Source organism: Diabrotica undecimpunctata, chromosome 7 (assembly GCF_040954645.1).
Source record: "Diabrotica undecimpunctata isolate CICGRU chromosome 7, icDiaUnde3, whole genome shotgun sequence".
Classification (NCBI taxonomy): domain Eukaryota; kingdom Metazoa; phylum Arthropoda; class Insecta; order Coleoptera; family Chrysomelidae; genus Diabrotica; species Diabrotica undecimpunctata.
The window spans coordinates 140148641-140220729 of NC_092809.1; the positions used below are offsets into that span (position 1 = coordinate 140148641).

At 33.9% G+C, this 72089-nt stretch overlaps 1 long non-coding RNA gene across 1 annotated transcript; it reads right to left on the reverse strand.

Moving 5' to 3' along the window:
- Positions 1–28429: 28429 nt before the first annotated feature.
- Positions 28430–29681, reverse strand: LOC140446997 (uncharacterized). Its single transcript, XR_011951551.1, has 4 exons — positions 29643–29681; positions 29518–29583; positions 29298–29430; positions 28430–28901 (listed from the first exon to the last, which is right to left on the reverse strand). It is a non-coding gene; the product is annotated as an uncharacterized lncRNA (long non-coding RNA).
- Positions 29682–72089: the final 42408 nt, after the last annotated feature.

Below are 72089 nucleotides of genomic sequence, written 5' to 3' on the forward strand. Positions count from 1 at the left end.
GTGACGAGGAGTGACCGTTATGCAACATGTAAACTTTTTTAATTAAAAAAATAATAAATAAGTAATAAAATTACTTTACTCAATTTTAAACTTATTATTTTTATTTTAAAAATACAGAAACCATGATATGAAGCTTCGAGCTAACCTTAAGTACCCCCAACTAAGTTGAAGACGTGGTCTTGACTGGTTTTTGCTACCTTTGTAACTAGTATTTGTAGTTCTCATATGCTATCTGAAAATTATGGTATCGTCTGTATATCTAAAATTATTTAGACGATCTCCATTTATCCTTTACGCAGTAGTCGATACCTTTTTATTGCTACATTAAATATCTCTTCTACGTAGATATTAAAAAGTAGGTGGCGAAAGATGCACCTCTATGACAACATTTTCGCCTAGTTGATTATCTCTCCTAATTTTTGCTATTAGTACAGGTTGCTGATTATTCTAAAATCTCTGTCATCTATGCCACAGCTCCGTAATCCACATCCACAATAATTACTTGCAGTAGTACTCATTATCTCAATCTGTTTTATTTTATAGCTTCCAGATGTTTAACAAAAAGTATTGTAAGCTTTATAGTAATATGCAGAAATGTTGAAGGTAAGACATATTCTTAAAGAACGTTTTGTGAATAATGACTATTGTAAAAAGACAAGAAAAGAAAACAAGAAAATTTTTAAACAATCAACAAAAGTCTATTTGAAAATTTTTTTGCAGTTACGTTCAAGCGCAGGTGTCAAACCGTGAGAAATATTTCTTTTCTTATAAACAAATCACCAATTGAATCCAAATTACTTTTCTTTCTTGTGTTGTCTCCGCAAATACACCTGTAAAAGTAACAGAGCTATAAACGATTCAGTAATTACTGTGGGAAACTATTTTTTCCAATTACTTAATTCTCGTTTTCCTAATTGAAAATCTGAATCATCATCAATATTAATAGGTTCCGAGGTTGAAATATTCTTCTGTCGCAGAAAAACATGTGCAAAAATCTAATCATCTGATTTTAAATGAACGGAATGTTTAAGCCTCGACTTCTTTACATAAAAGCAAGTGTAGAATAGCCAGACATCTGAGAATCTCAGCATCAAACACCATTGTTCTGACCAGAGACGGCGACTGAGGATGGCGAAGAATAAAAAGTTACATATCGTGAAAAAGTATTTGTTTCATTTTAATTTAATTTTTCTTTTAAATAGTTATAGCATTAATAGTTTTTAAGTTCACTACTTCTTCTTCTTTCATTTAGGTATCCTGACTGTTTTTCTTCTTACGCATGTTTTATTATGTTTTTCGTCATGTACTTCCTAATTGTAACTTGTTTCAGGCCATTCTAACTATTTTAATTCACTCTAATAACACTCTATTAATGTGTTCATTTTATAAATTATTTCTCTCTTTTTCCTTTCTATAGGTTTCTCAACGATTTGTCCAATTCTAATAATACCACATCGTTACATCACATCTTGCTTCTAAATCCTTACTGTTATTCTGATATATTAAGTATTTTTGTCAGTTTAGTTTCTATATATTTTATCGTCACTATCATCATTCTGGCTTTGTGGGTCCTAGGCTCCTCAAAAATGTCTCTCCAGTTGTTTCTATCCATCGCCTTCCTCCGCCAAGCACGTATTCCCATATTTCCTATTTCTTCATCGATATAATCAAGGAACCATGTTCTTGGTCTTCCTATTCTTTTCTGACCAATGCCGTCTATCAAATAGTGATTTTTCTAGCTGAGTCGGTTGCTCCATCCGCTTTACATGCCCTACCCACCTCAGATATCACATCTTATTGTAGTTTACGATATCTGGTTGAGGTGGAGGTGATTGTGATTTGTGACATACGTAATACTTTTTTCAGAGCCATATTAAAGAGGATATAGAAGAGACGATCTCCACGGCGCAGCCCGTTATTTGTTTTACAGGGTTCAGACAGTTCCCCTGGATTTGTACTCTACATTCAACTTTTTCAAGAGTTAGTTTTTATAAAATGTACCAACTAATTTAGTACTTCCAGCACTTTCATTGCTCTAAATATTTCTCTTCTATCTACAGAGTCGAAGGCTTCATTGTAGTCTATAAATATGTGATGAGTATTTATTCCAGTGCTTTTTATAAAATTTGTCTTAGGGTTGCAATCTAATGCATTGTCGAGTTACCACTTCTGAAGCCAGCGTGGTATTTTCATATTATTTGTTCTGCGTATGGTGCCATACGGGGGCAAAGTATAGTGCAGAATATTTTATATGCTGTATTTAGAAAATCAACACCAAAGCAGTGATACGATTTAACGGAAAAACTTTATAACAAAACATTATCCCAAATCAGTGTAAAAGATGACACTGGTCAGATCAATGGACAAATTAAATAACATAAAATATATATTTTCAAATATATATAACATATATTTTCAAAATAACATAAAAATACTTAATTACTCAGAACTATAAATTTAAAACACGATCCATCTTTATCTTCTTAAAAATATCAATAGGAAAAACGGCAAAAGACGAAAAAATTTTTGAAAGCAAGAAAGTAAAAAAACTTTAGTAAGAAAACAAAAATGAATATAAGTTTATATAATAAATAGTAACGACTAACAAAAAAGGAAAAAACAGTGTTTTGAAATTTAAAAATAATAAAAATAATAACAATAGTAGGCCTCGATGTAACTTCTTTTTCTTATGATGCCTATCCGTTACGGATGTTGGGCAATAATATGGCTATTTTAACTTTATTAACTGCTATCCTTAAGAGTCCGGTAGCGGTCAAGTTAAACCATTTTCGTAGGTTATGAAGCTAGGATATTCTTCTTCTTCCTGGACCTCTTTTTCCACGTCCTAACGTTGAAGTATGGTTCGAAGTAACTGGGTACCCACAAAATATATAGCAAGTTATAAATGGTTAAGAAGAATAATCCAGGCTACCTCAGGATAAGATTTTAAAAACGCAGGTATTAGCCCTAATTCACAGGCTTTAATCAGGATCATAATGAGGATTTATCAAGATATTCTTTTAATTCCATTGATTCGACTGGCTAAAGTAACAGCGGAACAAGAAGGATTCGTCTTTTAATTTTTTTTAACAATTGTTTTTAACAAAAGTTTACATTATTTTTTGTATTGACGAGATAACCAAGATGCACCAATAATTTAAAAGTTTAGATGATTTGACTGAGTTGTGCATCTATCTTTGGATAACTGCTCGTGCTGCCATATATTTTGTTCTCTAGATGTTTATCCCGTAATTCTTTAAGCTTCTTGTAGCTTTAAAAACGCTTGATTAGTAAGCGTTCTATAATGTAAAGTCGTTTTAAAACAGAAAACTGTGTTAGCAAATGGTTCGTCATATCACACGACCTTTTAATTGTACAGCTGGTTCCTTAAAAAACTGGTACGACTCTTAAAGCGTATTTTGTCGAAAATTGAGCAATGTATTTTGAAGGATAAATACTTATTATTTACATACTGTCACTGTCACTGCCAAATCTTAAAATTTGTCAGATAACTTATTCTGTTCAACCTCAAAAAATGGCTCCACATGCTAGCAAAGAACTAAATGCAAGAATTGTAACGAAATTAGAAGATGGTTGGTCACTATCTGCCGCAGCGAACCATTTTAACGTAAGCAGAATAACAGTTTTTAATATCAATAAAAGATGGAGAGAACAAGAAACTCTCGAAAAAAGCAAGGTTCTGGCAGACCAAAAATATCTACCTCTCATGAAAGTAGTACGCTTTTGGAGAGATTAAAAGAGAATCCTTTTGAAGATGCGAAAACTGCAAGAATTATGTCACAGTTTCTGAGAAGAAAGACAACAACTTGTTGCATAATTAAGGTCTTAGGTACCGAACTGCAGCAAAAAACTAGCTCTTACACCACAACAGAAGCAATCAAGGTTTGTTTGGCAGACTTATCTCAATATTCTATAAAACATCATGTTTCCCAGTGTAGAACAGTTGTTCCAGAAAATAATTTTATCCTCCAACAAGATAATTGTCCTGTTCACACCACTGCAAATATAAGAAACCAGTGGCTACAGAATAACATCGAAACCTTGCCATGGCCCAGTTACAGTCCAGATTTAAACCCAGTCGAGAATGTGTGGTGGGTTATTATAAAACGGTTGTATCGGCATAATTGTATACCTTAAAATGCTGAAGAGCTGTGGCACGTTATACAACAGGTTTTGGAAGAGCTCTCTGAAGAAGACAATTTCATAGTTCCTTTCACGCAGATGGACCAAAGACTACAAGCTGTTATCAATGCTGATGGAGATATTACAAAATATTAATTTTATTTCTACATACCTAAATTTAGTATAGTTTTGGTCTTCCAGACCCTCGCTTTCTTTCGAGAGTTTCTTGTTCTCTCTATTTTTTATTAATAGAAAAACTGTGGTTCTGCTTATGTTACAATGTTTTGCTGCCTCTGATAGTGCCCAGTTATCTTGTAATTTGGTTACAATTCTTGCTTTAATATATTGTTGAGTTAAGTCGTTTGTTTTATTCTATTTAACTATTTCTTATCTATATTTTCCCCAGCTATGTCTTTTAGATTACTTATACTCGTATGGTAATATATATTTATGAAACTGAATTATTCGAAAACGCCAAACAATTTTGGAACCCGTACCTTTAAAAAAATTAAATATCCACTTCCATGTATTTGTCGTCCTTCAACCAACCCAGTCTCATTTGAAAATCTTACATTTTAACAGATATTACCAAATATAGAGAGCCACTACCACTACGGCATTCGCTATAGTGCCGCTAACAAAGATTATTGTTACAATTTCACGAATGACAGGCTGAAAAGCTGAGCGTAGATTCTTGCTAGCGACTTCTATTCAATTATAAATCTTGCTACACAAAATTGAACTAGTACTCGCCTATATGGACATGGCAGCTGAATCCTGAATCTCGACATTTTTATCAGCAGAGTGCATTTAACTTGCTTCAGTCAGGTTGTTTGTTCGACTATCTACTGTGCTACTGGTATCAATTTCAGAAGGGTTTGTGTAATTTCCGAATTTTAAACAAAAAATCACGTATTTTAGGCACGTAAATAAAATTAAGGTAAATATACAAAACGTTCACATTAGCAAATGGTTCGGAATTGACGGACAAACCAATTACTACATTTCATTTTTATTCTGAAATCCCAAAATTACCGTAAATTGCGTTGAAATCCATGACATGTTAATTAGGGCAAGATTGAACAAGTATTTATACAAATAGATAAAAAAAATTAAAGGGCGTTCTGGTGTGTATCATCAATTTTTGTTTCATTTTTATTATCGGAACAATAGCTACACTGAAAGTATCTTAAGACATTGGTAATAATGTCAAATTTCAACTACTCGAATTTAAACAATTCTCTATGCTCTATTCTCTAAATATCCCTAAAATAGCACCGTTACAACTACAGCTGACTTCAAAAATTCTCCGTAAAAACCCCTAATAGTGACCGGAAGCACCCTAATCAAACTGCAATGTCGGTCACACTGGTGTCTGTTTTCATTTCCTACAAAGGAAGAAAGTATATATATGTGCACCAGATGGTCCTCGCCATTGAGGTACCTACATATGTAATTTAAAGGAAATTAACAAAAAAGTAGGCGGACCGTATCCTTCCTCTGATAATCCTATTATCAAAAATGGCTATTGAATTTCACTGAACTAACCAGCTGAATTAAGTGATTAGAGTTGCAGTCAGGTAAATTTCGTTATATAAAGGGTTGGACGAGTAAAACTTGTTACGGCACTTTTGGTGCTTCATATACAATATATTCTTTTTGTGCAAGAAATAAGTATAAGACGTACTTATTATATATATGTACTTATAATATACGAATTGTGGAATACGTTTCTCAAACGTATTACCTATATTATATAATTCATCATCATCATTTAACCCGGATCTATCCACTGCTGGATATAGGTCTCCCTCAGTCTTTTCCATGTATTTCTGTTTTGTGCTGTTTGCATCCAATTTTTGTCGATCAGTTTTATGTCATCAGACCATCTTGTTGGTGGACGACCTCTACTTTGATGTACTTCTTGTCTCGATCTCCACTGTATTATTCGCTGTGTCCATCTGTTATCCGACATTCTAGCTATGTGCCCCGCCCAGTTCCACTTAAGGGTCATAATTCTTTCTATGGCATCAGTCACTCCTGTTCTCCGTCTTATTTCCTTGTTCGTGATCCGATCCCTACGAGAAATGCCTAACATCGATCTTTCTATGGCTCTTTGGGTAACAAAAATTTTATTTCTTACTTTCTTGGTTAGTGTTAATGTCTCTGCACCATATGTAAGTAGTGACAACACGCACTGATTAAAGACTTTTCTTTTAAGACACATAGGCAGTTCTGATTTAAGAACATAGCTTAGCTTGCCGAATGCCACCCAAGTGAGTCCTATGCGACGGCTTAGTTCGCACGTTTGATTATCTATATATCTATTATATTATATAATTATTGTCAAGTAAATGCCGAAAAAAATATGTATTTTTAATTAATATGTGACGTTATTTTTAATTAAATTGATTTATATTAATAGTCAGTAGGAGTCTTTTTTTCTGAAATTACTTCAGGATATACCTTGTATCAATAATCACGATATGCCCCAGTCGCAAACCTGGCGCTTAATTTAATATTTAAGAAAAGCTGAAAAAAATCGAAAATTTTTGCTTTTGCGACCATATTTTTGCCTACAACTCAAGAGATAATTTTCCTACAAAAAAATTATAGCAGCTAAAAATTTCGTTTTTAATTTAACGTAATATTTGAGTAACTAGATCTAGAACTAATGTTTATTGCTCAAATAATAGCAATAATTGGAAAAAAACTGCAAAAAAGGAGTTTTTTTTTATTTCTTAGAACCTATAAGCATACATTACAGCCTTCATATCCCACCTAAAAAAACTTTATTAATACAAATAAAAGGTGTGCTTAATTTCATTAGAATCGATTTATTAGTTTTTGCACAATAATTTTGTAATCCAAAAAAAATTCAAATTATAATAAAATTCATACTACTGTAGTGAAATGAATATTGTGAATATTGATCAGTGTAGTAGTATCTGGGGGCTCGGGAGACTAAGACCTCGGAAGCCCTGAAAAAGACATCAGTGAGGATGTCGAAATTATCATCAACGATATAAATGATCCGTCCGCTGTCCGTTTTAATTTATTTGTAAGATAACCAAATTGTTAATAACTTTAAAAAATTCCTTTTAAAAGGAATTTTTTAAAGTTAGTAACTAAAGGAAATATTGCTATTGTTTAAACATTAAACATTAAATTTGTAATTTCTAGCTAGACATATATTAAATAAAATTGAAAAACAAAACTTTTACCTTTTACAATTTTTTTGTGTAGAAGTAATAACTCTCGAGTTACAGCCAAAAATATAGCCACAAAAAGCAAAAATTTTCGTTTTTTTTCAGATTTTGTTAAATAAAAAATTAAGCACAAGGTTTGCAACTAACGCATATCGCGGCATACAAGGTACATCCTGAAATGATTCCACCAACAAAAATGAGCTCTTATGGCAAATGTCCATTATGGTCTGGTTTTAGACATTTCCCGCCCGGACTTATTTATATTATATTGGATTATGGACTATATTTAAGGGTTTATATATAAGAGTTATCGAAAAAAATCTAAGTTAGGCCCAGGATTCTATTATTTAGACGGCTTGTTGTAATAACCACGCTAAATAAGGTGACATTTATGACTTGACATTATCAATATAAGGTTTAATTAAACCTATATTTATAAAAAAATTTGGGAAACATTACAAAGGAATGAAATACATTACATATAGATGTAAAAGTAATAAGAGGGGATTACGAAAATGTATTTCATGAAGAAAAACCCTGTGAATGTATAGGTCGACATAAATATCTGAAACCTCCAAGGTCAGACCGATGGAGAACTTTTGTTACGCGACGTTGTCAGATCAATCGGGTTTCAAAGGTTTTTCAGTTTTTTATGTATTAACTCTTTCACATTAAAATTTATAATTCTATAAAGCTTTAACATTTTTATTGTGAACCGAAATATTAGACGTAATAAATAACAGTGTATGTATATTGGTGAAATTCTTATTCTCAATTATTTCAGGTAAATACAAAAAAGGAATACTAATTGTTTATTATTGACTTCAACCAACAACGTCTATTAATGTGGATAATGTTCAATTTCTTGAATATTGATACATAACCTGTATCCGTTTAATTTGTTTGATTTAATTACTTAACATGTTAAATAAATCTTAATATATTTATATATATTTATTATGTATATATTTATATAAATCCTAATATTCAGAATACTTGTTTATAGAACAAACATATTAATTATTTCTTTGCTAAATATTTTTAAACATACAATGAACCTACCTGTCAAAGCAGCTACCTGTTCTTGTATCCTATGTAATGGTATAATCAATAAGTAGTGTAATTTTAAGACATTGTGTATGATTTAACGGGATTGTGCACTTAGTGTCCTATTTGTTACAGCAATTGTAATATTCATGTTTATTAGATAAATAATAAATCTAAATAAAGTTTTGAAGCTATTTTCTTGTGGCATTTTAAATTAATTACTATTTAAATGGGAATAAGCCACAATTAAAGGTTAAAATACGTTTATTGACGTTTCAATTTCCACTTCGGAAATCGTTCTCAGAGAACGGAAATTTTCACTTCGGAAATCGTTCTCTGAGAACGATTTCCGAAGTGAAAATTGAAACGTCAATAAACGTATTTTAACCTTTAATTGTGTCTTATTCCCATTTAAATAGTAATTAAACTAAATAAAGTTGTAAATAAACAACTATTCGACAACTGTAACTGGCAATGTCCAAAACCACTCATTTCGGTTACAATGCTTTTTAAATGGATGTTTACTTCTTGCAACAAAGCGTTCTTCCCCTTTCTTTGATTTGCTACCTGAGTGACCTTCGCGATTTCAGATATTTCTGTACACTTGTAACAATGTTTACTTGCGAGAAACTGCAAACCACTAGCTGATAGCGAACCCATCAGCAGAATATAGGATATATAGAAGGCTCTGGTTGCCAATAGTCAGCATTAAGAATATACCAACATTAATAGATTACAGAAGGTTAGAAACACATCATCTATATATACATAATACACAATACATTAATACACAATATACAAATATGCAAGACATAAACACACAATAAATCAGAATTTAATATCTTCCCCGACAATATCAACCTCAGATTTTCCACAGCTATATTTTCGACCCAAAATATGGCTACCTGCCTGCAAGATCGAGGCTAATTGAGTCACCTGTCAAATTTAGTAAAAACGCCAACTATATACAATAAAAGTCATAATCACCTCCTTATTTTAATTTTAAAGTTTTTATTACAATAAATTGTGGCTTAATCGCTTACAAATACAATATTTAACTTAGAAATGCCACAAGAAAATAGTTTCAGAACACTCTTACTATTGCATTATATCATAGTGATATACTTAGTTCATGCATACATCAACTTAATGGGACGAATTGCAAAATGGAAATTACTAGTGATGGTATTAAGTCACAGAACCAAAGAAACTGTCCAATATCTTCGAGCATTTTGACGATAGCATAACCAGGAATACTAAAATCCTATGCCCGTCTAGATATTTAAGATTTAAATATACACATATTATATGCAATGCTTTTGTGGAGCCTTTCATACAAAATTTCATTTATTCATTATCACTTAACAACCTGGAAAACTCATAGAAAAAATAACATAAAATGCTCTTTTGCTTATGGTAAAGAAGATATATAATGGATACCAGATTTGAAGAAAAAAAATTGTCAACAATGTTTGTCGTTTTAAATAAAATTTGAGTCGTTTTTTTAATTTACTTGAAAGAATTATTTTGTGGCGAAAACTTTTACGTGTTTAGTGGCTCGTTATTTATTTATTAATTGGTGAATTCCTGGACGCACATTTCTAAAAATCAACACCAAAATCATACACTTAATAGGCCCTTTTGTCTTCAATAAATAAAAAAGTTCCCTCGAGGAAGCGAACGACAAGTTTAGACTATACATTAAGACCGTTATTTGTTTGGGAAACTTCTCCATCATCAGACACATGATATATAGTGTACTCAAAATGCTGGAATGTGCGCGAATCAGATATTTATGGGATACCTATAGACGCGGATGAAAGAAAATAGGAAAACTTTTTTAATATGGATGAAAAATATATCTATTTACGAATCGAAAACTAATATTTATCGGTTTTTGCATCGTTTATTTGGTTATAGGAATATACCTTTGAGTCGTGAGGGTTTTTTAAATATGGGAAAAGTTCAATAAAAAAGTTGAATATCTAAAGGTTTCAAGACTTTTTCACATATTAGTAAAATCTTTCGCAATAAAACTAGGGCACATATTGCGAAACCAGAAAGAGAAGAATTAAGTTTTATTAACGTCTTCGTTAATATTAAAGTTATTACTAGATATCCTGTAAGGCAACGTATCCCAATGGGGTTTCTGAGCCTAAGACGTTGTCCTATATGGGCTGTAGATGGGCAAACTTGCAACGTTGATAATGGACTAGTAAATTCTAAAACGTTCTGTTGTGATGTAACCCGAAAGGTTCTTTTTAATTATATACCTCACTTCATATACACCTACTTCATTTAATAATTCAACGCAAGATGGAAGAAGTGGGCCAGGTCGAAGAAGAACGTTATGGCATAAAAACCTGAGGGAATGGTTTAACAGATCCTCTGCATCCCTTTCCCGAGCGGCCGTCAACAAAATTAGTATAGCCAATTTGATAGCCAACGCACGATAATAGAGCACACAAAGAAGAAAAATTCACACAACAAATCTGTGGCACTATATAGACAATACGGTCTAAGGGGTCCAACCAACAATGATAACAAAATTACCCAAATGTCAACCTCACCTACTTGAGTGGTGACAATTGGTAAAACGGTGCGCCCTTCTAGATAACCAATGTGGCTCTAACGACCGATTATAGGCGGTATACTACTACCATATACTATGCTATGATGACTTTGTTGGTTGCTATACGGAATAGCGGCTTTAAGTTCTTTCTATACCATGCTCTCAAGTTAGCAAGCCAGGATATTCTTCTTCATCCTGGGGCCCTTTTTTCAATTTTACCTTGCAAAATTGCAAAATGCATTGGAGTAGCTTATATCTGCCTTGATTTCTCATATGTGCCAAGTACTGCAGCTTACGGCCCTTCACGAAGTTGACCAAATCCGCGGTTGTGTTCATCCTTCGTACCATATACTACCATATACTTACTACCATAAGGATAAAGGAAATATCATGTTTTATATCCAAAAACTTCTGAAGCTGGTCTGAGGGCTAAAGCTGACAGCCACGGCATAAGAATCGAGCGCGAGAGGTCATATCTTGATAACGATTTTTGGTTTACACAAAACGGACACGCATCAGATATTGGAATATTAAATCTATGGTGCAAGCATCACGCCTTGCCCAAATTTGTAAGGAAATAAAAGAATATAAGAACATACTAGGTCTCAGTGATACATGGTTGAATGAAACGGGAAAACACGGAGATAGGGGAGGAGACCTGCTGAAATACTCTGATAAACCGGATGAATAAAGACATAAAAATGGAGTAGGAATCCTGTTTAGTAAAACTGCAAAATTTTTATGGAATTAAAACCAAATTCACAGCGAATAATCACTGAAAAAGAGTAGTACTAATCCACTGCTATGCACCAACAGAACAAGCAACAAAATAAGGAAAAGAGACTTTCTGCAAATGCGTTGAAGTCACATTAGAGCTAATTAAACATCAGATATAAAAGTAGTGATGGAAAACTTCAATGCTATCATAACATCATCAACCTAGAACACTTATGGGAAAGCATGGCACTGGTCAGAGAAATAACAACAGCGAGTTTCATTGAATTGTAGGGTAGCGATGACCTAATCAGTGGAGGAAATTTCTTCTTACATAAAAAATCCACAAATTGTCATGGAAACCGCTAGACAACTGCAGTTACAATAAAATCGACCACATCCCAATAACTAAGCAGTGGAGAACGTCTCTCTCAGATGTCAGATTATAGAGAGGAGCAGATGTGGTCAGTGATCACTACCTGATGATGGCATGAATTAATTTCATGATAGCTAAGAATAAAAAAGAACCAAACAGACCTATATGAAAGAAGTTTAATGTTAAGAAACTACAAAACAACGATAGAATCTGCAAATAGAATTCGTAAGACAACTGCAAGTCAAAATAGACGAGAGGCAGAACATAAATTTTAAAACAATTAGCAATATCCTTGTGGAAACAAGTGAATACATTTTGGGCGTAAAGAAATACGTAAAAAAATGAATCAATAAAAAAATGTAGAACAAAATATGACGCCGCAAACTGATTAATCTGGAACTACTAAATTTTAGAACAGAAGTAGGGAAGAAACGACTTAGAGCAATTTATAGAGAAGTAATTAAAATTATTAATAAGGCGGCAAAGAAAGACAAAAAAAGTGGACACAAAACCTTACCGAACAAGCGGCGATCGCCGATGAACATCAAAACATGAGACAATTAAATATAAACACTAAACCACTAATCAACAAAAGATATGCCACTCATCAACCAATTGTAAACAGCAATATAGGTGAAGATAAATCAGCGCTACAGGAATAAGTCAAAAGATGGCATATATATTTCAGTCAGTATTGAAGTGTAGTCCCAACACTACCAGAAGACGCACAAAATATAAACCCGAATGTCAACAAACTCAGAATTAATACCAAATGCCCAACAATGCAAGCAATAGAAATATCCATAGGAACACTGAAGCGCACAAAGCAGCCAGCCCTGACAATATTCCACCAGCGAGATTAAAAGCAACAACAAAGCTAATCAAACCGCCCTTGCGAAGAGCCTGGAGAGAGGAAAATATTCCCAAAGAGTGGAAATCGGAACTTATAATAAAAATATAAAAAAAGAGTAATATTTCGAAAACTGGAGAGGAATCACATTTTCTAAATACCATAAACCTTATCATGTAAAATATTTTAAATAACTACTTTAAGTGCAGGGATTTACAATATATTTAGCCACGAAATCATTACAGAAAGTTTGGTAACCAATATATTGCCCAGGAACAACACGATTTCCAATCTTCATTTATTCCTAGATTCGATGTTTCCACTCCATAGAGTCATACGGAATCATTTGATTTTACGAAATGATATCGATAGATGACTTTATTAAATTAATAAACGTTTAGATTTGTCTTTGCAGTTAAAATATACAACGGAAAAACGACTTATAATATGTTTATTATAACGTACAGCTCATCGCCAGTTCCCCGGTACGGTTATTTAACAGCCAAAAAAATTACAATGGTTGGTGGAATACAAGTATAATTATATGACTGTACAAGAGATGTAGTTAGTGGTAAGCATACTATGCAGTTGACTATGCCAAGAATATGTGTTTATTGGAAAAAAACTGAAAGTTCTTGAAGAGAAGAGGATGATGGTCTACTAAAAACAATCTGGTTTTTAGTAGTCCACATTTTTGGCCTGGTCAAGTGTATCATATGGGTACCACGGATCCCACCTCTTGTACCGTTATGTAAGTATACTTGCAATCCACTTATTATATCTGCAAATCAGATACACTTTAATGTTGACATAATTTACACTCAAAAATATAATTTGTTTTGGTTGGTAAGTAACCGTTACGGGGATACGATGATGAAGAGAAAATTGTACTGCTCGAAACCGGTCGTCCATGGTGCTATTAGGTGAGTAACGTAGTAAAGTTGTAACGATAAGACTACTAAAGATAATTGAAATATTATTATAAAAATAATACATCAATCAACCATTGGAGTTTATCGTCTATGCTTCGCCTAGCTCAGTATCTTAAGTGTGAGTTCATCTTGTCTTAAACTAGGAATCAAACTTGAACTCCCAGCGGATAGCAAATAAAACAAATTTTAACTAATCATATTTATTAAAAATAGGAAACAATCAACCCTGCCAATGCTTAACAATGAATATAGTGAGGGTGATACTTAAGGCAACGATGGCATCAATGGGCTGCTTGTGTGTAGTTATACAATGTGAGTGACTCCCAATTAAGTGGTTAGGTCCTCAAATGGTCAATGAATTTTCATAGTACGGCAAAAAAGTCTGGAATACGGCCAATAAAGTCTGGAATACGGTTAATTAATTCAACCAGTAAAATTTGGAATACGTCCAATAAACTAAAATACAAAAGCTCGTATTAGAAACACCTCTTAAAGGGTTAAATTTCCTTGCCATTTTACAAAATAAGCATAAAATGAAATATAATTATTATTACTTAGTTTGTAAAATTCTTTGTTAAGATTCCCACATGCATATAACCAAAAAATGTGCTTTAGAAAGAAGTAAGGTTACGGATATTGAAAATGCTGTCAGAATAATAGAATAAAGATTACAATGAAAGTACTCATCCCGAGAGAATTTTGCAGACTTCTTGCCTTCTTTTATAAATTTTAATTATAGACAAAAAAACATATCCCACTATGTCAGAAAAGCTGATTGACATATACTAAGTGGCGAACTGGATGAAGTTAGCACAAATGACATAGGACGTAAGCCTATGATAGAATTAGCACTTCTGTCAACATAGAAGAGAATACTTAGTCTACCGGACAGAGAGAGAGAGAGAAGGCAAATATTTATTCTACGGAACAGAAAGAGAAAGAAAATAAAGACAGAGGGCGTCAACTACTTTTTGAAGAAAAAATAGTAAAAACGAATCTGAAGGCAGGAATTAATAAATTAATAAAGAAATTAAAATAAAATAATTATTTAAATATAAATTAATAAAGATGTGACGTTTATAACGTTACAAAGTAAGTGATTGTGAGTAAGATTTTTTTTTAATATTCCATTTAGGTTTATAAATCATTTATATAATACATATTTTATATTTACACCTATATTTTTATATTTAGTTTTTTAACTAAAGGTTTATTCGACAATGCGTTGGTGTAAAACATATTGATTGATTTTTACCAAACAAATAAAACAGAACAATTATTTTAGAACTCTCTTTTATTAGATTAATTGAAAAAGGCGAAAGTCGCCGAAATTCAATACCCAATATTTTTAGTACATGGTTAACAAAAACGTCCAAACTTTATTGACTCATTTAGCGTAATGTTTTTATACAAAAAAAGGTTTTATTAAAAATTCTGTAAAACTATATAGCTTGGTTTGGTGTTTTTTTTTATTAAAACAACCAAATGGAATAGAGCAAATTGAACTTTAACAGATTGAATGTAAAACTTAACCTTAAATTAACAACAATGGATTTAGAAGGTTGTTGGCTATTGATTAGCTTATTGATTGAAGGCGAAACAGAATACTGAAATTTTATTTAAATTGCTCAATGGTATACGATTGAACAAAAAAATTTCTCGTTCAGCACTTTCTCTTAAATTTCTTTATCTAGTTATATCACACAGATATTCATAAGAGGAGCTTCTCTAGACAATCCTTTGTGGATCTTGACTGGCTCGTAGAGAAGTCGATTCTTAGCAACTTCTGTCCATCATCTGTCCCTTAGAATCTAAAGATTTTTTTCCACATCATCCTTTACTTGAGAATGTCAATCCCTTCGTGTAGTCATTATTTGACATCCCAGCAATGTATCCAGCCTATCTTAGTCTTTACATAAATTAGTGTATAATAAGTTTATCAAGGTTTCGAAGTTTTTTAATGTTTGCCTTTGTAGAAAAATCGTGTCCCAACTATTACAATATTCTTGATCATAGTACAGTTTATGAGTCTCAGTCCGTTGTCATTTGAGTCAGCGTGTAGGTTCTCTTTACCGATGACGTAAGAAAACATATTCTCCCTTTCGACTTTGGTATTAAAATCTCCTAATAATATTTTAAGATTCTCCTTAGAATCTTAAGATCTTCTTCCACATCATCACTCCATATTCTACGCCGTCATCCTCTACTTCTTTATCTTAAACTTCGGATTTGAAAATGTCAATCCCTTCGTGTAGTAATTATTTGACATCCCAGCAATGTGTCCAGCCTATCTTAGTCTTTACATAAATTAGTGTATAATAGGTTTATCAAGATTTCGAAGTTTTTTATCGTATGCCTTTGTAGAAAAATCGTGTCCCAACTATTACAATATTCTTGATCATAGCACAGTTTATGAGTCTCAGTCCATTGTCTTTTGAGTCAGCGTGTAGGTTCTCTTTACCGATGGTGTAAGAAAACATATTCTCCCTTTTGACTTTGGTATTAAAATCTCCTAATAATATTTTAATAATATTATTTTAATAATATTATTTTTGGGCACTTATTGTACTCTCGGTCCAGTGCTTTATAGAACACGTCTTTTTATCATCCTATTTTTCTTTGATTGGTGCATGAATACATATAATGATAACATTAGCAAACTTTCCTATAAGTCTTATTCGAAGTATTATGTAGTCAATAGTAATAGAGTGTTTAATCCTGCTGCTCACAATAAATCCAGTACCAAATTCGTAACAGGTAGAGTATCCGCTGTAATAGATACTGTAGTTTTTTTTCCAAGATTTCTGAGCCAGCCCATCTCATCTACTGTAAAGCAATGATGAGTAGAGCTGTAGCTCTAGGTTGATATAACCTTCTAACATTTCACGTACAAATTTTCAAATGATTGTCCTTATTTTGTTTACAAGTTCCATGTAGGTTAAACAGTCCGGTTTATTTCTTTGTAGCTTTCATAGCATGGTTTTTTTATAGGATTGAATAGTTAGCTTAACGAAAAACCTCCGTTTGGGGGACCATTTCACCATTCTTTTTTTTTGTTTTCTAAAGTACAGTTCATTTCTGGTCAAAATATAATAAACTGTTTTTTCATTTTTTCATCCGTTTTCATCTGAACGGCAAACTTTAACTCACTACCAGTCGGTAAGTTTTGCGGAACTCTCAGATTAGTCTGTTTTTTAATTTATTAGTATTATGTGTTTTATATTCGATTTTTGGAGCCGTGGTTTTGTTTTTTCCAATATATTTTTATGCCTACTCAACTTTACATTATTCAACCCAGGTCTTATTCAACACAGGCTTCCATTTATAATTATCTTTTGTTAGCTTGTTTTTATGTATATACTTTTGTATATTAGATCTTCCGAATCTGGCCCTTATTGTTCTATTGCTATAAATATATCGAAGCGTCAAAAATACGTTTCTAATTATGTTTGTAATTGGTTAATTTCCAAAAAAAAATAAAACAATCAAATATATATTCAGCATTTACACCTAAAAACCGTTTTATTTCTTTATCTTTTTTCACTAAAATCAAACGCCAAAGTAAATATTTGAAAGTCTCTCGCCATCATTTATATACATTACGGTTTGTATTTTAGAGTGCACTTTTAAGTTTTTGTTAACACCCGTTTGAAAGACGCGAATGTCCAATGAGAGAACCGTCCATTCTCTCATTCCGAAAACATTTGTATTCAGTTCAGTGTAATCAATGGTCCGTTATTTCCAGCTTTTGATCGGGGTTTGTGAACGAGCGAGGGTACGTCTGTCAAAATAGTTAAAGTGAAGGAAAATAGATTGGGATCTCGAATGTACATTAAAGAATATTGATGCGTGTATCAAACAACAGAGTAAATAATGCTTAAACAGCATAGCACACACTAACTATGCTTTTAAAGGGTTAGGTCTGATCTATTTAATCAAAAACGAATGGGTATCCAGATTTAAAAGATGTTAATTGTTTGTTTTTTAATTGATTAATAAATTTTGTAACCACAACTTCAATACTTAAAGCTTGATTTAGCAAATGTACAAAGGTTTTAAAAAAAGTGTCTACACTGCATGTCGGATCGAAGCAATTCATTAAAGACTTAATTAAGAACTTTATCTATCGGGTTTCTTATTCACATTTTTAATTGAATTCTCAGTTATCATAATATATCCTTTATTCTGAATTTCTTCTTTTAGGAAATCTTTTTTCATTTCGTATTTAGATATAAAAAATAAATAACTATAGACAAGAATAAGAGAAATAAAAATCAAGTTAGAGTAGGTAACGATGTTCTTCTTCGTATATTAGACTATGGACCTATTTTTTTAATTTTAGAGCTGTATGAGCATTTCTTAAGCCGTGATCTCACGGAGCGTGAAGAGGTTACCTACGCCGGTTCACGTCAGCGGCGAAGAGACATAGAAAAAATCATAGTGAAAAAAAAAAGAGAACACCGTTGGCATCCGACGTTACTGTGAAATTAATAAATATTTACTTTTTGATAAATTTACTCGACCTACCCCAAAATGTGGTTTGACCATTCCAATAGGGTTTAGTTTAGTTTGTTGCGTTGCGCCGCCAGTGTTAGCAGTAAACATTTAAGTAAGTTGGGTAATTTATACAATACTAAAAATTCCCACACAGCTTCGTTAGACCATTATATTGTAAAATTACCACGACACTGAAAGTACCAAACCCTAGCCGCATCTGAATGGTTGGAAGGGCAATTACCTGGTATGTATCAGTTTTCAACCTTTCTTTGAACCGTGGTGATTTACCGATAAACGACGGGACTGCTATTCCATAAATCGGCAGTTCTGTCCTATCCCACCGATCGTAAACCACAAATATTAAGAGGAAGAATGATATCCCACGTTACAATGGTTCTAATCTTCAGATTTTGTCTTTTTTTATTATGTATTTTCTATTTTCATCGCTATCTGTGAACCGATAAAGAACGCTGCTCCACGTTCTGTAAGATCCTGGCTTTACGTTGACTACAAACTATCTCGTTATTTTTTAAGTTTTTTTTCTGATAGTCTGGTGTCTGTTGGTTTAAAACTGGTTGACTTACTGCCAGATGTGGCTGAGTTATCTAATCCTATATTGCATTATTTTGTGTACAATATCTTCTTTCAGTTCTTTCTTAATATCTGCATTTGTTTTGCTTCTTTATTCACCTTGATCTGTACTAATTTGTCTTAATAAAGTTCTAATAATCATTCTTTTCTTTTGCTGATAAGTAGTCTTCAGTTTTCGAAGTCACGGCCAGTATTTTTTCTTCTATTTCTTCTAGCTCTCTTTCTCCTGTTTTGTTTATTGTCACTTTTAGGTATGTGAAATTTTCTACTTACTTATTGTCACATTGTCTCCGTATTCGCGTTTATTTCTCCTAGCATTTCCTGCATCAATTTTGTTGTATTTATTCTCAAGTTTTGTGTGTTTATGTTTGCAAGTATACATTAAGGTTAAATTAAAAAGCGTTGCTGATAAGGCATCTTCTTTCTTCACACTTTTATTTATATTGATTCTTACTCCCTTCTCTGCGTCTTTATGCTGCTTTTAGTCGTTTAAATTGTTAATTTTTTATTTTTCAGTTTATATGAATCTATTTTTAATTTTTCCAAAGCTATAGTTAACCGTTTTCTATTGATAGTCTGTTTTTAAAAAAATGACTAGCGTTCTTAATTCTAATTAATTCGTATTTAATTTTTCCGTTGTGTGATTTTTCCTTAATTAGTAGTATTTTGATTGAAAATTTGTCCAGCACCAATTTGTGATCTATCTAATTCTATATTGAGTCAGAAACTATATTAAGACTTCATGTATTTTAAAACTAAATTAAATACAGAAAGAAAAGAAGAAACAGATATTTTAAAAAGAATAATGAAGTGCAACCAATCTTATTTCCCACCGATTCATATGTTTCGATGCAAAATGTATTCCAGAAAACGAAAATGAAGTTCTACAAAGACATAATTAAACTGATGATAAGTTATGCAAGCAATTAGAAACAAAAAACACAAAAAGAAAATTATTAAAAGAAGAATTAGATGAAAAATTTATGAAAGCACTATGAAGTGGAAAACACAAAGAGAAAGGTAAACTGTTTGAAATGAGAATTCGAAAATCTTTGGACCAAACAACTAAACAAAGTGGTTTATTGATATTCAAATACTTCTTCTCCATTCTTTTTCTCCCTTCTTCTTCTTCCTTTCTTCTTCCTTCTTATATAGAGGCCTAAGACCTGGAGCCTGCTTCTGCTTTGATATTAACTTTTGTATTTTTTAAATTATCACACCGTCTCTTTCTTGATCTTCCAAGGCTTTGTCGATATTTGGTAATTTGTCTCATGCTATTATGAATATCCTGTCTTTTACCATTCTGCTTATTTATTCGTTATATTTCTGTTTCTCACTTTATCATTATGTACCTCCATTTTATATTTGGCCTTTTTCTTCTGCACTTCTCACTTTCAGTGACTCCTGTCCAATGATACCTCTCTTGAGTCAGGTGATCCTCACAGCTTATTTGACGGTTTGCTAAAGAAAGACCAATAATTCTAAAAAACTTCGTTTACCTTTGGATCTCTTAAGTTTAGATTTTAATTGACCAGCAGATCATAAACTTAAAAAATAAATCTTTATTCACAACCAAACAACTCCAAAACCCCATAAACCTACCATACCATGTACTTATCTTAATTAAAGAGGCCATTTTTTGGGGGCAATATCCTGTAAGAAGAATCTCCTCCTGAATTTATTCTATAACTCCTCAGTGAGCAGAAAGAGAGAGAATTTACTATTGCGCAGCAACACAATCCCGATAAAATCACTGTCTACTTGATAGAAGGGTAACAAGAAGGCAATAATAAAGAAAATGATAACCTCATATTTGTACCAGCTTACAAGAGAACACCTGAATCTAAGGAAGTTAATTAGCTAAAGATGAAGTAGTCATGTCTTGATCAATAATTATATTAAATCATCTAAAAGTGTATCTTCCTAGAAGGAGATTACATCGATGAATTCGATAAATATTCCTTAAAAATTTTTGTTTTATTAGTTGGATCTTAGTCCTATAGATTTAAGTTAAAATGACCGATAGACACAAAGTCCTGGGCAGTGAAAAGTCTTCATGGAAATTTTTCAGAAGTCACTCTCCTTGAAATTCTTATAAAGTAAATTTTTTTTAGTACCCGTAAATATAAGTAATGTAAACCCCAGAAATTTACTAAAATTTTTAGTAAAAAATGAACCGTTAATTGAATCAAATAACTATACGAATCTCATAATAAACTAGAATAACCGAACTCTATGAAATAGTCTTACCCTTTTTTATACACATACCGAAACATTTGATAGAAAATGGGAATTTCATCGTACGAAACTGTAGGCCATTGTGTAAACAGCGATTTATTTTCAACATTTCAACGATTTAATAAACCCTGACGACGACGTATTGAACCGCAAAAGCAAAATATCGCCCATAAATATCAATTTTCCTGATGGCAATCACCCCGAATCCTGCATCCTGACGGTTTGTGATGTATTAGTTGTATCCAGAAATATTTTAAAGGGATAATATTACTGGTACGTACAGGGGTGTTACCCAATATTTTATTCGAAGGTTATAATAACAATTTTCAAAATTGATTACCATTTAAAGTAGTGTATTTGGAGAATTTATTTATCAAATTGTATCACGAGGATAATTCCTTAGGTCTGTTTTTTTGGTCACGGAAAATATATGCTAAAATTGCTAATATTTTTAACTACACCATATTTAATGTAATAGTGGGATTTGGAACTAGCTTTTCAAATTTCACTTTTGAAAATGGAGACTTTAGCCTGCTTGCCAAACCAAAGTAACCTGCTTTCACCTAAATAATAATTTCGCTTAAACAACATTTATAAGAAAGGTAGCAACAAGGATATAAAAAACTACAGACTTATGTCTACTACCAATTATATACAAGATATTCACAAAGATCATCAACAACAGATTAACAAATGTATTAGATGCTGCACAGCCAAAAGAGCAAGCTGGTTTCAGAAGTGGATTCAGTACCATGAATCATATCCATAAGACAGAAGCTTCGAGAACTAATGAGTAGAGCTAAAGAATATGAAATACTGCTGGCAATAACCTGCATAGACTTCGAGAAGGCTTTAGATTCTATATATCCCAAGACAGTAATAGAAGCTTTGACCAACCAAAGCATTGACAAACCGTACATAGAAGCTTATGTACGAATAACTAAGCATACCTAAGCCTTTTAAGATTTTCAGACGACATCGTTCTGATTGCTAATAATCCTGCAGAACTACAAGAACGTATAAGCGACCTAAATGCAACTAACAATGAAGTTGGTCCAAACATGAACTTGACAAAACAAAAACCATGTACAACGAGCTAGTGGATGTCCCAGATGTAATATTAAACAACACTTAAATTGAGACAATAGACGAGTATGTATACCTGGGACAATTAATACATAAATCTGGCTCCCTACTTTCAGAAATCAACAGAAGAATGAAACTGGCTCGGGCATCTTTTGGTAGAAATAGTAGATATATATATATATATATATATATATATATATATATATATATATATATATATATATATATATATATATATATATATATATATATAATCAACAGAAGAATGAAACTGGCTCGGGCATCTTTTGGTAGAATATATATATATATATATATATATATATATATATATATATATATATATATATATATATACGAAACATTTGATAGAAAATGGGAATTTCATCGTACGAAAATATAGATATACTCCACCAAAAAAGTATCACATCACTTATAAAATTGCAAATATTTCTGACAGCATTTGGTTAATTTAAATTATTTCTTTCTGGCTCTTAAGAATATTAAGGCTAGAATAAATATTAAAAAGAAATTTGTAAATACAGCTTACTGTTTAAAAAAAAATGTTAATTGCTATTTTGTCTGATTTTTATATTATCAGTCTTTATTTTACTTTTGTAAAAAATAAACAGTTTGCGTTTAATTTAAAATTTCGTATTAAATATTGAGTATAGAAGGTCGTGACAATATAAATTTAACGAGAGATCAAGTGGTTAGAATAATTTCCCTCATTGAAGACGGAAGGAGTCAGAGATATGTTGCAAATTTAGTGGGTGTAAATCAGTCGACAGTATCACGAGTGGTAGTAAGGTACCGAGGGACTGGTCTTTATGAAAGACGATCTGTAATAGGTCGGCCAAGAGCAACTACGCATGTGGACAATAGATTACTAGTCCTTCAGGCTTTGCGTCGAAGACATGTGACTACAAGTCAACGCAATATGACTTAGCCGATACTCGAAATGTACGTGTGTCTTCAGAAACTGTTAGGCACATCTTAAGACAGTCTGGAATTAGGGCCAGAGTAGCTGCCACTGCCCCGAGACTTAACACCGTATAGCACGTCTAAAATTTGCTAGAGAGCACGTAAACTGGAATATCGAGATTTTGAATGAGAATGAGTCAAGATTTTGTTTATACACTTCGGATCGAAGAATACCAGTTTATAGACGAGATGGCGAGCGTTATTTTCAATGCAACCTAAGACCGGTGACAAATTTTGAATGAGGATCTATTATGCTATGGGGCGGAATATCTCTTAGGGGTCAAATCGAATTAGTACAGCTAGATGGAGGATCACTGCTGATAGGTACATTAGAGAAATTTTGGAGATGCATGTTGTTCCCTACGCCCCACTTATTGGTAATGACTTTGTTTGAATGCATGACAATGCACGCCCACACGTCGCAAGAATCGTTACCGAGTACATTCAAGAGATACATTTTCAAGTTTTGAATTGGCCAGCGCACAGCCGTCAACTTAAATCCAATAGAACATGTTTGGGACCATCTTTACAGAAGTGTTTGATCTGGTAATGTGACGCCAGCTAATCTTCAGGACCTGCAACGGTTATTAACCATAGAATGGGATAATATCGATCAAGATTATCTAAGGAGATTAATTGGAAGTATGCCACAACGTTGTCTAGATATTATAAGAGCTAGAGGAGGCATTACGTCTTACTAAATTATCATTACTTTTAATTAATATTGAAATTAAATAAAACCTTTAAACTTTAAAAACAATATTAAAAAAGATAATGTGATTTTTCCATTCTTTGATTTTTAAAACAAAAGTGACAAAAATCAGAACATAATAATTAAAAAAATACATTCCCTCATTGGGATCAAACTCGCGGTTCTAAATACCGCGCTTCAACTCATTCGACCAGTAATCTTAAATAATAAGGTGGCTAATCAATGTCATTATTTGACAAGAACAATATTAAGATGCCAGTTTTTTGGTTGTATTTTGTGTTTGTGTTTATTTATTTATTGTATTCCAAAAATGGAAAGATTATTACGAATCATAGAAGTTCCAGGAAAAATATTAAATAAATTTTATTTGTTAAAGACTTTGGCCAAATGTATATATCTACCGAATTAATATAAAATAATAATAATATTAATAAATATTAAATATATTTTCAAAAGGAACATTTAACTTCAAAAATTTAAAAACTAGTACAGTAGACTCCCTCTATAACGAGAACTGAAATGGCAGACTAATTACCTCGTTATAAGCGGATCTCGTTATATCCAACAACAATAATATTGTGCATACATATGAATATGTAGTTTTCTAAAACATTAACTTTCTATAGTGAAGCCATTCGGAGCAATATAATATGCTAATAAATATTGTTTGAATGGCGTTTTTAAAACAAAGTTGTTTACTTTTATTGTCAATGAAATGCATTAAAACAAAAAAGAGTTGTTTACTTTTACTGTCAATGATATATGTTAAAACAAAAGATCTGTATTCTGTAAATATGTATAAAGCGTATAAAGTTATTTTGTCATTTTTGACTGCTTTAAATTGTCCAGTATTCTATCTATCATATTTTCTAAAGATGTGAAACAGTTTTATGCTTCTTCATTTGCGTTTTGTCCTTGGATAAAGTTTCTGACAACCTTTAAAACACTTTCCACATCTTGTCTATTAGGACCCATATTATTAGGCGTGAATGGTCAACCCAATACAATGACATTTGTGAATCATAAATTTTACATTTCCGACTAAGAATCATAAATTGTAAGAAGTTTATTGCGGGCGGCCCGCAGTTAAAAAGGGTATTTATTTATAGCTACGGCCGGGCCAAAACGTAAAAAACACGTTTTGCAATCTTATTTTCTCTCGTTATAAGCAAATTTATCTCGCTATAAAGGGTTATAGTTCAATAGAAATTTCACGGGACATCTAATGTACTTCGTTATAAGCGAAATCTCGTAATAACCGTGTTTGTTATAAAGGGAGTATACTGTATTAATTTTGAATAGAAAAATAAATTTAATAAAAATACTATGTAGGCCCTTTCAGAGTGTCATTAATTTTGCTCCAAACGCTTAAATAATACGTTTTTTGGGGTAGTCTTTCCAGATACTTAAATTTAAATAGTAACAGGATGACTTTTGTAACGACCTTGAAAGTAAGCATTTATAAAAATGATCATTACTTAGACTTTTACTTAAGTTTTTCCGTTAGTCTTGTAAATTTTAATTTAAATATGCGTTATCAATATACATTTCAAATTTCATCAAAATCGGAACAAAACTAAAAAAGTTATTTAAGGTCAAAATAAATTCCAAATAAATTTGGCTCACTGATATATATTAGTGTTCGGTATAGTAGTTAGTATAAATTCAAACATCAGGACACAACTAAAGTCATATACCAAGGTTCCAATAATTTATCGAGGGCAAGAAAGTCCCCTTTCGCCCCTAGACGCTACCCTTGAACATTACTCTCATCATTCCACTTATCGTCGATAGAATGTTCACAATTTTATTTATTTATTCGCAAACTCTGATACATCCGGGCAGATTTATATTTTAAAGATTTTCGGTTAGTGATTTATGGTTTTTTAGTATGCAAATACGACACAAATGGATTTTCGGAGTAAATTCGCGGGGTTAAAAAGGGTAGACGCTTTTCTGTTTAGATCTATTTAGGATCGCTATCAAATATGCACATTAGCAGCTGATTGACTGGCGTGAAATATCGACTGAAGGTAAAGGATGACTAAAAGTAGAATGGTTTAAGTATATTTTGGTCTTACAATTTATATTTAATGCTTAGGGTATGCTCGCTGTACAGATGGCAAGAATAATGTTAGTATATTGTCAGTGAGCAGTCAGAACATCGCCTGTAGATATTTGCAACACCAGGGAATCAAGAACCTGAAATTTTACGCACTGTATGTAGTTAAAGCAGTTCTACGAAAAATAGAACCTAAAAATCTGCATGAATAGACATAGTCTAGGGGCAAAGGGGGCTGGTTGAGGTCCATGAGATTTTACAACTGATTGGCAATGAATTTTTATGAACGATTTTGTTATTAACTATTTAATTGCTTAAATGATTATAACTAATAAAGATATACCATTTTTTTAAATTATGTTTGTTTCTTAAACGTAAAAGATACTTTATTTTAAGGTACCTCATTTTAAAGATTTATGATTATAAGCTTTAAAATTAATTGAAAAAAATTAAACTTTATCAATTTTTGACGAAGTTTTAAAGTATACAATATAGGTGTAAAAAAATAATGGCATCAACTATAGCTCATACAGCTACATAAATTACACTGTAAGTTGGACAGGGTGGTCCAAGGAGCGAAATAATATTTCGTGATCGAATATGAGACGGTTTTTGCGAAAGATATGGAAATTTTAAAACTTTATGACAAAGTAAAAGATTCATTGTACAAAAATTTAGATCGAGAACACTTGTTATGAGCTTCGTTCCGCCCCAATTGATTCTTCATTCTGATATAGCAAACCTATCTACCCGCACATCTATTTTTTCTTCCTTCTAGAAGCTCATGACTGACATCGGTATTATCGTTGAGATTAGTTTCAATCACAGATCACCTAACCTCTAGATGCTTCACGACAATACTTTAGTTGGATATGAAATTCAGCGCTCCAAGAGATTTGTATCGGAACTAATTCAAGCGATAAATTACGCGGGAAATTCAAAATTTAATTTTGGTGGGAAAATTTAAATAAAGCTTAAAATATTTAAATATAATTTGGTATATTTGAAAAAAAAATGTGTTTGAAATTTTAAAATGTGCAAATTATTTTTAAAGTCAAATATACACAATACCGTTTACGAAAAAATAAGACAAAATATAATTTATTTATTTATTTAATACATGTAAAACAACTTTGTATATAAATTTAGAATAGAATAGAAATAAAATGAAAAACTATCTTACCGAGAATAGAAATAATATGCTTTATTACCACTGAAAATTGTACAATTTTATGGACAAAGCTTACAAAAAGTCAGAAAAATAACAATTTAAAATTTACTCAATATCACAAAATAAAATACAGAATGTATTGCAAGATTTAAATAAATTGCAAATTGCATAATAAATCCTTACGAACTAATACGTTTAAGTTTCTGCATGTGATACTCAAATATATATTTATACAAATACTTTAGTTACTTGTACATAAAGCTATTCATTCAGAAACTCGTTTACTGAATAATATGGTCTTTCAGATAGATAGGTTTTTGTTCTTTTACGGAACTTAAGGAAAGAAGTTGCAGATTTAAGTTGCAAAGGGAGATAATTGTATAATCTTTTTACTGAATATAATATAGATTTCTTTACTACCGCAGTGGACGGGATCAGTAAATACGCATTAAAGGTTGAATTTCTGGTGGAGTAGTCATGATTAGGTCTTGCTGATGAAACACATGAAAAACATGTAGGCATTTACGAATTAAGCAAACAGTTTCTAAAATATATAAAGAAGGAAGACTTAAAATCCCGTGATTTTTTAAGTATCTTCTGCAATATGTTATTCTACCGAGAACAAAAAGATAGCGTATTGCTCTTTTTTTGTTTGTACTTTAAAAACAACTGTCAGATTGGGCAGCTGTTCTAGAACCCCAAAAAAGAAGACCATATCGAAGATGAGACTCGAACAAAGAAAAATATATTATTTTGCAAGATGCTAAATTAATTTTCTTCAAAACAGATCTTATTGCATAGCAGGCTGAGGCTAGTTTCTTACTTAACAAATCGATATGAAGGGACCATTTAAGGTTGCTGACTATAAAAATACCAAGAAATTTTACAGAATCAATGATACTGATCGGGCTATTATTAAGAAGCAAGGATTAAAGAGCTTTATAGGATAATGCTACTGTCTTATCCAATTTAAAAGAGAGTAAATTAGAGTCTGACTAGGTTTTTATTTTAAATAGATCAGAAGTTATAGTTGCATGAAGAATTGCAATATTAGAGTTTCTCCAGGTAATACTGGTATCATAAGTAAAAATAAAAATGTTTCCATCGGTTTTAAGTTGGTGATGTGATTTATAAAGATAAGGAAAAGTAGAGGACTCAATACTGAACCTTGTGGTGCTCCACATACAATGCTTTTGTGACTAGAGTCTGTATCATTTGCTATAACTAGTTATTTCCTATTCTCTAAGTAAGATTGGGACCAATTCAAAGAAACACCTCTAATTCCATAGAAATTTTGTTTTTTTTTTATAAAAATGTCGTGATTTTCACAATCAAAAGCTTTGGAATAGTCACAGAAAACAGTGGCAGTATAAAGATTATTGTGTAGTGCTTGATAGACCTCATTTGGTACATTTATTACATAAAAACCCGATCTGACTTTGTGATTTTTTACAAATCATTAAATATAAATATAACTCAAACTAAAAGAGCACATAATACACACTATACAAGCATGAATACAAATTAATGACTGGTATTAAGATGACCAATTATGGAGATAAATAGGATACTATGGAACAGATATTTCTTTCCAAAGAGTATTTCTGGTGTAATTGTTTTAATGCTCCATATAATTTTTTCTTTTTAGGGGTAATTGTACCTCTTGATATATTTTACTGCTGCAATATTTTCAGTGGTGTGATATTCTTAAGGGCAACACCTAAAAATAAATGTGATGTTAATTTCTTTATTCAATCCTTACAAGGCAAAATTGATTCATTATATTAACCTTCATGTAGTGGCATTACTGAGTGAGAGACTTGGTAGACTGTTTTTTGATGTGAGTATTAAACAATTTATTGTAAGTACTAGAATGTTTCAGTACCTTCATATATCTGTGTTAGATTTTAGCAATGGGAGATTATAAACACAGGCAAGCTCCTATTTCTAGTTTTTAGCTTCAGCTGGTCTATGACACTGAGGCAACTAAACTTAAAAACTCTAGTATCACCATCCGAAGGTTAAGCAAACTGTTAATTTTATAGTTAATCATATTAGAGAATATTTACAAATCTGCTGATGACAATACAAAATATAAAATTTTAACTACAATTACCTTTTAAATCTTTACTCTCATCAGTTTGTATTAAAATTTCTTCGTTTGGTAACTGTGCATGATTAATGGGGTATCTCAAATGATTGAAACATGTGTGTAGATTGTGCATCTGTACTTGTTGAAGGACTCTCAACTAAAACAAAAAGTTAATATAATAATTTATGCCATGATTCACTTCAAGTAAAATAATTTTTATTAATTACATATTAGGGTTACTTACTTTCGGTTAAATTTGCTTCCACACTCAACATTGAAATACTTCTGGGATGTAAATTAGAAGAAGAATCTAAAATCAATCATCAATCAGTTATTTGTTCTCTAATATCAAATATTTATTGGACTCACCATACAAATGTAAGCTAGGAATTGCATTTTTATACAATTTAGGGCTCCATGAAGAAACAAACTTATCTTCAAAGTGTCTGTGGCAGATTCGTTTTGTTTTAAGAACTGTACTGGAATTCATCATATCTAAATTAGGCTTTTTTATAACACTAAGCCACTTCCTAAATCGTATACTGTCTTTATCAGGGTTTGGAAAGGCATGACGAATTGGTACATTGTAGGATACAACATTTATTGTGAAAAACCATATTTAACTAATAATTATTAATCTGCAAAATACTGTTTGAACACCGCCACGAACATTTAAACCGCCACAGATCACTGAGGTAGGTGGTTTGTAATTTACAAACTAATTTGAGGTTAATGCTAACAATAACCCAGAGATATTAAACCAAGTTTAGTTTAATTTCTTTGCAATAATAACCATCAAATTCAAATCAAAATCTGACTATATAGACGCTAATCAATTACTGACAATTAGCGATTGACAATTATAATTTTTAGTTGTGTTCTAAACCTAAACTGCAGAGTAAAGGTAAAGCCAGAGTAAAGCGACATCTGAAGATTTGTATCGGTACTACAAATGACATTTAGTTTAGTTTGACCTTGAGCTACCTACGTGAAACGTCTAGTTATTAGTGGTCTGTGGTTTCAATAGCGGACATTTCACCTACTAGTTCTATACTATAGCTTTCTGTTTTGAACTCTGTTATAGTCAACTAAATTTGTGTAACCTGTGTATATACAATATTATTATTTACCAAGACACTACCAAATAATAATTCTGTGGCTAATTTCTTGTAAACTTTTTATTTCTTCGTCTTAAGCAATGTGAAAATGCTTTTTCTTGATCTCAGAGATCAGTAAAAGATTTTGTGTCGTTGATATTAACAATCATTTTTGGCCTTACAATTTATTTGCCTTTATGTAGACGTTTCAATATTTGTACCGCAATTTTTCCTCGGGACAGAGTTATATGGCTTAGCAGTGTGTGAGCAAGGGTGACGCTCGTATAATAATTATCTGTGAAGAGCGTACGACCAATATCTAACAACCTCTCCATAAGTGATAAGACAACAGCTAAAGAGGCATTTTGATTACCTTGACTATCTTTTCCACGGTAAATTTTGAGGTCATAAGCATAGCCATTTTTCAAGTAAAGCTTATATAATTTGATACCAAATTTATTTTTTTTTCTATTTTGGATATATTGCTTGAATTTCAAGCTGCCATAATAAGGTACCATCATCTCGTCAATACACACGTTTTCTTCTGTAGTAATAATTTGGTGAAATTAAACCAACAGAGATATTTTGTGATGAAGCCGATCAAAATCCGATGAGTTTGGTTGTGGTGCTGTTTCATTATTGTAAAAGTGAATATTTAAATTAATTGCCCAAAACGATTTCTAGACATTTTTATATTGGTTACAGATAAGTAATTTCTGCTTCAATATTCGCGTAATCCTGGTGCTATTAGCAATCCCATCCATATAGTTACCCCAATGAATATTTCCATTTCTTTTCTAGTAGTTGGTATCCAACGTTTACATTTCGATTTGGTTACAACAAGTCGGTAATTTATCTGTTGATCTGCGTATAAATTCGTATTTGATTCATTATGTAATTGATCAAGTCATCAGTCAGAAATAGATTGTAAAAGAAATAAGAAGTTTCTGTAAAATTGTTGTAATATTCCATTATTACCCCAGCATTTTGAATAGTCTGCGGAAATTTTTTTAACTGGGAAGTGTCAACTTCGCTTCATAATAAAACTGAACTCTTCCTTTCATCTTCTTTTGTGACTTTTGTGAGCAAATGCAGAAATTACAGTTTCTATTGTTTGTTGTCATCCTAAAATGAAATTAGGTGTAGAAACTTTCCGGAATGAACATAAAAGTTTAGCAAAACTTATCTCATTTTCAACTGCTCGTAACGCTATTTTTGGTATATTGCTAGGTAGTGGAACTGCTATATTGCGTTCGTCTGTGACTTCACTGATGTCATGTAATTTTCTAAGTTTTCTAGGAATTTCTGTGTCAGTTTCTGTGTCACTGTGTATATAATCACGTCTTCATCTCACATAAGCACTTTGCATAAACTTCAAGTCTTCTGTTTTTTTTTTTTCGTAGGAACTCATCAAAAAAATTGGTGTTATCTAAAATTTTATTGTGCACTCATACAATAACAGCAGGCAAAGAGCACCGAACAATGAATGACTAAGAATATAACGTCAAATACTTAGGTCGCTTCATACAAGAATCAACAAGTTTGAGGCATCACGTAAATGCCACGCCGCCAAGACAAACAAATTTATAGTACTCGGACAGCGAGGCATCGATGTGATACCTCAAAAATTTTGTAGGATAACTCGATTGTTATTTTTTTTACAAATGAATAAGAAGTAGCAAAAGGCATCCCCCATTTTGGTCTTATTTACAAAAAATTCTGATCAATGGACAAGAAAAATAATTGTAACTCCGGGTTTGAACATGTTAAATGATAAATAAATGAAATAATAAATTCATATTCTTGAAACAATTATGAAGAATTTGAGATTTACCCGACATGCAGAAGTTATTATTTTTTTGTAGAAATATTAATATTATAAAGTGCGAGTACAGTTGCGCTCGATCAACGCGCCAGGTGTGAGTTAAGCGCATCAGCTGGGTCAATTTTAAATTACTGTATTTTAGTCAAAACTGCATCAAAATGAGTTTAGTAAAGCTTAAAATGTTTACTTTTCATTGTACGATAGTTCTAATTGATATGATACTAAATTTTTTGATACCACAGAAAAATCGTTATAAACAAATTCGATTATTTTTTTTATACCTAAATTGTATAATTTAAACTTTTATAACTTCGTCAAAACGTCAAAATAACGTCAAAAATTAATAAAATTTATTTTTTTTTAATTCGTTTTAAATCTGATAAACATAGCAATAAAATGAGGTGCTTTAAATCTTTTTACGTCAAGCAAAAGCAAAGTTATAAGCACCAATGTCTGGTATAGTCGATAATTTATTATTTTTTAATAATAAATTTGCAATATCTTGGTTTGTAGTGGACCGATTTTAATTTTTCAAAGTTTGTTTGATTTGTTTTTTTTTTTAAGAAATAAAACGTAATTTGAAAAGAGGGTATATATTTATTAGTTTATTAGTTATAAGCATTTAAACAATTAAATTGTTCATAACAAATTCTTGCCCAAAAATTCGGATTATCATGTTGAAGATTCAGATTCAGCGGGTAAAAGTACCTAAAAATCAGTTGTAAAATCTTATGGATCTCAATCAGTCACGAAACCCCCCTTTGCTCTAGGACTAACAGGATTGTAGCTGAAATTATTGTAGCCGATTCACATAGTGTATTCAAAAATATCATGAAGGAATTTTAAACAAATTTCCATTAGAAATTTGATGAGCATTATTCATTCTCTTAACTAAAATAGTAACTGATGACCATTATTTAAAAAAAAATCGATAACAAAGTGATAAAAATAACAGATTTAGAAAAATAATCTTAATGATCTCAGGAGCCCAGAAGGAACATCATAAATGTTTTTTAAAATAGGTTTGAGATAAGAAATGTTTCAGTTTATCATTATTTATGATGAACATAATCCTAGTCAAAAACAAAAAAAATGTGTAGGATATTCGATTCATAAAAAAGACAATGGTCTATCAAATACAATCTCAGTAAGGGATCGGGTTAATATCAAATAAATATGTCAATAAATCTCCTTCCTTTCTCACCAGTAATTATAAAATGAATCATTCATTGTACCATACACGGCCGAGTCTATTAACAAACTTTAATTGCCGTTGGAAAAAAATTCTAAACAAATTAGTATTAATAGACTATCTTTGAAATGAATCCATTTTATTTGCAGCTGGCAGGCCGGCGTTGCCACAAAACAATATTTATTGATTTCGGACATGCTGAGAATATTTCATTTGCCAGTCCGTAGAGCACGTAACTATAAATTTTAATCACAATAAAGCAAGAATACGGTAATAGCGTAGACGATAAAAAAATTCGGTTTTATCTTTCAGAATTAGTCGTCTATTATACTTTTTTATATGTGAGCACAAAGTGACGCAATCCTCTGGGATGTTGTTCTGATATTGTTTACTTGCAGCGTTTTCGTTTTTTATTAACTTCCATCGGTTTTATTTAATGGTAAAGTATTTTAATTTGGACCTTTTAATATGTTTAATTGATTTAGTATGCCTTAGGCTTAATTTTGAAAAAACAAATATATTTTAATTAGGATTTGATCTGAGGGCTCCTTTTATCGTTCATTATAATAAGTGGCTTCAAAGTATTTTTTAAGCAGTTGCCTTTGAGGAAAAGATGGACAATAGGAAAATAAATTAAAACCAATAATTTTGTAATACTAAACTTCTAAATAATTTATTGAAAAAGAATAAAAAAACGGGTGTGGCAGTCCAGTGGGACTGCCGGTAGAAGTTATACTTCTATACTCGCGTTCGTCGTTACGAATTTATATGGGAGTCAATCTGCACAATCATTACATATGTAATGCTATAGGTAAGAGAGAGTAGAAAGAGAAAGAATTAGGTATACAGGTATATGGTGCATCGTTTGCTGTATATAAACATTTGACCTGTAATAGGAGTATAGTAAGTAAATGAAGGATTAAATCAATATTTTAATGAAAGTATATAAGTATTTTTATTTTCATATACGTATAAAAGGAGTTAAATGCAAAAAAGTTTTTTTATACATACTCTGCAGGAATTTTACTTTTAATTGTTAATTTTGTTATTAATATAAATACAATACAATACAATACATACACACTTAAAATGCAATATTCATAAGTATTTAAATATGACAATATACATAACTTACGCATATGTTTAATTTACCATCATAATAATATTATTAAAAAAAAATAATATTAATAAATATTAAATATGTTTACAAAAGGAACATTTTTATTCTAGAGAAAGAAAGAGAGAGAAAATAATATCTTCTGTCTCTCTCTTACCTATATCTTACATATGTAATGATTTTGCTGATTCACTCAATATATACGAATACACACAAATTTCCAACGTCGAACGCGCGTATAGAAGTATAACTTCAAAAAACTATTAAAGTCAGACAATTAATTAAAAGCATATATCATATGCGCTAATCCTTATAATTAAAATTACAAATTTATTAAAATTCCTATACACATTATCAATCATAATTGTTTGGACTTGTATTCAAATACAAGATCTCTTCTCTGTGTTTTTTTTAATTAAATCAAGACAAAGAATTTTTTTTTAAATATTACTTCGTTTAATTTTTTTATATTTGAATTATTATATTTAGGAATTGAAGATTATATTTATTGTGAAATGAAACCACTAAATAAAATATGAAAAAACCAAATAATGCTCTAGTTATAATCGTGGTTGAAAGTCTTTGTTGATTATATGGCAAGCTAACCTTTTATTTCCAAGAATTCTCTACTGGCTCCTTTCTTCTTACGACTGTGATCTCCCCAACTTTTGCTCGTACTCTCAGTTGCTCTGCACACGCCTGCTATCTCCTCTGCTTGTCAACGTCTCCCGCACATACATACTATCGTCTTAACAGTCTCTCCAAAAACTCCTGGACCAAACTCCTATCTCACAGGAACCCAATTTCTTTCTAGTCGAAAGGATTTTCACTTAATCGACCAGTACCCAATATACCATACACCTGTTTGTTTATTACAAGATGTATCGTTTTACACTGCTACCAATTCTTAGGCTCGTTCCACAGATACAAAACAACTTTCACAATTATTATTTGACAAGAACTCTGCTAACTTTTACTGCAGGATATGGAACAAAAACAACTTGCTTCTTCCGAAGTTCAAATCACAGTAATCTTCCTTTTGCCTGTCAAAACCTGACTTCCTTCAATTCAATCCCTCCTCCTTTTCATCAATCAGACACACACATCCTACATACCACGCCATGCTTTTTGACCAATCAAATTATGTTACTTGTCAAACAAAAGCTCAATGCTATTATGATATCACACAACCTTGGTATTTCCAAATTTTACATAAATAAGATCTTTTCTTTCTTTACAAGTTTTTAGAGTCAATACAGCTAATACTACTTTGATAATTGTATACTTATCCCTAACCACAAAACTTTTTAATTCTTTGTCCATTTTCTTTGTAAACAAAAGACTTAAACCTTATATTCTAAAATTGCTCTTTGGGCTATTAACATTAACCGTTTGTGAGAATTTCAGAACTCTATTTCCGCGGTTAGTATAATTAAACTTATCGATTTGAACCTCGTGGATTATCATTGCGCCTAGCTTTCGACATCCTCTTTGATATCTTCTTCAGATCTTCCGAGGTCTCACTAACCAATGTATTACTGACACAGGGAACAGAGGATGATTTATTTATACCATTGAATATCGATGGTGACTTGGTTTGGTTGGAGGTTAGCGTGGGGGTTAGCGTGGGGATTGGCGCGCAGATTGGCGTGGGGGTTTGCGCGAACATTTCTGATAGTAGAATTTGGATTAGCGGGTGGAGTGGACAATATTTTCTTTTTAAAAAAAGGCAACGAAGCCTTTTTTAAAAAGGCTTCGAAGGCAACCGTATGGATATGGCAATTTCTATGGCTTCTCGGATAACTCTTGGTTTATTGAAGCGGATGGGGGCTATGGTTCTGGAGTTTCCAAAATTAATGTTATAACCTGTATGAAGATGGTGTTGACCTAGAGCTGAAATTGAATCGGAATTGCGAACAAAAATGGAATGTTCATAAATCCTATTTTAGATTCTACGATTTGTTTGGCCTATATAGGATCTGATGCAGAATGTACAAAAAATGTCATAAACTCCATGTTGTTCATTTGGGATGTTTAAAAAATCAATCTTCGATTGATTTTTCAATGAAGACAAGAACGAAAACTTCCAATTTTAAAGAATAATCTGGTTTTCCGAAAAAAAAAATGTGGCTGTGCGGTTAATTTTGCACACCAATGTATATATGTCAAAAATATATTGTTTAAAATAATAAAGTCAAGATGAATTCAAAGAAAGAAAAATTGATCCTGTATAAAAACAGAAAAATACAAACAAAGAGCAGATATTTGATATTTAAAATAATAATTATTCAAGTGTTTAAATGGTTAACACAACAAAAAAAAAACTAAGCTCGTCTACGTTAAATAACAAACATAATTAAAACAAAGACTTTTTAAATAAGTGACATCTTTCGCGTAGTATAAAATTACCTAATTAAAAGGCATCGCAAAGGCAAGAGTCCGCCGTCTTAACGTCATACAACTAGAATTTGTAAAGCAACCTAAGGACTGACAGAAGGAAAGTTTTAGTTGAAATTGGTCTTATTAGCGTAGGTTTTCTGTTTTCAAATTTTATCTTAATCAACTAAGAAAATTTGACCTACATTTACGCTGCTTACCTCAGATAAAGTCGTTCTAAAAGATGATATTTAGCAGCAGTTAATGAAAACGGCTGCAAAATGCGAAAGGTCTGTAATTTTGCATCATGCTTACAAGAAAATGGCATAATTTTCTTAAAGAGCAGTGATGCAGTTGACTTTATTTAAAAGTATGAAAATGTAGTTACTGTTTTTTTTATTTAACGAAGTTTTTGGTCTTTTTTGTTACTCTTTAATTAAGTACTAACTAGAGAAACAACATATAAATTGGAGAGGACGATTATTCTTTTATGTGAATTAATTGCAAAAAAATTACTATTCTCTGTGCTGAAAAAAGAATCGTAATAAAATGGGGCATATTTATAAGAGCTTTTAACATAATAATACGGAAAGAAAAGTACTGTGTAAAATGGGGAATAAACGAAAAATTAATAAGAATGATAAAATTATGACTTCAAAAAATAGAGAATAGAGTCAAAAAAGAAACAGATAAGATTAAAGTCAGTAAGGAGGTGCGACAGGTTGATCCACTGTCATCACTGTTGTTCACTATCCTTCTCGAAGTTATCGTCAAAGAAGCCAAAATCAACAGGTCATTACTTATAAATCAACGAAAAAATCCATGGCTAGTGTTCTCCGATGACGTAGTATTGATATTCAGAAATAATCAAGAATTAAAAGAAATAATAAACAGATCAGAAGCGATGAAGTAAGAGATATACACAAACAAAAAAAGAACAAATATATGGAATAGACAGAACGAGAATATATACAAGGATAATATATGACAATAATCATACAAGGAAAATCAAATAAATACGAAAAAGTAAAAGAGTTCCGGTGATAATAATCATAACTTATTGGATCGCACTGTACTCACAGACCAAACTGTAGCACATAATAGACAAGATCTCGTGCTAGTTAATAAACTAGACAAACAACACTAATCAATGTGGCGATACCTAACAACAATAATTTGCGTGTTCAGTACAACAAAAAGATCGCCAAGTACAGAAATCTGGAAATACAAAAAAAGGAGACAATGGGGAATGGAAAGTACCCAGACGATACCTATTATTCTTTCTACCACTGGAGTCAATCCGAAGAACCTCCTAGAAAACATAAAAAACTGGGTCTAAATGAACATCTATATAAGATCATGCAGAAAGCTGTGCTACTTTCGACGTCCAGATGCGTGCGAAATTTTTTTGGAAATACACCGATGTACCAAGTCACCTAGGACTCGATAACATGTAAAGAGTCCCACCAGAGCTCAAACCTTTTTGATACCGTAAGTATCTGGGATGAGTGAATTTTCCCCCTAGAGGGAGTGTGAGCCGTATGGCTAAATCTGGACTTATGGGAGATCCTTCCGAGAATATGGGATGCCCTCTGGTAATTCGTACAATACCCATAGGATAGCAGCGATACCTGCCGTAGAACAAAAACTGACACCTAGCAGTAGGTATAGAATGCACACATATGAAAAAATGAAGTTAAATAATTTGTGTTTAGGGTCGCTGCCTGGGGATCGCCAGGGCCAATCTGAAGCCGGCGCTGGACGTGACAGCATGCAGGATGTCGGTAACAGGGTGCTGAAGAGGCGGGTCTCTGCCATTCAATCAGTTACAGCCCAATAACAAGAACAACTACAAACAAGCCAAGCAATACCAACAGCTCCACTCACTGAATGTGCTGCGCTGGAACATCAGCTGCGCTCACTCAAGCGGGGCGACCAAGACAGCGCATGAAATTGACTATGTCTATAAACGAAAACATTTGCTCTTCTATTACAAGGTGACGAACCTCGGTCGAGAAACGATAGGCTATTGATAACATCGTATGCCGAATTTTGCATGGATTACATAGAGATTCAAGTATCTAAACAGCGAATGACAGATCAATACCGTGTAATTATAAGAAATAATCTTATCCCAGAGACTAGACACGATACCATCAGAAGCTAAGTCAAGCAAAAGATTCATAACCAAGAGCTAGTTGTAGATCAAGTCTCTTATGAAATCCCTAATGAGCATCTCATACAAGAGCCTCTGAGCCTCTCATACAAGAAACTTAACCTGTTAATACACAGCAGGACGACAACGAGTTACACGATAGCCTGGTAATTGACATGACACGTGCCGTTCAAGAGTTAATTACGACAAACTCACTTAGCAAACCTCCGCTACCAAAAATAAACTCTTGTAAGAAACTAGGTGCGCTGTCACAAATTGTGAACACTGAAGTCCTACCCAATTATATCTTGGAAGTCCTTACATTAGAATATTTCAAGTAATTACTATTTAAATGGGAATAAGCCACAATTAGAGGTTAAAGTACGTTTATTGACGTTTCAATTTCCACTTCGGAAATCGTTCTCAAAATACAAACATTAGTGTTTGTGGCATTTTAAGCCGCAAGAAAATAGCTTCAGAACAATATTAAGAATATTTCAATTCTTTGATCAGAATATTTGCATATGTTGATTTACTGTGCAGCAACAGCAATTGCTAATATCAAGGGCATTAAGATCAGAACTCGACGGGGTACTAATGTCGGAAGGACTGAAAACCGAATTGCACCCTGGGAAAAACGACTGCTGAAAGAAATTGAATTATTTCGTAGGGATATTGGACAAATTACGGTATACATCCGAAAAGTAAGAAGTAGAAAAGTAATTAAGAGAGCTAAAGAAATAATTCTGAATACTACTCGACACTCACAACATGACCCAGGAAATAACACAACCCAACACTTCTTGGACACGCTAAAACAAAAACTCTTCATATATTTAGGTTGCGTAAGGAGATACAACGTTAGTAACAACCGGGAAATGCGATAATATACTTTTTGAGCATACACAGAAGTCTTTCTAAAGGAAACTGAATTCCACAGTAAAAAATGAAAATAAATTCTACCCGAGCTAAGAAGAAATTCGTGAGCCAACTTTTAACGCCGGCTACTCATAAAAACAATTCTAGATAGATTGATGAAACGACGAACAATTGTCAACACTCCAGTTATATTCGTAATAAACATTACATTACATTATGTAGCCCAGTGTATCTACCAACAATGTTTTTATAAACAATATAGAGCCTTAACAGAAAGGGTGCGCTAAGGCTGTCATGGGCTGCAGAGAACAACTTATGATCGACTCAGTCATTTCTAACCAGGTGTACAACAAAAAAGGAACCTTTCTACTGCCTGTCTTGACTACAAGAAGGCCTTTAATTTAGTACCGCATGAATGGCTTGTAAATAATGACGGAGTGGATAACCAAAATTCATCTTTAAATACCTGGTAAAAACAACATCGACACTGAAGATAACCCAATTAACCGGGACAGCAGCAGGAGTCAATTTTGGTTCTGCCTACTGTTGAACCCCGTATTTTAGCTACTTAACTCCACTGACTCACGTTTTAGCGTAAAAAAATAAAAAATACTGTTGTGGCGAAGCTTAATCATCTGCTGTATATGGATGATTTACAATTAATGGCTTCCACTCGAAATCACTTGGACCAGATGTAAATATAGAAAGAGTAAAGGTACTAAGATCTGAGTTCGTGCGAAAAGTAAGATAAGCTAAATAGGTCATCTTAATAGTAAAAATCTGTTTAAGTCATTAAATACGTACGTCTGTTCGCTTAGCTACTCATTTGGTATTATAAAGTGAGTAAAAATGGAGATAGAAACTGAAAAAAAAAAGCTGAAAGTAGGAAGACTTCTTACAAAGGCGCACAAACACCATCCACGCAGTGCACCATCAACAGAATGTTGATGCACACTAGCCCAGTGGAATTGGTGTTATATCGTGAGACAAAAAAATAAAATAAACCGATAACCGTAAGATACCCGGTGATATTTAAGAAAATATTCCTTATTTTTTGGGGCTAAACTAATGCTATGTGAAAAAAAAAAAGAATGTAGTCAGACATTTTTTAGAAAATTTTAACCTTATTTCGGTAAACTATTTGATTTGATTATAATTTTTAATGTTATTACTTATGCTTAATTACATTTTCTTATACTGTTTCACGTAGAACTGTAGTAAATGCACGATTTTTATTGACCATTGAGTAAATTTAAATCACTAACTACATTTGTTTTATAAATCCAGCACATGATCATCGCTAAAGCTGGCCCTGAACGGAGTAATATTGAAGTTCATTGCAAACTTCATTCGTCTTGATCAATTTGCAATTTAACGTCACCGACCGCTATCGTATATGCAGTTCATCATCTCTACGAAGATATAGATCCTCGTCGTCGCGACAAAAATTTCATATCGGAACGAAAAGTTTCTTACTATTGGGCGGTTATCGTTCGAGGCCGCTTCAGATTTATGCGACTTTTTGATTCCGTTGATAAATTTATGATTTGATAGGAGCCGACGTACTTTGAATACTTATTGCGGTATTTTTAGTTTAAAGTGAGTCTTCGGCTAAATCGGATATTCCGTGAAGATATGGTGTTTATTCAGCTACACTTCCGCTTTAAACATTGCACAGCATGATTAAAGTATCTTGATGTGATTAAAACAGTTGACATTCTCAACTGCAGTAAATTGCCGATTGTAAATACATTTCAAAAGAGAGAATACTAGTTTCAAAAGTATTTCTTTGCCTAGTATTACAATTTGGTTCTATTAAAGATTTATTAACCAGAGGACGTTTCTTCTCGTGAAAGTCTTGGTTTTATCGACGTGACGATCTAACGAAAGTTATGTCTGACTTAATACAAAATCTTTGACAGATTGAAATAGGTAGATAGGTAGAAATATCTTATGTAGGCAGAAAAGATATATATAAATCATGCCATATCGTACAGTAGAAGAAAAAAATTTATAAAACTCATATTTTATAGCAAAATAAGGGACACGTGGTAACCTGAAAGAAAATAACGTTAGTGCATGCGCAATATCCAAGATCAGTGTAACGTTTTCAATGCAGGTTGTAACTTGTCAAAATTCCGGTACATTACTTCTTCTTCACGTGCCATATCAGAATTATTCGACGTTGGCGATCACCATTGAGAAGGCTTCTCAATCTTCTGCTACATGGAATAATTGTCCTGCATTTGATATCTCGAGTTTTTCAACCAAGAAACCTGTTTTCTTTCTACACCTCTACAGCATTCTATTTTGCCTTTAGGGATCAGCTGTAGTATTTCTATATCGAATATCGATACGATACGTTACATCTTGTTCAATGTTCGATTATTTTATTAAATGTTATAAAATCACCCTGTACATAATTTTAGTTTCTGTAAAAAGATTCTAACAAAATAATTTTTGATCATGCTAATAAAATATCGTTTTATAATCTTTTAAAAAGAATCCTATAATATAAATACCATTACGACTAACCATCTCGCTTTATTTTACTAATTTTCGGCTGGTTTTTGTCTCCAAATATAGAAACTAATTCGTCTATTTTCGACCAACCTCAACGGTGCTTTTAACTATGTAAATATTCTTCTATAAAAAAGCATATATATTAAATTGTATTTCATGTTCCGTTATGAAAGATATAAGTGACGTTCAACTTAAGTTTTCGGGACCCCTGTCAAAGGGTAATATATTTTTGGTACCTTTTTGTTTTGGTTTCTTGGTCTATTTGACTTTGTATTTTTTCTACTTAATCAGGGTCCAAAGTTAGTCTCAAGTTAGTACCAAGTTAATCTCAAATTAATCCTAGTTAGCTCCGGGTTCGTACCGATTCAGGAAATCCAAAGGTTGTCCAAATTTATCTGATTTTTCTCTTTGTTTTGATTCAGCAGTTGAGAACACAGTGCCTGTGCCGTTGTTCTTAAAACGCCAGGACGTGCACCCCATTTACTTCTCGTTAGCTTTCTGAGTATGCTGTTCCTAGTTGTTACTTTCCCTCCTATTTTCATGCAATGTTATCTGTAGGTGAGGGACCGGTCCAGAGTTACTCCAAGATATATAGGTTGGTTTGTGTGTTCTAATGTATTACCATTCCACGCAGTTTGGAGTTTTCCCTTGGCTTCCTTTGCGCGAAGGTGGAAAGCACAGACTTGGGTTTTAGAGGAATTGGGTCTCAGGGAATTCTGCAGGTAGTACGCTGTCATTGTTTTTAAGGCAGTTTCGAGTTTCTCCTCCACTTCTTCAAAACTATTCCTTGAGCACATATTGCAAGATCGTCAGCATAGAGGAAGTGCTTGGTTTCGTTTGGCGTAGGTTGGTCGTTTGTGCATATATTGAAGAGCATTGGTGCTAAAACACTTCCTTGTGGGAGGCCGTTTTTTTGAACTCTCCACCTACATACTTTACCCTCTAGCATAACGAAAAAACGTCCGTTTTGCAGTAAGGTATATACGACCTTACCCAGATGGGGGTTATTAAGAGTATCGTATAATTTGCGCAGCAATGTTTTGTGCCTTACTGTATCATAGGCTGCTGTTAAATCTACGAAAGCAGTCCCTGTAAGTTTTTCTTCAAAGCCCTCTTTAGTATGTTCTGTTAGTGCGAGGACTTGACCGGTGCAAGATTTGCCGGGTCTGACTCCTCCTTGTTGTGCGATGAGGTGCTTGTTGCCTTTTTTTGTATTCTGGCGAGTATGAGTCACTCGTATGGTTTGATAAAGTAACACAACAGCGGAATATGCCTGTAGTTACTGGGATTTTCTGGGTTCTGGGTTCCTGGTTTTAACAAGGCTATTGCTTTACATTTCCTCCATGATTTTGAAATTTTGCAGGCTTTGCAGCACGTGTTATAAAGTTGCAAGATCTAGTTTTTTGCTCCTTGGCCTAAATGCTTTATTTTTTTACTGCATATAATCATCCACACCTGCAGCTTTCCCGATTTTTAACTTGTTCATACTGTCGTGGAGTTCTTTTAGTGTAAAAGGAGTTCCTAGGTGGTTTGTCTCCGAATCCAATCTTCTTTTAGTGTTTGGGTCCTTATATTTGTTCGTAGTTCTCCCATTCATAAGGAGTTAAGCAGCGACTTCATTTGCTGTAACCTTGTAAGGTTGTTTAGATTCTTTTGGATCACCGCTAAGTTTTTTTACAAGCTTCCATGCTATTTTGCTATTATGTGTCATGTCCATTTTTTCCAGGGACTCAATCCACTTTTCCTGTCTGGCTTGACTTAGCTGTTGAGGTAGTACTGCTCCGCAGTCAACCGTTTCTTGGCTAAAAGGGTCAGTGGAATAGAGGGTTTCGTATATTCTCATTAATTCTTTGGACTCGCTGGACATCCCCGGAATATATTGTTGTCTACATCCTCTGGGGATAGCTTTTCTAGATACATTTTTAAGTTCTTCTACAAATTTTTTGTTAGTTTCTAGTTTTGGTTCAAGACGTAGCAGCTCAGAATCTAGCATGTCTGCATACTTTTGCCAGTTGGCCTATTAGAAGTTAAATCTTCTTCTGAATGAAATAGCTTGTGATCTGACAATTGGAAAGATATTTATACCAATTGGTCTATGCTGAGTTATATCACTATACTAACCATGCTCATTGAATTCGACCATAGATTAGTGATTTAAAATAATGTTATTGAGGATATCAAAGAGATTTTGGAAGATAAAAAAGATGAAACGAATGAAGAATAACTAGAAAATAAAAGCTTAGACTAGCGAAGAAAGAGAAAATCTGCAGCAGATTCAGAGGGATCCTAAGAACGAAGAGGTTGAAAGAAAGATACAAAAATGTTTTATAGAGAAATAAAATTTGATTTTAGATGACAATACTCTAACTTTCTTTTTAATTTAATTTTAGCTCAATTCGAAAAAATATTATTGAAGAAATAATTAGCTGTGTGAAAAAGAGAAAAAATGATAAGCGGAGAGGCCGAATTTGAATTAGAATCTGGATTGCTACAATTGCCTGGTAACTCCATTCTTTATCTCACGAACTACTCATTTCAAGTGATATTTGTTCAAATATCTTAAACACAAATTTAAAAATATAATATTATAGAATAGTATCTATATACATATCAAAAAACATTATAATTTAAAATAACCACAAAACAAAAAGGGTTACACGGTTACTGGCGCATGAAAAGTTGGAAGATTCTAACTTTACTAGCACTTTTCAAACTTGCTCGCCTATACTCGCCAGTAACTGTTTACACATACCATTTTATTTTACTGTTGAACCACTTCAATCTAAATTTAAATTCTTCACTGCACTTCGCGATGATAAGATAATAAAGGTACATGAATATTCTCCCCCAAACCCATCATCCTACCTAACTTGGAAGGTGTGTCAATATATACACAAAAAGATTTCTTATTTATTGATAAGACGCGGATAACCGACGTGTCCTTGCATACATTTCGAGTTAAATAAAATGCATAAAGAGCGAGATTAATATTCTGAGATGAGGAACGATGCATATTGTCAGAATATAAGAACACAATGATATCATGTCGAATCTAAATTACACCTCACTGTCGTTTAGAATGCAATCTAGATGGAATTGTTATTCCGTGGTGCTTATTTTTTTTTTATGGATCGACGAAAGTTTAATAATTTTGGTACATTGTGTAGATGATAAGTATTGTTATTTATGAATGTAAAAATTGAAACACATTTTTGGTATATACAGGGGTGATTAAAATATACTCTTTCTTTCGTGATGCTATACCAATGTGTAACTATTTTTATTTTGATGTAGCTAGAAAGGTCACCAATTGATATTGCCGAACGGCAACTAGATAGTTGGTGGAGAGCGAGTCGTGATTTCGAAACTATAGTACGATCTGAAAATTGTACGGAGTGACTAATTTTTTAAGTATGTACAGTTACAATGTAAGAGCGAAAGAAGACCATAGGTGTCTAGGTTTTTGAAAACGTATTTACGGAATTTTATCGATATTATTATGTAATTTTGTAAGAACCTCAAAAATATTTTTCAAATAAACTAACAAAAATTTAAACATTGTACCTTATTACAAGTGAATAAAGGACTATATTATCATGTTCGGTTTTAAATATAAGTATGGAAATGAAATTTAATATAAAAGTAAACGGCATCATCAAATAATACATGTGTGTTCCCAAAGATATCAATAGCACCATCGATTTTCGTCGTTAGTTGTTGGTGAAAACTCACGAAATTACTTTTCAAACTGAATGATTAATTATATATATATTTAGGGATTCTACAGTATTCACTGCCTTCCCTCGCTCAACCGTTTCCATCTCTCTCTGTTGTTCCATTCTCCATCGTTTAGTCCTCTCTTACTCATGGCGTCGTCTACTTCGTTCCTTTAGGATTTTCGGGGTCGTCCTCTTTTCCTCCTTCCTATGGGGCTCCATTCGGTTATTCTCTTTATCCATCTGCTGTCGCTAGTTCTTCTTACATGTCCATACCACTTTAGTCTTTTTTGTTCTATATATGTTAGTATGTCTGTTTCTATTGATGTTCTTTGCTTTATTTCGTCATTACTTCTCCTATCCATTCTTGTTACTCTGCAGCATCTTCGCAGGCATTCCATCTCTGTTGCTACTATCTTACTGCTGTTTTTCTTGTTTATGATCCAATTTTCAGCCCCATATGTCATAATACTTCGCACTAATGTTTTATAAATCTGCGTTTTTGTCTTCATATTTAGGTGTCTATCCCACCATACTGAGTTAAGTTGTCGGATTGCTGTTCTTGTTTGTCCTAATCTTTGTGTAATTTCTTCCTCTGTTGTTGCCTTTTTCGTGATTATAAACCCAGGTATTTGAATTTATCCTTTCCTTTGATTGTTACGTTGTCATCAATCTGTAGATCTTCTATGTCTTCTTCACTTGTAGATAGGTACTCTGTTTTCGCGAGGTTAATATCTAGGCCAGCCTTGGTGTATTCTTCTTGTAGTTTCTTCCTCATGTAGCTGAGGTCGTCTTGGTCTTGTGCAATCACTACTTGATCGTCTGCGAAACTTAATGTATATAGGTATTCGTTCCGTACCGGTACTCCCATGCCTTCGCATTTTCTTTTCCATGTAGTCAAGGCTTTCTCTAAGTATATTTTAAATAGGGTTGGAGATGTGGAACAACCCTGCAGGAGCCCTTTTGTTGTGGTGAAGTCTCCTATGATTCTTGTTCCCATTTTAATGATTAATTAATTTTACATAACTTACTTTTACTCAACATCAGAAATGTTATCGCTATCTGCACCAAATGGAACAGCAATGGGTTCCATAATATCTGCTGTATATCTAAATTCCACATTTTTTCTTCTGTCTGCGTGTGAAAGATGTACTTTTGAATGTTCTCTGGGGTAACCTTTGTATGACTTCGTGAAAGAGTACTTTTTAAAGGTAGTATTTCGACGTACAATATTTAGTAACTCCGGCTTAACCGGAGAGTACCATAGACTTACCCAATACATTACTAACATAGTCATGCCCAATTTTTTTCCTATCTAGCCACTCTAACTATTAATAACCACTTAATAGCCACTTAATAACTATTTTTCTTATCTTGGGTGCTATTCTATCAGATACATACAGTAACACTTTTCCTGTTTGGAGCGTTTTGCCTTCTTCCCTTGTGAATTTCAGTCATGGAGTCTCCACCTGGAGTGGCGTAAAGTTTACTTCTTCTTGTGGAAAAAGAGCCTTGGCCATTCTTTCCGTCGACTCTCATTGATCTTAAAGAAGGCTCCTGTCCCTTTAAAATTTTTGACAAGTAGGTGTCTTCACAGATATCCTTCGATGTCCCCCTGTCTCTTGTGACTTTTCTTCTTAGCTCGATGTAGCCTCTGACATCGTTGTCATTGTGACTTTCTCTCCTGATGAAGGTCACCTTACCGTTGTTAATACCACCAAATTTTAATTACCATTAAATTTAGAGCCTGGATGATCTTATTCCATATTTTTCCCTTCTTGTCATTCCTTGCGCCTCCCATAAAATAGATTTTGCATTCAGATCCTCAGCAACAATTACTTTTTACATCCGTACTATGCTTTTTCCTCTACGAGACTCTTATATTCGCCTAGTGTAATATGCTACCACTCTAGTTATATTCTTCTTCTTATAGGTTCTTTTCCTATTGGAGGTTGGCTATCATTACAGCTATCCGTACCTTATTGGCGGCTGCTCTGAAAATATCTACTGAGCTGCAACTATACCACTGTCTTAGGTTTCTTAACCAGGAAATTCTTCGTCTTTCTATGGATCTTTTACCCTTGATTGTACCTTATTATGAGCCTTAATATCTCATATTTCGCACCTAAATATTCCAGCTTTCTTGTTTTGATGTGCTTTATGACCTCGCAATTCTTTTGTAGCCTTCTTAACACTTCTGCATTTGTAACTCGTTGGGTCGATGCTATTTTAAAAATCCTTCTATAGCACCACATTTTAAATGATTCCAACTTCTTTATATCATTAACTTTTAGTGTCCAGCTTTCCATTCCATACAACAAAGTCGAGAACACGTCACATCTTAAGGCTCTTATCCTCAGCTCAAGAGAAAGGTCTCGACTAACAAACATTGTTTTCATTTTGATAAATACTTGTCTTGCAATTTCAATGCGTGTCGTTATTTCTCTACCTTGGTGATTGTTTTCATTTACCCAGGTTCCAGATATTTGTAGTTATTCACTCTTTCTGCTTGTTTTCCCTCGATATCTAGCCTTCCTACTGTATGTTGCTTAGAAATGATCATGCACTTGGTTTTTTTAACGTTCATTTGTAGTCCATATTTTATACTAACTTGATGTAATCTATTTACTAAGTGTTGCAGTACTTCTAGACTGTCCGAGACTGTCTAGACCTGCAAAAACAGCGGTGTCGTCTGCGAATTTTGAATGTTGTTGAAGATTTTTCCGTTTATTGATGTACCCTGTTCTTCCGCTGATATTGCTTCCTTAAAAATAGCTTCGCTGTGCAGATTGAATAACAATGGGGACAGCACGTAACCCTGTCTAACACCTCTTTTGACTACTATAATTTCTGTATCGAAATTTTCGATTCTAACCTTTGCTTTTTGATTCCAGTACAGATTGACAATATCCCGTATATCTCGACTATCCACATTCTTTTCTTTTAACAGTTTTACGAGTTTCTGATGTCGTACTCTATCAAAACCTTTTGATAATCTATAATGCAGACATAGAGATCCTGGTTCATATCTAGTCGTCTGCGCGATAAAAGCGAACAGAGCCTTTCTCGTTCCTAGTCCTCTCCTGAATCCAAACTGGGTGTCATCTATATTTTCTTCTATTTTTTTGTATAGTCTTCCATGTATTATTTTGAGAAATATAAAAACAATTTCCGTAATAAGTGTGTGGCTTATTAAGGAAATTGTTCTGTACTGGGAGCATTCTATCACATGTACTGACTTTGGTACTATTATAAACGTGGACAGCAAACAATCTTCGGGTATTACTCCTGTTGTATATACTTTGTTGAACAAATCTAAAAGTATATGCAGTGTTTCTTCGTCAATGCATTTAATTAGGTCAGTGGGTATCTGATCTGGGCCTACTGATTTTGCGGTCTTTGCATTTCTAATTGCCTGTTCTAATTCGCACATTATAATTTTCGGTCCTGTTTGTTCCTTGTGGTTCTTCTTGTATCATTCTATAATCGTCGAATAGTTACATTCTGTATTCTTGCCAAAATCTTAGTTTATCGTTGATGCCTGCAATGATGCATTATCATCTTTGAGTATCTCATAATGTGCTCGCTTTTTGGTATTTGTTAGTTCTTTAATTTTTTTATGCATATTAAAGCTGTCGTATTTTATGTCATACTCTTCTATTTCTATGCATTGATCTGTTAACCACTTTTCCTTAGCCTTTTTTATCTCTAGTTTAATTCTACTTTGTAGTTCCTGATATTTTGGCTCATTTCTCCCTGTGGCTCTTCTCCTCTCTTCCATTAATGCTAGAATTTCTGAAGTCATCCATTTCTGTTTTTTATTTTTCTTTTCAGGCTTTAAATTTTCTTCTGCAGCCTTTAATCTACGTATAACTATTTGATTTCTTACTATGTGGTAAGGATTTATCTTGTGAACATTATTTTCAATCCTTTATAAATTTGGAACATAGTTTTTTTTTAACCTTAGCTTTCGCGTAGTCGCCTAGATAACATTATTTATTACAAGCTAATTTTAAGAAAATGTACTTGTCTTAAAGTACTAACTACTAAAGTACTAAGTATTAACTTAAGACAATTGAAAAATAAAATCCCTAAATTAGAATATTGTTATCCTAAATTATAGAGTATTGACATCTGTGAATACAAAAGACTAACCTATAACGGAAAATGGTCGTGGATGTATGTAATTGTTGTGAATTTATTAATTGTTAAGTCTTTAATTTATAATGTCTTGTTCTTATCTTAATTCATTAAAAAGCACAATGACTGATATTTATTTATTTTCACTAAACATACATAATTTATTAAAAAGCGAACGTAACATTTTATCGCGAGCGCGTCGTCCGAATTAACTGTCCCTTCCAAATAAAGTTCCGTTATTATATACCAGTGCCGTTATCTCGAAAAATCCAAAACCTTCGATGGCGAAACGGTAAAGGCAAACTGGATTTCCCTCGCACTGGTTCTGGAAGGTCGCTCAGGTAAATCGAGGCCTCTCGTAATCTCTACAACATATTAGAATAAAAACATGTTTTAAAGGTTAAAAACTATGACTCATATTTTTACGTAACATTGCCCCCCTCTCAAAAGATGGTTCCTCCTGGAACCTTGTTGGGACTAGAACTGGAACGGTATGCTGGTATCGGCAACTGGACCCTCTTTTACAACTTCCAGTTGTATAAAAATGACAAGGGACGGTTTTCTCTCCGCACCAGTAACTATGCGGATTGCAACAGACTAACACCTGGACTTCGGTGTCTTTAAAGATCTCCTCCACCATATTTCGGATAACTCTCCAATCTAATTGGCGGCACTCCAACTTTGGCATGGCTAACTTTTGCACGTCGGACTCTAGTACGTGCCCTCTCAATTGAAGTAAGGCTTCCCATACATCTCGGTAGGTAGGTTGGTCACGGGCAGTGTCTTTTGTTACCAGGTAGAAAAGGTAACGTGATGCATCTTGGAGTTTCAAGGTTTTACCGGGAGCTGGCACTTGGCATTGAAGTTCTGCAACTCGACCAAACTTCCTTCGAAAGACGGATGCCAACCCTGGTGCGTCTTTGATACTGGCCGGGATGGTAAGGGCCAGCGAGTAGTCATCGGGGAGCGCGAGTAGATCTTGCTTTTCTTCAGTGGTAACACCATGTCTCGCTTTACCGGTACCTCCATAGGCACCCATGAATTCCTCAAACGTGAGGTCAGACACATCTTGGACTTGGTTTACTTCCACTTCTTCATCTACGTCGTGGTCACCTTCGAAAGATGCCAACCGGTTATGGTGTACTATCATCGGTTTTCCCCTCGGAATCTTGCTTATTCGGTAGATGACATCGTTGATCTTCTCCATGATGAGGTATGGACCTTCCCAAAACTGCTGCAATTTGGGAGAACAACCTTTTCGCTTCTTGGGATTATACAGCCATACTTTGTCGTTCTTCTTAAAGCAACCCTTTTCGGCTTGTGTATCGTACCGTTTCTTCATTCGGTCGCTAGCGATCTGAAGGTGGGAACGGACCAACTCATGTACATCGTCCATTCTTCTTCGTAATTCGATCACATAATCTTCACCTGCTACATCTTCTCCAGGTCGACACCCAAATTCTAGATCACAAGGTAGTCGCATTTCGCGTCCGAATAGGACTCTGGCTGGTGTCTGGCCCGTTGATTCGTTAACAGCAGATCTGTAGGCCATTGTGAAGAACGGAAGGTATTGGTCCCAGTCTCGCTGATGATCGGACACCATCTTTGTCAAATACTTGCCAACTGTCCTATTCATTCGTTCTACCATACCATCCGATTGCGGATGATACGCGGTAGTTCTTGTTTTCTTCATGCCTAGTCTATCACATATTCCTTGGAATAGATCACTTTCGAAGTTCCTGCCTTGGTCACTATGGATCTCCAAAGGCACTCCAAATCGGCTGATATATTCTTGGATCAACTTATCTGCAACGGTGGCGGCCTTCTGGTCTGGAAGTGCGTAAATCTCGACCCACTTAGTGAAGTAATCCATTACTACCAACATATACTTGCCCCCATTTTCACTTTCTGGAAATGGCCCTGCAATGTCCAAAGCTATTCTTTCAAACGGGCTTCCAACATTATATTGTCTCATAGGAGCTCTCCTTTTCCGGTGAGGCCCGTTACTCGTAGCACAAATAGTACATTTCTTACACCAGTCTTTTACGTCGTCGGAACTGTTCATCCAATAAAACCGTTCCCGAATTCGCTGAAGGGTTTTCCTTACACCAAAATGCCCTCCCGATGGACTGTCGTGTAACTGACGAAGTACTTCGGCTATTTTGCTTTTTGGGATCACCAACTGTCTTCTCTTCTCTGAACCATCATCATTTTCCAGGACTCGTTTAAGCAAGCCATCTTCGATGATAAATGAGTCCCACTGGGCCCAATACGTCTTAACTACTGAGCATAGGTTTGATATTTCCTGCCAAGGTGGTCGACGGTTTTCCTCTTTCCATTTTCGGATTTTCTGTATAACTGGATCTCTCTCTTGTTCTTCCCTTATCTTAGTAGGCGTCCAGTCGTCGTTGACAATCGTCGTTCTTAGCACTGCTGCTTCCTTGGATTCCGTTTTGTTGCAGTGGGGACACTCTGCTGGGCATGGCCGTCTGGAAAGAGAATCAGCGTTTCTGTGGCTAACTCCGGCTCGGTGCTCAATCTTAAAATCGTATTCTTGGAGTCGTTCGATCCACCTGGCTATCTGACCCTCTGGATTCTTAAACTGCATCAACCACTTAAGGGCGGCATGGTCGGTTCGGATTAAAAACTTCCTTCCATAGAGGTATTGATAGAAGTGCTCTACTGATTTCACTACTGCCAGAAGTTCTCTTCTCGTGACGCAATAATTCCGCTCAGGTTTTGAAAGAACTTTACTAAAATATCCGAGGACTCGTTCCTGTCCTCCTTGAATCTGAGACAGCACTCCTCCAATTCCCACATTACTTGCATCTGTATCTAAGATGAACTCTCCTTCTGGCAGTGGATACCCTAAAATTGGTGCTGTTATTAAATGCTTTTTCAACGTTTCAAAGGCATTTTGGCAGTCTATATCCCAGCGGTATTCTCTTGCTTCCTCTGTAAGTCGCGTTAATGGCTTAGCGATATCTGCAAACTTCTTAATAAACCTCCGGTAGTAAGTACATAGTCCAAGAAAACTTCTCACTTGATGTTTGTCAGTTGGTTTTGGCCATTCCTTAATGGAATCGATTTTTCCCTTATCCACGGCCACTCCTTCTTTACTGACTATATGACCCAGATAATTGACTTTACCTTGAAATAGCTGGCACTTCTTGGGGTTTAGCATCAATTGGGCAGCTTTAAGTCGATTAAAAACGTTTTCTAAATTCCTCAAATGATCTTCGAATGTCTCCCCCAAGACGATTATGTCATCTAAATAAACCAGGCATGTTTTCCAAGATAACCCTCTCAACACATTTTCCATAAGCCTCTCAAATGTCGCAGGAGCATTACAGAGTCCAAATGGCATAACGTTGAATTGCCACAATCCAGATCCTGTGGTGAAGGCTGTCTTTTCTTTATCTACTGGGTCCATTTCTACCTGCCAGTATCCAGACTTCAAATCCAAAGTAGAAAACAATTTACTTCCAGCCAATGTGTCCAATGTGTCATCGATCCGAGGCAGAGGATAACTATCTTTCTTGGTAACGTTGTTCAGCAAACGGTAATCCACACAGAACCTCGTCGTTCCGTCTTTCTTCTTAACCAGGACCACCGGAGAGACCCATGGGCTCGTAGAAGGTTCTATCACCCCGTCTTTCTTCATTTCCTGAACAATCGTTTCAGCTTCCTCTCTTTTCGCCTGTGGTAATCGTCGAGCTGTTTGACGAATTGGCTTAGCATTACCAGTATCAATTTTATGCTTAACAACCGTAGTTCTTCCCGTCTTTCCTCCTTTCGGTACGAAAATATCACGATACTGCCGAAGAAATTCCCTTAATTTCCTTTTCTCCATCTGATTTAGAGACTGTCCTGCAACTGCAACCATTTGGTCGAATTTATCGTTGGAATTATCAGATGTTGTCGCCTGACGGATTATGGATGTCACAGGTACACAAGTTCCTACTTTTGTCTCTTTCTTTATGGTCACTGGGTAGTCGTTGACATTGATAAGTCTCACAGGAATTTCCTTAGCCGAAGTCACCAATTCCTTTCCAATTATGATTCCACGGCCAACCTCATCGTCGTGGTTCCAAGGCTCCATCATAACAGGTCTCCCTTCGTCCACAAATCCCTGTAGCCGCGCTACTATGATCGTTTCGCTTCTCGCAGGCACGACTGTATCTTCTGTAATGGCTGCTTGCACAGTGTTATCATTATGTGGATGGAGAAATACCTCCTCGTTGCCAACTTTGATTACCTTATTCTTAAAATCCAATTGTAATCCATGCATATTCATTACGTCCATTCCTAATATAACATCCTCTTCGATGTCAGCAACTATAACAGTATGGACGAACTTTTCTGCTCCAATTCCCAATTGTACCTGGATTTCTCCATGAATGTTGGCATTTTCACCTGTAGCGGTCCGAAGTCGCAACCTCGTTGGTAACAGTTTCTTTCGGCTGTTTATAACTGTCGGGCGTATAATGGTTCTGGTCGCTCCGGTATCCACCAACAACGTATGCTTTTTACCATTTATGTCTCCATCTACATATAAACTATCTTCACGACATTTCAAAGAAGCTATTAGTATGAGAGGGTCTTTGGAAGAGTTCCGGGTCGAAGCTGCCTCCCTAAGGTTGACTCGTTCTGGTTTTCCTGATGGTGAGTTTCTTGATTTTATGGTCTTCTTTTTCTTGCATGTCATGCTTTTCATCAAATTAAAGAGCTGGTCAAGTTTATCTTCGTCTCCTTCCTCTTTTACAGTCCTAACTTTACTGTACCCGCCAGAGGCCTGCGTAGCTGACTCGTATTCGAGGGCGGCGGATAGGACATCAACCAGCGTCTTGTGACGAGCTAATCGCAGTGTTCTCTGCATTTCATGATCACGAAGACCATCAATAAACGTTTGAACGGCCAATTTTTCCATCATGTCTTCGGGAGCTGTTGGATAAGCATATCGTACTAATCTGGCAATATCTACCTCATATTCTTGAAGAGCCTCATCTTTCTTCTGTCTACGATTTTTAAGCTGCGACTGATATACATGCTCCAAATGTTCGTGGCCATATCGCATATTTAACCTCTTCTTCAGTTGTTCGAAATCATCGGTCTCCTCTACGGCTATGGTCTGCAGCACATCTAAGGCATCTCCTCGAAGAGCGATAGTCAGGTTTACAGCCTTTTCTTTTTCAGACCATCCATTTGCTCTTGCGGCTGATTCGAACTGTTTCATGTAGTTGTTCCATGACGATTTTCCATCGAAAGTTGGGACTTTCACATGGACAGAACCTCCACTTCCTTCAAATTTCGGCCGTGTTTCCAACTTACATTTCGTCTCTTCTTCTTTTGTCTCCACTGTAATTGGATTGTTTCCTCTCTCTGCTGTCCCTGTTTCCTCCATCTTCCTTTCCATCTCTTTAATCTTTTCTTCGAAGGCCAACATATCGGCAGCAACTTGGTTTTTTAACGAAGACACTCTATCGTCAAGAGCAGATATCTCTGAAGTGACTTTAGAGATGTTAGCAGAAACTTTGCTTTCCAGAGAAGAAATCTCGTTAGAAACTTTGCTTTCTAAAGAAGCGATGTTGCCGGATACTTTGTTCTCCAATGATGCGATGTCGCCGGAAACTTTGTTCTCTAATTTCGAAATCGACGAGATGACAGCATCTTCAAATATATAAGTCTCTGGATCTAGTCCTTCTTCTAGCAAAGCGTTCTTTAGTCGTTGGACTAACTCAGCCTTTTTTCCGGTAGAAGCTAATTCTCTGTCTTCGAGATGTCTTCTTAAATTAGTCACTGTCAGCTCATAAATCGTAGCCATTTTCACAATTATTTTATATTCACTTGTATTATTATTATAAGTCTAATTTATGTTCGATCTCACTCTGACACCATTTGTTGTGAATTTATTAATTGTTAAGTCTTTAATTTATAATGTCTTGTTCTTATCTTAATTCATTAAAAAGCACAATGACTGATATTTATTTATTTTCACTAAACATACATAATTTATTAAAAAGCGAACGTAACATTTTATCGCGAGCGCGTCGTCCGAATTAACTGTCCCTTCCAAATAAAGTTCCGTTATTATATACCAGTGCCGTTATCTCGAAAAATCCAAAACCTTCGATGGCGAAACGGTAAAGGCAAACTGGATTTCCCTCGCACTGGTTCTGGAAGGTCGCTCAGGTAAATCGAGGCCTCTCGTAATCTCTACAACATATTAGAATAAAAACATGTTTTAAAGGTTAAAAACTATGACTCATATTTTTACGTAACATAATTCTAAAGACAGATGTAGTTGTTTTCAACAAAAATAATTAAGGACACCAAGAATTATGGTGAACGATGATACGCTATTCGTTTTTGTCACAAGTGAGACCATAAGTTCCATCACAATTTTCCGTTTGTCGATTTGTGTGCTCATTGTTATTACCGCAGATAAAGTGCTAGTGCGAATAATGAAATGATACGTCACGACTAAACTTTCATCTGCGAACTTATAATTGTCAATGCAAACGTGTTGCCAGTAGGATGCGGTCGATAGCTCGCTGAAAGTTTTTTAATCAATCAGATAGCGAATGAAATTTTAAATCTACTTCGAGCGAGTAGACAATGGAATTTAGAATTTATTAATGTAGAGTTCGTATCGTCAAAGCTTTCAAATTCTGTCGAGATTAATGGTTGCTTTAAAACAAAAAAAAACAAACACAACTAGAAATGCAAATGTGGAGCATCCGCAACAAAAAATAAAATATTAAAAAATTCTTTCCTATATTAAAAGCTGGTGCAATATTTATTACGAACTATATGATTTTGTTTGTAATATGATTAAAATCAAAAATTCAAACCGTACAAGAAAAATGCATAAACCAAGCACAATAAAATATGCATTTTAGAGGAATGTTCTTCAACAGCGTTTTATGTATTATTTCTTCAACATCTAATACTAAAAACAATAATGGGTGAAAATGATATGTACAAATATCTCGGAGTACAGCAAGCACGAAAAATTGACCATAAGCTAATGAAAACCTAACTAACTTCCGAGTTCGTACGAAGAGTAAGACAACTAAATCGGTCATATCTTAATAGTAAAAATTTGTTTAGGGCATTAAATACATACGCCTGTTCCGCACTGAGCTACTCATTTGGTATTATAAAGTAGTCAAAAACGGATATAAAGAGTCTTCAGCGGAAAGTAAGAACACTTCTCACAAAGACGCAAAAACACCATCCACGCAGTGCAGTAGAGAGAACAACATTACCGCGATATTAAGGGGGAAGAGGACTTATGGACATAGGTGAGCAATTGGATAAACAGGTTGCTAATTTAAGAACTTATTTTCAGGTGCAGGCTGAGACATCTACCTTACATCGAGCAATTTGCGCAGTAGATGATACAACGCCACTAAAACTGAAGCAACAAGAAATGCGCATAAACCATCTGACTAAACAAGAAAAAATGCGCACCTGGATGAGTAAACCTCTGCATGGGCGACATCTCAATAAGATCAGCCAAGAATATGTCGACAATACAGCGTCGAATTATTGGTTGACGGAAAGATGTTTCCCGAGACAGAGGGCTTTCTACTTGCCATTCAGGATCAGATTATTCCAACTAAAAATTACCTGAAATATATTGTTAAAGATCCTCAAGTCCAAAATGACAAATGCCGATATGGATGCCAAGCCCAAGAAACCATCCAACATCTTACCGGGGGCTGCCAGGCGTTTGTCGGAACTGATTATAAAGAACGCCATGACTCAGTAGGAAAGATTATTCACCAAGAACTAGCTGACAAATTGGGACTTCTCCAAACCGACCATCTTCCTTATTATCAATACGTCCCTGACAGAATGCTTGAAAATGACAACTACAAGCTATACTGGGACCGCACTGTGCTCACAGACCAACCAGTGGCACATAATAGACCGGATCTCATACTAGTTAATAAACTTACCAGGCAAACAACACTTATTGGTGTGGCGATACCTAACACCAATAATTTGCGTGTTAAATACAACGAAAAGATCGCCAAGTATAGAGATCTAGAAATACAAATCAGGAGACAATGGAGAATGAAGTACCCAGACAGTACCTATTATTCTATCTACTACTGGTGTTATTCCCAAAAACCTCCTAGCGAACATAAAACAGCTGGGTCTAAATGAACATCTTTATAAGGTCATGCAGAAAGCTGTACGTCTCGCGACGTCCAGATGTGTACGAAAATTTTTGGGAGATACTCCGGCAAACCAAGGCTCTATAACACGGAAAGAGTCCCACCAGAGCTCAATCCTTTTGATACCGTAATTATCTGGGATGAGTGAATTTTCCCCTTAGAGGGAGTGTGAGCCGTATGGCTAAATCTGAATTTAACTAATATTTTAAAATTAAGTAAAGCGATTTTAATATTTATTTATTATTTTGTAGATTTTAATAAAATTGAAAAAGTTTACATGTTGTATAACGGTCAACCCTCGTTACGTAAATAGACTCTTCCAATTGTTTACTGTGACTACTATTTCGTAAAAGTCATATTTATTATCTCCTGATTTAGAAGTCTCTTTGAAAGAATAAATATGAAATTTCAAATGTTTTACTAAGAACTCTTTTTGTCACACTTTAATACAATTTTTAAACTGATAATTTTAAAATGAAAAGTGTATATAATAAAAATTAAAGCCCGATTTCATAGTGACAACCTAAACTAAACCCTAACTAATGTTCACTTTAGATTAAAGTACATTTTAGTGTCACACCCAGTTTCATAATACCTACAGCTCTTTTCATTATTAAAAGTAAATTTAGGTGTTTAAATAAGTAGGTTGGTAATTTTGTTTCTATCAATTTTGCTTTGTGTGTGTGTGTGTTTGGTGAGTTGGCTTGGAAACTAGTCCTTTAGCCACCAATTTTGCTTTATTTTTCTCGAAGTAACCTTGTAGCATGCAGAAAATTCCTTAAAAACTATCTTATATTCAAATAATAAAAAATTATCTAGTACGTTCCTGGGCTATATATAAAATTTGGTGTCTTTGTGTACACATCCCACACTCCCCAAGAAAGAATTCGGCTACGAAGTTAAATAATCCATATAATACGTGTGTATTTCTACAATTTTAAAAGTTGTTTGATTCAAGGTCGTTTTGCGATATAATTTGAAGCGGTTTGACAAGATTTTTGGGTTGTCTCATTGCAAGGATCGGAGGAGAGGTAAGGAGACGGTAAAGGCCGGTAAGACACAGATCGATCGAAGGTCAAAAGTTGGAAAGGTTGGAAAAGATGGGAGATTGAAGCAGACGTCGTGTAGTTTAGTCGGTCAAGAAGCCGACAAATTTGTTGGAAATAGTGAATTATACTCTATGTAAAGTGTCAGTTTTGGAAGATTAATCACCATTTCTATATTTCTAAGCATCTAAGAGATTTGTGTCGCTTACAACAAGTTTGAAAGATATCCACATGTTCCAGTTTCCTGTTTTTTTAAGAAGCCTGATCGAAGTTTGTGTCTAGTGCAGCCAATTTCAACCTTAAATTGTTGTCACAACTAAGAAGACGTTTCAAAATACTTTTCCTAATGGAGATGAATTTTTTCACGTGGCAGAGTGTATAGTATAGTTCAGGTCCTAGTGCATTTTAGTGAAATCAAGGTAACTTTTTTTTTGTTTTAGGAAGAATAAACATTTTTAATAATAATTTGCTTTCATAACAATTTAAATTGTAATAATTAATATTGTAACTCTTAGGGTGTAACTAGCTGTCATTTTAATTGTTCTCCGTTTTAAAATTCAATATTGACATCTGACAGCTAGTTTTATTTTTTGACATTAGTTTGTTTTGTTTTTAGAAAAAGGTTAACCTATATGAATAGTCTAATTCAAAAGATATTTCTTTATTTGTAATCATTTATTTCTGCCACAGATTATACCCCAGTAACAATTTATTGTACGTTTTGTAGTATCTTCCACTTGTAAACGGATGTTGTAAACGAATAGAACATAGTAAGTGTTCCTCTTTGTTATTGTATTTATTTCTTTGTAACTATTAATATATGAGAAATAGGACATAGTAGGTCTGTTTTTGATATTTTTGTATTATTTATATTTGTAACTGTTTGTGGTAAGACACCAATAAATGTTTAATTTATTTCTCTAAACCATTTTGTTTATTGATTTAAAAAAAAGTTTATAACCCCTTTTTGTGTTTCTTTTTTAAGAAGGAAGAGCATTTTTTCTTCATCCAGCAGGAAGTTTCCTCGAAGCAGCGTCCATTTTAAATAGCTAGAGGTCCTTCCTATTGTTTTGTTTGCCCATTTGTCCAGAAGATTCATGTAAGTACCCCTTTATTTCATTTTTTTGTAGTTGCCCCAATCCAACTCCCTTACCATTCACTTATCCACGACTCCAGCTCTCCAAATAAACGCTGAGCGCCGTTCGCATAAGTTTCGATTTATTTTGCTTGCCTTATCTCTGCCCCAATAATTTCTATCCCCAATTTTCAACCACCTGCTATAATAATACCCTATGTGGTAGGCAAAATATTTCGTTACAACTAAATTTTTCTTGTTTTATGTAAATTTTTTCATAAAATTGTATCAAAAAGAATTAGTTGTTTAAATTCCACAAAAAAAGAAACTTTTACTTATTGAGGAAGTATCCAAATATAAATCATTTAAGTATAGAAACCAAGAAAAAATACTAACGAAAACTGAAAGTTTTAAATAAAGAGAATTATCGATGATAGAGAGAGACAAAGAAGAGAGAGAAACGCCAAGCATGAAAGGTATTAAGAAACAATAATTAAAAATCAAAATATTTTACATTGAATTATAATTAAAACAAAAATATGCTCAAGAAAATTTATAATAAATATACTGTACAAAAAGTGTTTTCCTTTAATGTCATTTATATTAAATAAGTAAATTTAAACTATACACAAATTTTAAGAACACAGTACAGAAATTGCTAATTTAATATATTTATGAATAATATATGTAAAATTATAAAAATGTCAAGGAAAGTGATTGTAAAAATAATAAGTATAATTAAAAAAAAATAACACATAGATAGATTCGATTTTCAAATAAAAATAAATTTTTTTCGTAAAATTTATTTTTAAAAAATATTATTTATAACTATAATACATAAATATTTAATTTACCTATCATTTCCTAATCTTTTTTACTATAAGAAAAAAGCTGCTTTTTTACAAAAAGCAGCTGTTAAATGTAGCAGCTTAATGTCACACTTATTAAAAACGTTTTTAAGATTATATATGCAAGAATATTCAGAAAGTGCGAAGGGATATGAGTAATAGACAGTTTGGCTTTCGTAACGGCTTCGGAATAGAGGAAGCTCTGTATAGTTTCACAACTCTTGCCCAAAAATGTCGAGACCAACAAAAAAATCTTTTCGTTGCGTTTATAGACTATGAGAAAGCTTTCGACAAAGTTAAACATAACATTCTCATGGAATGTCTAAAGGGAAAAGTACTCGGCAAAAATGACATTAACATATTGAGAAATCTCTCTTGGATCCAACAGGCTGTGGTAACATTAGATGGAAATAGCACGGATGCGCAACAGATAAGTAGAGGAGTGAGACAGGGCTGTGTACTTTCATCATTACTATTTAATATATTGTTCTGAAGCTATTTTCTTGTGGCATGTTAAAGTAATTACTATTTAAATGGGAATAAGCCACAATTAAAGGTTAAAGTACGTTTATTGGCGTTTCAATTTCCACTTCGAAAATCGTTCTCAGGAAAAATTTAAAATTAAGAAAAATCGTTTCTTAGGAGAACAATTTCCGAAGTGGAAATTAAAACATTCCCATTTAAATAGTAATTTAATATATATTGCGAAGAGTTATTTACGCAAGCGCTTGAAAACTGTTCAGAAGGGATCAAGATAAATGGTGAAAATATAAATAACATCCGTTATGCTGACCATACAGTCATTATCGCTGAAAGTGAGACAGACCTGCAGACGTTACTAAACACAATTTGGGATACTGGGGAACAGTTTGATTTAACAATAAACATAAAGAAAACAAAAACCATGGTTATCAGTAAGAGGGGCAAAGTCATTAAAAGGATCCAGATAAAAAATGAAATACTTAGGAGTCTGGATTACGAAAGATCTGAATCCGAAATCAGAAATTCGCTCAAGAATAGAGCAATCAAGAGCAGCCTTTTTGAAAATGAGAAAAATTCTGAGTAAACAAAGACTCAATCTTCAAATCCGATATCGGATGGTAAAATGTTATATCCACTCTATTCTTCTTTATGGTGTCGAAGTCTGGACTGTTAATGTTGACTTAATGAGAAAACTGGAAGCTTTTGAGATGTGGCATTTTAGGAGAATTTTGAAGACGGTCCGATCATATTACGAACGAAATGGTGTTGCACAGAATGGGAAGAGACAGAGAACTTTTGACCACCATTAAAAGGCAAAAGACAGCATATATGGGGCACATACTTAGAAATGATAAGTACGAGTCGTTGCAGCTGATTATGGAGGGTAAAATCGAAGGAAAAATGGGTCCTGGTAGACGACAAATATCCTGGCTGAAAAACATTCGCGACTGGACCGGATTAAATACACAGACGCTCTTAAGAAAAGCAGAAGTTAGAGAAGAATTTGCAATGGTTATAGCCAACCTTCATTAGTGAAGACGGCACCAGAAGAAAAATAAGCTATTAAATACCTGTATCAAAGAGCGTCACGAAAAAGACTTTTATTTGCTAACTTTTCTGGTCTATATAGCTGGTATGGAAAAAGGACATTTTTATTATCCTTATTATTTAATATTATTATCTTTTGCACTGCTGGTCACATCTCCCATAATTTTCCATGTTTCGATTTTGTGCCTCATGCATCCGGTTTTTCTTGCAATGTTCTAGATCGTCAGTCCATCGTGTTGGAGGACGATTCGTTAGACATCAGCACTCAATCTCCATTTCATTATCCAATTTGTCCATCTATTATCTGCCATTCGATCCACGTAACCTGAACAGTTCTATTTCAGTATTGCTATTGTCTCTCTAACATCAGTCACTCCCTGTCTTTGTCATAGCTGGCGGTGCGGAATCTTGTTTCGTAGATAACCGCCTAATATATTAGGCTCCATCGACCTCCACCTTTTGGACTACACGTATGTTTTGCACGGTTCTCCTTATCATAATCAAGTGCATAATCATTATGAACCAGTAAAAATATATATTAATCTTTTCTGTATCTTTCCCGACAACGAAGAAATAGTAACTCCAAAGTAAAAGTTATTCACCCTGTAAATACATAAATATGCAAAGTTAAATATTCTGGAAAGAAATTTAAATAAACCTTATACGAGTTTTTTAACTCGCTTTTTTCCTATATTCCCTGGTTGGAAATATGTAGACAAGGTCACATTCAAGCCAAGTTATTTCAGAAAAATATGTTCTCATAACCGTTTTGTCTCCCAATATTTGCTTTGTTTTTAAAATAGTCTCCAATGCATTAACATAAAATCAATTTCTTTTCAATAAAAATGAAAGTCAATGTGAAGGACGAACAAAAGTTTCTTTTAACGAAATATGAAAACACTCGTAACAATAGCTAAATTAAAATATTAATATATATCAGGGAGATACCAATATTGATTTAATCTTTTAGCTTTTCATTCTCTTCGCAACATTTAGTAAGTCGGTAACATTTAAAAGAAAACGATTTTTTCCAGACGTAAAAAAAATTGTTTTTTTTTTAATTTCAAATTATACTAATTGATTTTATAGTTTTACTTATTTCTGAATGGTACACTACTCAACAATTGAAGTGGATAATTTTAAAATTCCTAAAATTAACATATAAAACTATTTTTAAAATAACTGCCTGTACTATACTCTATATGCTATCTTTATTGGCAATATTTTTTGCATGTGGTTTTTTTCTCCCTATTCGTATCGGCCCTTATCTCGTACAAAGAGAGACACGTTGTTCCAAACATGAATATATCATTCGTATAAAAGTGCTTGTATTGGCTTTACCAGTTGTCAATAAGTCAAGAAATCTATTTATCACAAAAACATTATGCCGCAAAGACGTTTAGAACTAGTGCAGCTCGAGCAATTAGTTCGTTGGATCCAACAAGGCATAACTCAACAAGAGGTTGCTGTGAGGCTAAATGTGTCGCAAAGTGTGATAAGTCGAGCATGGAATTGGTATGTAGCAACTGGATCTGCAACATACAGGCATGGAGGAGGAACAGAACGATCTACAACTCGTCGGCAAGGCCGTTTTGTAGTTCTGATGGCAAGAAGAAACCCAACATTCACGGCTTACAGAATTAACAGTATCTTCGGGCATGCTACCGGACGAGCGATTTCCAGTCAAACTGTCAGAAGACGGTTACATGCATCCCATTTAAGAGCTAGACGGCGCGCTACACATCCACGACTAACTAGGGAGCAGCGTGCTTGCAGATATCGCTGGGCGATGGAACACTATCAGTGGAATTACGAAAATTGGAGGAATTGTCTTTTTACTGACGAGTCCAGATTTCGTTTGTATACGAATGATGGCCAAATATTGGTGTGGAGGGAAAGAGGACAGCGTTATAATGAAAATCTGAGAGTCCCAACCACTCTTTTTGGAGGTGGATCTGTTTGCGTGTGGGGAGGCATATGTTTTGACGGTCGCACGGACTTTATCGTCTTAATTAATGAGACAATGACTGCTACACGATATCGAGACAGAGTCAAAGTACCAATAGTTATTCCATTTTTTGGTGCAATAGGCGAAAAATTTGCTCTGATTGATGATAATGCTCGCCCTCACCGTGCGAGAATTGTGAACGTGTGTATAGAAGCTCATGGCATTACAAAAATGGAGTGGCCACTGTGTTCACCTGGTATGAATTGCATTGATCATGTTTGGGCCGAAATGTCCGGACACCAAAACAGGCTCCGTCAACCGCCCCAAACCTTAGATCAGTTGACCAATACATTACGCGTGATTTGGGAATGTATACCGCAGCAGTTTATCAATAATTTAATAAGAGGACTTCCAAATAGAGTTAGATCACTAAGGCGACACAGAGGTGGACCCACACACTATTAACTTTTCTTTTCGGGATATTAGAAATTGAGCATGAATAGAAATTTTAGGTTGTTAATTTTACAATTTTTGTTTATTTTCTATTTTTTTTTCTTAAAGAATTTCTTTCTTTATGTTCATCTGTATGAAAATACGAAGTAAAAATAAATCTTTATTTATATCATTCCATTTTTCTATTTGACCTTATGAACAAAAAATAAAATACACATTTTCATAATATCCACTTCAATTGTTGAGAAGTGTATATTACAAAAATTTTATTTAAAAAAGTGTTACTCATTTTAGTCTCTTTCTAGTTTAATAAGTATTTTTCAAATGTTCTCCAATTATGCAATCTCCACAGTTGAATAATAAGCCTTCTTCAAATTAGTTGGCAGTAAATTCGTAGCCGGGGAAGACAAAAATTCGAAACAAACACATTGGGACTCAAGACATAAAAATAAAAGGTCGTTATCTTTTAAAAGCAATAACTGACAACAACTGTGATTGCCACACCAACGGAATCCTTACGTACTGTCCGAGTGACTCCAGAAAACTTTCAGATCTACTGGACTACTATATAAGCAAAGGAGTGTCCAGAAATATCTGTCTAATAGAATCCAGCTAAAATATCTCATCGGATCACACAACAGTTATTATAAGCATGAACACCACAGTTATAAGCAACCAACGCCCTCCTCGATACTTTGCAATCGCATCGCAATTTACACCACGAACTGAACGCAAACCAATACATACCACAAATGTTTACCTGCACATTCGTCAACTTATAACTGAAAACATCGAACGAAGAGAAGCTGGCAAAGATCCAGAACCATGGCAAAGATCTAAAAAACATTATAGATCAACATATATACAATAGATTACGTAGGTAACTTGTTCTTCTTTCTTCTTTAGATGCAAATCCACTAATGGATGTTAGCGATCACATTTTCCATTAATTCTCTATTTCTTGCAATATGTATCAGAGATTGTATGTCGTTAATCCCTGTCCATTGCCTTATGTTTCGGAGCCAGGACATTTTCTTGCGTCCCATTCCTCTCTTGCCTTCAATTTTACCCTCGATTATAAGTTGGAGGAACTGGTATTTTTCATTTCGCATGATGTGACCTAGATACGCCGTTTTCGTTTTCTTGATGGTTTCGAAAAGTTGGCGTTCTTGGTTTATTCTTTTAAGGACATCTATATTTGTGATTTTCGCTGTCCATGGTATTTTTAGGATACGGCGATAGAGCCACATTTCGAAAGCTTCTAATCTGTTTATATCCCTCGTTTTGAGTGTCCAGCCCTCTACGCCATATAGCAGCACTGACCACACGTAGCACTTAGTAAACCTTAGTCTCAGTTGAAGATCGAACTCTGAACAAGTCAGTACCTTCTTGAATTTTACGAAAGCTTGTCGAGCTTGCTCAATGCGACATTTTACTTCCCTGTCCGATGCCCAGTCTTCAAAAAGCCACGATCCCAGGTATTTAAATTTACTCACTCTTTCAATGGACTTAGTATTCAGTGTTATGGTGGAGTTTTCAAGTGCGTCCAAGTTTCTGGAGATGATCATAAATTTGGTTTTTTTGGTATTAATCTCTAATCCCATTCGCTTACTGTATTCTCCGATTATAGTGACAAGTTGTTGAAGATCGACTATGTTGTCACAAATTAAGACACCATCATCAGCATATCGTATGTTGTTGATCAGTACTCCATTCACTTTGATTCCCATCTTTGCATCCTCCAGAGACTCTTGAAATATGGCTTCCGAATAAATGTTAAATAAAAGAGGGGAAAGCACACATCCCTGTCGAACGCCCCTTCTTATATGTATGGGTTTGGATATAGAATTGTCTATTTTTAACTGTGCCGTTTGATGCCAGTACAAGTTTTTAATGCATCTTATGTCTTTTTGGTCTATATCAACTTTCTTGAGGATCTGCATTAACTTGTGGTGTTGGACACGATCAAACGCTTTTTGGTAATCTAAAAAGCATAGGAACACATCCTTCTTCTGATCGTAACAATTTTGGACCAGCACCTGTGTTGCTACTATTGCTTCTCGTGTTCCTAAACCTTGCCTAAACCCGAACTGGGAGTCACTGATGTCCCATTCACATTTTTTGTATACTCTTTGATGTAGTATTTTTAAGAATATCTTTAAAGTGTGACTCATCAGGCTACTGAGTCTGTGATCCTCACATCTTTTTGCATTGACTTTCTTGGGCAGGGGAATAAAGGTAGAGCATAACCACTGTTGAGGATAGCAGCCAGTTTCATAAATTAAGTTAAATATTTTGTGTAGTGCTGAAATTCCCCTTTCATCCAGTAATTTGAGTATTTCTGACGGGATTTTATCTGGTCCAGGTGCCTTATTGTTTTTTGAATTGAATATTGCCTTTTCTATCTATCTCTAGGTAACTTGAGTAACCATCAAAGTCACAAACAACGAAACCTTCGAACATTACATTCCAAGTCTTACAGCACATGACCCGAAGTTATGAAAGGCGACTAAGAAAATTAAGAAACAACTATCCCTCTCGTCCGTAAACAAAATGTCAAATGGGGTCGTTTCAATAACGAAAAATCGGACGTCGCTGCTGAAGATAACTCAACTTCCGAAAAGCTCCAGGTTATGATTAAATCTCGGCGCACAAGTACTAAAACAACTTCTTTGCAAAACGATTGCTATGCCAACAGTTATGTTTAACCGCATGCTAGGGTTATCATATTTTACAAAAATATGGGAATTCGCTGAAATCATTATGATCAATAAACCAGGAAAAGTGTCAATGAAGTAACATCTTATCGACTCATCAGCCTACTCCAACCGTAAGCAAAGTTTTTAAAATATTTCTGCTTTAAAGGATTTGCGCAGATCATGAATTCCTTAATTTACTACCAAAATATCAGTTGGGTTTTTGGAAAAATCACTCTACTACCCAAAAAGTCCATCGAATATTAAATGAAATATCAAAAACTCTAAAAGAAAAGAAATATTGCAACGTTATGTTCCTAGATATCTCATAAGCTTTTGACAAAGTCTTCCACAGAGGTATTTATCAAGTAACTATTTTCTTTTACTCAAATTTTACGTATCAAATAGATATTTCTCTGTAAAATTTAATGAACAACAATCCAACCTCTATTCTATCAACTCCGGAGTCCCACAGGGTAGTGTTCTCGGGTAGCTGCTTTTCTGACTCTACACTGCCAACATACCAGAGACTAATAATACTACAATCGCTTCCTTTGCTGAAGACGTAGCAGTACCAGTCATAAGCAAAGATCCCGTACAAGCATTATAAGACCTGCAACATCATCTCAGCATATTCAGTGATTGATGCACAAAATGGCGAACAAAAGTAAACAAAACAAAATGAACTCAAATAACATTTGAGTGGAGAGTTGATAACAATGGACAGTGTAAGAATACCAACAGTAACAGACGCTAGATACCTTGGCTTCCATCCTAAACAACGTCTCACAAAGAAGAAACATATTCAGACAAAAAGAAGACCTATTCGGTACTACGGTATAACACCTATGGGGCTGTGCTGAATATCAACCAAAGATTTGAGTCTAAAGTGCTAAAATCGATAGTGGATGCACCATCCATCCTATCTGGTACTACGGAATAACAACTATGGAACTGTCCTGAATATCAACCAAAGATTTCAGTCTAAAGTGCTAAGATCGATAATAAATGCACCAGAGTACATAAGTAATCAAACATGTCACTACATACATATGTACAATAAAGACATATTTAACTGTCCGGCAGAAAGTGACAAAGTTAACAGTACAAACAGAATTTCTACAGATCTACCCATACTTGAATCAGAAGTGGAATATGTCATTACACATTTTGAAAATTCTAGCCATGACAACACACTCATATGGTTTTGAAGCTGATATATACGAAAATTTTGTGTGAACTTTAAGCAAACGTTCTGAAGACAAGAAATCCTTCTTTACTCTGGTCCACTTTTTTATACACTTTGTTTTAAAGAACGAGTTGTAGCAACCCATATATCTGTTCATTTCTTATAAGATAGATTAGATATTTTAATTTGCTTTCTCTGATTTTACGAACGATCTCACATTCGGTTTTAATTTCTTACTTAGTTTTTAAGTTCTAAACTAAATTCTGTGTACAGATACAGATAGTCTGTCTGTTTCTGTCGGGATTTCATATCGAGATGGGATTTGAAGAAGACGAACCGATAAAGAAGTTGAAGGTATATATGAAAACCTCACAATAAAACAGATATTTAGGCAAATATTTATCTGGTTTGGGCATATAAGACGAATAAATGCGCAGAAAATTCCAAGAAAACGAGTGAAGTCCATAGGAGGATAAAAAAAGAGGTTAAGAAAAAGAGAAAGAAACCTAAGAGCAGATGGTTGGAAACGATGACATCCGACTTAAGGAGAATAAAAATAGAGTAGAATAGTAAGCAAAAACGTAAAAAATAGAGAGGAAAGAAAGAAATAAGAAGCAATAGGGCTACCAGAAAACAAGGGAAATCTGTTGATATAGGTATAGATAAATAATTTTCTTGTTTCTTGTAAAACTGTGTAATAAAGCTAGAAGAAATTTTAAATACCAATAGAGATCATTCATTCGGGAAAGGGACTCATCTTTAAACCGAAAAAAAGCTGATTACATAGCTGGCTCTAATTACGATTTGTTTGCAAGTAAAGGAAAACTTTTTTCACCATCTCAATGTTAAATAAATCATAAAAATACACTGAATATTATAAATGAAGTTCCTAATGACTGTCGGTATCTTACACATCATTTTCGAACTCCAATTAAAATAACTGTTGCAGGCAGCATTACTTCCTGATTAGTTGAACACCACGAAGATACACTTAAGATAAAAGCGTTTATTAACAACCAGTGCATCATTTATTAATTTTTGTCAGATCTTTTAGTGCTTCTTTGTGTTCTGTGTGCAAGAGTCGTGGCCAGAGGTGCATATTGGTAATTTTTGCGAAGGAATAAGTATACGTCCGCAGTCATATGAGGTATTGCGGCGATTTCACTTGAAGCGGTAGATAAATATAACGATTGGGTAACATAAATTGAGAGAATAAATTAAGGAAGTGAATGTAAGGTAATATTCTTTATTCCATATGTAAAAGAACCAGATAATCAATGTTATTATTGATTGTTTGGAAGAAAGTGTGTAACCAAAAATGTACAGAAAAATATTATACATTTAATTTATCTTTTAGTCTGGCGTAATCCTTCAATACAAGCCGACTGGCTAGTCACCAAAAATCACTGAACAATTGAGTAATTGCGTGTTAGATATCTAGTATATTTTTCACATATTTCATTGGAACTCTCATTGGGATTGCATACAACGTTATGTATTAGGGTAAAGGGAGGAGAGATGGACCACATTTTAGAAAACTGAAGCCTGCTTCTTTATTAAATAAACATCAGAATAGAAAAAATTGTATAACATAACTTAACATTGGTATTTGTTTTGGTATAAGTAAAAACTAGAAATTATAATTCTTAAACCTAAAAAAAATATAATGCACTGGCACGTCATCGGTCCATCTCTCCTCAACTGTGGAGGTGAGATGGGCGACTAGGAGTAGGACAGATGGACCAAGCTAAACTTTTTTCTTTTTAATAGCAAGAGACTTTTGGCACTTGTTACAGAGATTAGCAAAGCCAGTACAAGTTTCATGTAACCAGCGCTTACATAAAATACATTGTAACCAGTCATTTTTTTACATGTTTGGCGATAGTCCTCGTTGCATCCAACACACTCATTTTCAATATCACTTATGTTTTCATCACCACTAGTGTCGTTTAGAGTAACATCTTCAGATAGTGACTATTCGCTTGGCTTTCTCTTACGTTTTTATTTTTTATAGGTTTTTTTAAACAAGGCATCCTTCTTCATTTGAATAAAATCTTGAGCAGTTATCTCTCCAGTTATTTTTTACGAACTCTCTTTACTGCTGATGCCAATACAGGCACGAACGTTACCTCATCAAGAGCCTTTCCGGTAGTTATATCTTCATCAGTAATTGATGACTTGTTTGGGCTACTGTGCAAGGATATTTTACCACTGATTCCAGAGGGACATGGTTGAGGAGATTTTAATCTTACTGGAAAATTCATTGTTTCTGTTTCTGATGGGCTGTGTGTCAAAAATGCATATTCTGGGATTATTAATGGATTAAACGGATAAATTTCCGTGGATTTAAATGCAGAAGCCGCATTTTAGTCAGTTGCTCAGTTTCCCCACGCTCGACCTAAGAGTTTACCAAACTGAAGGCGTTTTAGAACCCTGTTTGTGTTATTTTGTACCATAAAACGGCATTCAGCATAAAAGTTGCTTTTAAGTGACTTAAAAAAAAGCACAATCCAGAGGCTGTAGGTAATGTATTGTGTGGGATGGCAAACAAAATAAAATTATTTCGTTTTGGTCTGCAAATTCTAGTAGATCCAGGTTGGTCGTATGAGATGTGTGGCCATCTAATATTAATAAGGTTTTACATGAAGGCTTTCTCGGCAAAAAGTGTGTTTGTAACCATTCTAAGAAAATGTCACTGTTAACGTATGCTGATTTTTCCGACATTCTAATCTTGAAACCCGGTTGTATACCATAATGCCACTCGGCTTTTTTATTTTTCCCCTTAAAAATTCAATATGGGGACAAACACATCCCCTGCACTA